The sequence below is a fragment of the Impatiens glandulifera genome, chromosome 9 (assembly GCF_907164915.1).
Source record: "Impatiens glandulifera chromosome 9, dImpGla2.1, whole genome shotgun sequence".
In the NCBI taxonomy this organism is placed as follows: domain Eukaryota; kingdom Viridiplantae; phylum Streptophyta; class Magnoliopsida; order Ericales; family Balsaminaceae; genus Impatiens; species Impatiens glandulifera.
Window position 1 is genome coordinate 1614860 of NC_061870.1, and position 72089 is coordinate 1686948.

Genomic DNA, 72089 nt, shown 5'->3' on the forward strand with positions numbered 1-72089 from the left:
AAAAAACGATAAGCACTAATGTTATGTGCATATCCAATAAATATACAATCAACAATTTTTTGTCTAACTTTTACCTTTTTAGGTAATGGTACGGCTACCTTAACTAGACACCCCCACATTCGTAAGTATTCATATGATTTTTTTTCTTTCATGTCATAACGTATATGGACTCTTATCTAGTTTCTTTTGTGGAACCTTATTTAAAAGTTAATTAATCGTCAAAATAACTTCTCCCCACATGTTCTGCGGTAAAACAAAACTTAATTGAAGTATATTCATCATTTCTTTTAATGTTCTATTTTTCTTCTCAACCGTACCATTTTCTTGAGGAGAATAAGGTGTTGTCGTCTCATGGATTATACTATGTTGAGCACATAGCTCGGAAAAAGGTGATTCATATTCACCTCCTCTATCACTTCTTAACACCTTGATCTTTTTACCAAGTTAATTTTCAACCTCATTTTTTTTATAAAGATTGACTTTCTCTATGACTTTATCTTTACTTTTAAGTATATACACATAACAATATTTTGTGTTATCATCAATATAAGTAATGAAGTATCTATCTCCACCACGTGTTGGTATACTTTTTAAATCACACACCTTTGTATGAATTAAATCAAGTGGTTTATTATTTCTTTCAATGTTTCAAAAGGATGGTCTCGTTGATAGGATCGGTGTAATCAATAGAGACGAGGGTCTAACTAATGATAACTATTTCGGATAAACTGATTGATAGAAATTCTGTTAGGGATTAATATCTCTTTCTATTCTTCGCAAACCTTCACAAACTCTTTAAAACGATTCAAGTACGGAACTGTTTATCTGGGTTTGAAGATTTGAACCAAGAAGATTGTAAGGACTGAAATTAAAGAACACAACAAGTTGTTTATGGATGTTCGGAACTAACTCTCTTACGTCACCCCTTCTTCCAACAACCAAAAGAATTTCACTAAACTTCTTTATATAAAATACAACTCACTGAATAGTTAACACTCTGTTGAACAGATTATACTCTGTTCAACTTACAATATGATTAATAATATCTCTCAGCTAAACAATGTTTTATTCTCTCTCTTGAACTTGAAAATGATGTACAATTAGTAAGTGCAAGAGCAGATGAGTAAGATTGTAGAAAATGAGCAGAGTAACTGGTGATTCGGCCATTGTCCTTGAGCATCTATTTGTAGTATAAGGACACCAACGGTCGAATATACTTCCTGGACACGTGGCACGCGCCCATAGGATGGTCGCCTAAAGGACAAAGTACAACAGACTCTGTGCTTCTGGAATGTGGCTGTACTGAACGGTAGTTCGCGGAATATCCTTCTGCAACTGTTTTATACTGAACAAGTAGTGGGAGGAATCTTTGCGTACGTGGCGTTCATTCATTGGATGTAAATAGCAGGCGTACTGGTCTACAAGAGAAAGTGGAGTAGGAGTAGCGTACATCTAGTTGATCGTGGATAAACGTATGCTACCTTTAAACGGCTGTTGAAGCGAGGCATTAGACGTGCTCCATTAGACTTCCAAGTCTAAAGGAGTTAGACGCCAATGTCTAACAACAGATTCCATTAGACTACCACGTTTAATGGAGTTAGACTGCCACGTCTAACTTCGCATCCCATTAGACTACCACGTCTAATGGAGTTAGACAGCAACGTCTAACCTCATATCAATTCAGAATAATCTGAAGGAGTTAGATGCCCATGTCTATCTACGTGTCTATTAGACTGACACGTCTAACTACATGTCTATTAGACTGGCACGTCTAACTACGTATTTGTTAGACTAGCACGTCTAACTACGTATCTGTTAGACTAGCATGTCTAACTACTACTAACACGTCTAATTACATTTTTGTTCGACTAGCACATCTAACTGTGTACTTGTTAGACTAACACGTCTAACTACGTATCTATTAGACTAGAACGTATAACTACGTATCTGTTAGACTAGCACGTCTAACTACATATCTGTTAGACTAGCACGTATAACTACGTATGTGTTAGACTAGCACGTCTAACTACGTGGGCGTCTAACTCCTTTAGATTAGTCTGAAGGGAACCGTAATTAGACATGTAGTCTAATCCTATTAGACCAGGTGGTCTAATGGATCCTACTATTAGACGGGGGCGTCTAACTTCATTAGACTTGTCAGTCTAAGTGGAAAACGTCTAATGTCATGCTTAAGCAGTTGCTTGAAGCTAGCTGTAACACCGTTTATCCCTCTGGTCTGTGTCCTGTTCCATAGCCTATCACTTGCTTGTGAGGCACGTGGCAATATGGAAGGACTACCGCGAGGCAGCTCGAGGTTCAATGATTTCAACCTTGGTTTGCGTGATATGCATATTTTAAAATGAAACATTTAATTTTTAAAAGATTTTGAAAATACCTAGAGCGGTAAGAAATTAATTATGAAAAATAATTAATCTTTTGTTCAAACATTAATAATCTAGGAGGCTAAATAACAATTTAACCTGACCCGATTTAAATCAATTAAGCATAATTAATTTAAAGATTATTCATTTGAAAATCGGAGTCGCCATGAGATTTTATGAAAATCAATAAAATGATACGTGTACAAACGTATTTATACTAGAGTTTCTGAAAAAAGTGGTTCGTTGTCTGTTTACGCTCGGGAAAAAGCTTTCGCGCTATGTCCTTTATGCCCGCCTAAGGACGGTTTTCAAAATCCTTTTAAAATAGACAAAGTCCAGCTTCTATAAATCTAATTATAACATTCCTTATCTTTAATTAGTAGTCCAGGGGTCCTAAATGAGGATAGACTTTAAATAATTGTACAAAATCATTTAAAGGAGGTGTGTACCTGTTGCGTTAGGGTTCAGATTTAACAAAACCTGAAAATATCAGAAAAAGATGTTAGAGAGTATAACCAAACAAGACCTGGCAAAAGAAAATTACTTTGGGAAACATATCAGAGAATCTTGAGAGTTACTTTATGACCTTGAGAATACCATTTTTTAGAAAATGGGGGTTTGGTTCTAGAATAGTTTTGGATTTTTGAAAATTGGAACCAAATGGGCCTAAGGATTAAACCCTTGGTTCAAGTCCGATCTTGTCAATTTGGGCTTAGTAAGGTTGAAGAGGTTCAATTTTTAGTGAGGGTTCGGACTTAGGCCTGGGGCTATAATGGTCTTAGGCTAAATGGGGGTTTGATCCTAGGCTAGGGCTAGGGTTTGGCCTAGGCTAAGATGAGGCTAGGCTTAATTGTTGGTCCTAGGTTAGGTGTCAAGGTCAATCCTAGGTCAAGTGGCAAGGTTTGTCCTATGTTAATTTGGTCTATGATAGTTTTGTCGGCCCTAAGACAACTCTCTCAGTCGAGTGGCAAGGTCCTGGGCGGTTTCCTCGGTCGGGCGGCTCGTTCCTGGCTTGTTTTTCTTGATCCTAAGGCAAAATTCCAGGACCGGGTGCTCTTGTTTTGGTCCAAAACTTCAGAAGGCCATAACTTTTAATTGGGATGTCCAAATCACAATCCGTAAGTTGCAGTAGGTTCATATGACCATGAATAACAAAATCCCTAACATAAATCACGATTTTGAAAATCATAAGAGGATCAATTTTAAAACACCATTTCTAGGCCAAATTTGAAATATTTTAAATTAGGCCATTTCAAAGCCTAATTTTTGTTCCATTAGCTTTGAAATGATGAATACAGTTAATCCTTACCAAAACAAGAATATCATTACATCATTAAAATGGTTTTTGAAGATTGAATCAAAATCTAATTTTTTTTTCAAAAACCAAATTTGATCAAAATGATCAAAAGGTTGAAACAGTTACTTCGAATTCATCCCTACATGTTAAGAATCATGTATAGCTATTAACCGAATCAACAAATCCAACTTAGAAGCAATAACATGAAATTTCAAAAATCTAGATTTTTAACCTTTTTTTCCAAAATTTCAATTTGATCAAACATGATCAAAACGTGATTAAAGTTACTTAGAAATCATCCAACCATGTATACAAACATGTAATACAACTAATTGAACCAACAAAATAAGATTAAAAGCAAGAACACAATGTTTTAAAATTCAATTTTTCAAGCTTTTTTCTCAAATTTCAATTTTAATCAAACATGATCAAAACTTGATTACAGTTGTATTGAAATGATTCAAACATGTTTATAAACATATATAACAACAATCTGGATCAACAAATCTAGATTTAAACTAAGAACACAACATTTTAAAAAAAATCCAATTTTCAAACTAATTTTTACAAAATTATGTTCTAGGTTGATTTGATCGGTTTTTTCTTTCAACAAAAAGCTTACACATGATATATATAATGATTCTTTACAAAGAAATCACACAATCAAGCATAAGAACACGACCAAAGTGATCAAACAAGAAAATTTTAAGAAATACAAAATTTTGAATTACATATCGAAAATCAAGGATTTCGGAATCATACCAACAGCTGGAAAACATTCCTGGGCAGTATTGTAAGTGATCTATAAGCCTGGATCGAAGCTTGGCTCACCGGAGAAGGTTTTGCAGAAAACTATTCTTGGCCGGAAATTACAGGTCTTCGATTGAGGCGATTTGATGTGTAATTTGCAGTTATTGTTTGATGGATTGGTATTAGGATGGTAGGGGAGTATTTATAGGGTGGATAGGTCGGCTATAGAAGGCCAATTCGACTTGATTTTGATCGTCGGCGTTCTTATCCCTAAAATCTTATCCAGAAGCTGGCAACCTTATCCCGGGGAAGATAAGGCTTCTAGATAAGGGGGAAACGTAGGCGCTGACGAGGGATCAAGTGGGCGAAAAAATCAACGGATTTGATCTCATGTAGCCGAAGTTAGAGCTTCTGGAAGGTTGGACGTCGACGATGATCGCGAATCCGGCGACCCCTGTATCCCAGCGAAGAAGATGAATAAAACGGCATCGTTTTGAGTAACGGAACGCCGAGTTCCATCTGGTTCCGTTAGAGTCAGCCTGGTTGACTAACGGGGTCAGTTTGTCCGGTTAGTTGATCCGGTGCGGGCGCGCATGCGTGGTTCCCCTATAGCTGGATTTCTGGCGCGCTCTGGGCTGTCGGATGTGATATGGGCGCTCATCTGATGGTCCAGGATCCTGCTGCAAAGTTTAAACATAAAATCAGCCACACAGGATTATGCAATTTTAAATTTTATTTAAAAGGTTATTAAAAATCGAATTTAATTCCTTTTAAAGCCATTTTTTCACTAAAAATTTCACAAAAATAATTTTATATTCATAATAACAATTATGATAATGTTTTATTATTTTGGGAATTTTTGGGAATTTTGGGGTATTTTATTTAATTGGTTTAAGTCATGAATTAAACATAAATATTGAATCAATCCTAATTAAATATTTTTAACCCCTTCCTTGGTCTAATTTGAGTAAAATATATACAAATATTTTATCCTCAAATTATTTTTGGAATTTTGGAAAGTTTGCTTAATTAAGGTTTAACTATCACAATAATTAATCCTTAATTAGGTTTTAATTCCTTCTTTCAAGTTATTTTGAATATAAAAATTCAAAATATTATTTTAATATTATGAAACATAATAATATTATTTTGAAAATAGGGTAAGTCAAATTTTCATGCTTACAAAATGCCCCTCTCGAACCGAGTTTTTATAAAACAGTTTTAGTTTTTGGAAAACGTGGGTTCGAGGTTTGATCATAAATATTTGCACCCTAACCTACAGTGAGGTAGAAAGATAAAATATGGATAGCAACAGCTGCTGGTGGGGAGTCAACACAATAACTCGTGGTTGGGGAGATTACGTGATCTTCCTTTGCCTATTGTCTTTTGTTGGGGATAGACTATCACAATAGTCTTATCAAGCACCAGGAAGCTAACAGGGTGTTGTTGGGGGTGAGTCATGACAATGGCTCATTCTCTTCTTTGTTGAATTTTGCATAGGATAGACTATGACAATAGTCTTATCTTGTTGGGGGAGTAAGCGGGACTCCAACTAGGGATTGATTACTACAATAATCATGTCATAACAATGACGGATGGTGCCTATCAACAAATAGGACTCATTTGGGGGATTAAAAAGAACTCTTTATGGGGAGGAGTCTCCTGCCAGTAAGACTACTTATCAGGAGGTAAGACTCTCTTGAGGAATGCTCTCTTAGGAATTCAATCCCATAGGGATAGAGGTACAACTCTCGGGGATAATGATAACAATCATACAGCCTCCATCAACAAATGGAATCCACTATTAGAGAGTAGTCATTACAATGACTCTCGAGGATGCCTATAATACGATAGGACTTACTGTAGGAGATAATATCCACAATTATGACTTTTATGGGGAATGAAAAGAATTCTCCGTTGAGGATGAAGGGAGACCTTCTAGGTGACGTGACAATAATCACGTTGGGTGGTGATAACAATCACGTTGTTGTGGGGGCTGTAACAACCATCGCTCTATGGGGATGATTACAATCGTGCCAAGAATATGGGTTATAACAATAACCTATAGATAAGCTGAGTGACTAGAATCACTCTGGTAGGGAGTGGTCATGGCGATGACCAATACAGACACCTATAAAGAGATAGGGCTTACTCTTTTCGGGGATATGTGAAAACATTCGCTCCGAGGGGAATGGGTTATAACAATTACCCTAATGTGCATGCCAATCTATTGGGGATGGGTTATAACAATAACTCATGTGTGGACGCCAATCTGTTGGGTTATAACAATAACTCATGTGTGGACGCCAATAACCTATATAGATGCCTATTGGAATAGGGCTTTAAGAATCATAACAATGATCTTCTGTGCCTATTAGCTAGGGCTTTAGATATGTTTTGTACGAAGTGACCTTCACATATGATTGAACCTCTTGATTCCGTTGGGGATTGTTTACAAGAGGAGTTGTCCTGATTGACAACTTATCTTTCTTGGGGCTGACAAAGTGTCATTCTCAACTAGATTAAAACCGTTGACTCCGTGGGGATTTAACACTCAGGGAGCTTCCCATAGAGTTTTTTCCTTTGGCCTTGCGAAGGGTCCTTCACATCTAGGTGAAACTGTCGACCCTTTGGGGAGTTAAGGGAATAGTTTAACATAAACTTTTTCCCTTTGGATTTACAAAGTGTTCTTCATAACCTGGTTGACACATTAACCAGTTGTTTTATCACTCTGTAAGGTGGAGAGATTTAATAAAAGTTGCTCGGGGAACAAACTATTCTTAATCCTGTCTAAGACAAGGTTTGAAAGCTGAAGAAACCATGGTCTTTACTTATGTAATAGGGTGACTTGGATTTGAAACATGTTCGAGGCTAAGACATGAGCATTCCTATGTTGAAAGGGATTGTCTCGTTTCTGAAAGATCTCGAGCTCCTTATTCTCCTATGTTAAGATATGGATGATAAATTCGATCTCGTGTAGACGATTATCCAAGATATTAACTTGCGGGGAAGATGACCATGAGAATCAGGCTTAGTTATATTTTTGGTTGCTTTTATCGTGGGCCGCAATTCTTTGAAAGTTCGATTATTCCGGGTATCATCACAGAGAGAGTTTCAACGGAATTAGATTTGTGATGTTCGATCTTGAATTCTTTGAGAAGGGATAAAACCTTTCCTTGGAAGTGTCTGCCATTATCCAAGATAATAGCATGAGGTACTCCGTGCCTAGCTATGATGTTAACACGGATGAATTTTGCTACTTGAGTAGACTTGAGGATCTTATAAGACAATGCCTCGACCCATTTAGAGAAATAGTCGATGGCTACGAGTATGAACTCATGTCCATTGGAAGCATGGAGATAGATTTTCCCAATGACATCAATGCCCCATGTCGAAAAGAGCCATGGTGATGTCATGCAGTATAGTATAGATGCTGAAGTATGCTTTATATTAGCATAGATTTGGCATTGGTGACAACTTTTCACATAGCTGAAACATTCTTGCTCGAAGTTTTGTCAATAGTATCCGAGGCAGAGTATTTTCTAGGCAAGGGTGAGTCCATTCATGTATGGACCACACACACCTGCGTGTACTTCTTCTATGATTCGTTGTGCCTCGGGACCATCGACGCAAAGCATGTTTTGACCATCAAAAGACCGTCTGCATATCTTGCTAGCTATCCAAGTATGGTTGGTGGAATACTGGTGCAGGGCTCTTCGTTCCTTTGGGAACATATTCTGTTCGCAGTCATATATGTATATGCACCAATCTTGTAGATGAATCTTGCACAAGACCCAGTGCTTCTACTTCAGGTTCAAAGGTACATATATCATATCAACAATATTCCAAGGATTAATTCCTTCACCAACTACGTATTCCATGAAATCTTCGAATTGGTAGCCTGCAGGATTCGGGGTAAGCATATCATAGCGATTCATCATCTTCTGAGAGAATTTAGAGTCAGCAATTGAGAAATTTCTTGGATATGTCTTAGGGAACTCCGCAACCCTTCGTCTCATTAGATGACAGGTTGCATCTATCTCCTGCGAAAAAAATTATTGATTAAGAAAAATTATTGGGCGTGGGACTTGGGCGTGGGGCTTGAGTGTGGGGCGTGGGGAGTGGGCATGGGGCGTGGGGCGTGGGGCGTCGGGCTTGGGTGTGGGGCGTGGGGCATGGGGATTGGGCGTGGGGCTTGGGCGTGGGGCGTGGGGATTGGGCGTGGGGACACAATGAACAAAAATAATGAACAAAAATAAAGAACAAAAATACTTACCTTATTGTGTAACCAATCTTGAGGCTTGAGCAATCTGTTGAATAAAGAACGATCTCCATCGCAAACCGTCAAATCCTTGAAATCCTTTCCATCACTCTTTAACCATTTATTCAAAGTCTTCATCTTTTCCTTGTCAATTCGTAACAGCAGATTAACCTTAACCGAATCATTTAGTTTAAACCCTTTCCCACCAGGGTGGGTGTAGTCCCCCAATTGTTTCGACTTCATCTTCTTTCTCCGGAATTTTTTACCAACAAATTGTGATGGAGTCAATTCTTTCATATCATTCACCTTCTTCTCCTTATTCTTCTCCTTCTTCTTCTTCTCCTCCTCAGTCTCCACAATCACCTCCTTCTCCTTATTCTTCTCCTTCTTCTTCTTCTCCTCCTCAGTCTCCACAATCACCTCCTTCACAATCTCCTTATCCTCATCCTGCACAATCAAAAAATCAGATTAATATACATTGTGGAACGTGGGGCGTGGGACGTGGTGCAATACCTTGTCATTCTTAGTCTCCTCCTCCACCTCCTCTTTCTTCTCATTGTCATTCTTAGTCTCCTCCTCCTTCTCCTTATTCTTCTCAACTTCCATCTCAGCCTCTTTGTTCTCCTCCTCTAGTACCTCCTTCTCCTTATTCTTCTCATCTTCCACCTCCACCTCTTTGTTCTCCTCCTCCAGCACCTCTTTCTCCTTATTCTTCTCAGCTTCCACCTCAACCTCTTTGTTCTCCTCCTCCAACACATCCTTCTCCTTATTCTTCTCAGCTTCCACCTCAACCTCTTTGTTCTCCTCCTCCAGCACCTCCTTCTCCTTATTCTTATCCTCATCCACATCCTTCAATTTTGGAGAGGATTGGGGCGTAGGGAGCGAATCCTCGTCCTGCACATTATCATTCTTCTCCTCCATCTCTACCTCCTTCTCCTTATTCTTCTCCTCCTCCACATCTGGGCGATCCTTGTCATGCACATCATCATTCTTCTCCTCTGGATCCTTGTCATGCACATCATCATTCTTCTCCTCTAGGCGATTAAAACTCAATTTGCGAGAGACTTTTGGCGTGGGTCGCGAATCATCGTTCTGCACAATCAAAAAATCAGATTAATATACATTGTGGAACGTGGGGATTGGCACGTTCTATACCATACCTTGTCATTCTCCCCAGTCTCTTCCACCCCCTCCTCAGTCTCCTCGTCCTCCTTAGTCTCCTTGTCCTTCTCCAAAGTCTCCTCCTCCTCCCATCGTTCTGCACAATCAAAAATGAAATGAGATTGGGTTGAACGCGGGGGTTTGTGCGTTGGGCGTGGGGGTTGTGCGTTGGGCGTTGTGTGTGGGTCGTGGGGCTTGGGCATGGAGCGTGCGGCTTGGGCGTGGGGTTGAGCATGGGGCGTGGGGCGTGGGTCGTGGGGCTTGGGCGTGGAGCATGGGGCTTGGGCGTGGGCTAGGGCGTGGGGCTTGGGCGTGGGGTTGAGCGTGGGGCGTGAGGCTTGGGCGTGGGGTTGTGCGTGGGGTTGAGCATGGGGCGTGGGGTTTGATCGTGGATCGTGGAATGGGGCATGGATCGTGGGGTTGAGCGTGGGGTGGGCGTGGGGCTCAAGTGTGTGCAATTATACCTTCTCCTTCCTCTTCTTTGGCAACTTCCTCTTCTTGGCCAACTCATTCGCCTTCCTTTTAATGGCCAACTCATTCGCCTTCCTCTTCTCCTCATCTGCCTTCCTCTTCTTTGCCAAATTCGATACCCTCTCATTCATTTTTCTCTTAATCTCATCATTCTGCTTCCTCTTCCTCATCTCATCATTCTTTCTCTTCATCTCATCAACTTCATCCTGCTTCCTATTCTTCATCACCTCATCATTCTTTCTCTTCATCTTATCAACTTCATCCTGCTTCCTCTTATTCATCACCTCAAAATTCTTAATCTTGTTCATCACCTCATCATTATTCCTCTTCGTCCTCATCTCAGTATCAAGTTGCACATCATCATTCTTCCTCTTCGTCCTCATCTCAGTATCAGCCTCTTCTTTTTCTTCTCTGCCACCACTCTTTTGTTCCTTTATTTCTCCCAATAATGTGATTATAAGTTGTTGATTCTCCTTGATGAGATTGATATCAGTTTTAATCTTATTCACATTCTTTTTAATCTCATTCACATCCTTTGTCAGCTGATCAAGTTTGGCATCAGCATCAGTATGGGCTTGAGACACTAGATTGGGTGTAGAAGATGTAGAATTGTCTTCATAAGTTTGAGGAGTCGTCGTAGAAGGGATTTGATGAGAGTTGTCTTCACTAGTTTCATCGTTAACTTCAGGGAGCTTGGAAGCTGTCTTGGCTAGTTTCATCTTCTTGGTTGGCGGCGGTTTGGGAGTCCTTTCATGTTTTTCTTCTTCTATTCACAAACTTCAATCTTTCTCTTCCTCCCATCAAATTCAAAAAATTCATCATAAATGTTGGCTGTCATATCTTCAAAGTTGTCCCTAGAGTACATTCGCTTTTCCTCCGCAGACTCATGAATTTTTCTTCGAACATTTCACTTATGGATGGCTGTGGATACCTCAGATCCGGTATAACTCCTCAAAGATTTATAGAGCACTATCCTTGGGCTTGTAGGACCATCTTGATCATCTTCCAGTGTCCTTTCAGCAAATTTGGGGACGAATGTATCGATAAGCTCATAGGTCCACACTTGGAATGATAGTGCGAATCCATGTAAAGTATAAGCGACATCACATATGCCTTTATTTTCCCAGCTTTTCTTCTTAGCGAGATATAACCTACGGAGGTGTTTCATTTCTTTGTCAATACCCTACAGGGTTTCTCTGAAGAACACCTTTCCTCATGGAAATTGGAGGAACATCTCCATGTCTTCCACCATGTAAAAGATTCTCAAACTTATCTTCCTCCTATTATCAGATGCGAACAGATACTGGTAAATGAGAAATATGAGCCTCATCTTCCATGAATCCTCCTTATCAGAGCATTCGAAGAAAATGTCTTCGAGCTCTTTTAGTCTAACATCCTTTTTACCCTTAAAATATTTGAGGACAAAGGGTGGACATTCTTCAACCTCCTCCGCCAAAGGAAATCTGCCAAAGTTGAGGCCTGTCACCAATGCATAATCCTTCATGCCCCAGCAGACCTCCTTAACATTGACCAAGAACCTTATCTCCTTCGAATTTGAGCTGATTTTTCTGATAAGCATCTGATGGAGTATGGTTCCGGAAAAATATAATATCGGGGCTTTGCATATATACTGGAATTGGGTCTGCAAAGCCCTATCCAAAAGATCATGGTGAGTAAACATCTCCTTTATCTTTGCCAAGTTGGGGCCGGTGGATTTCCATTAAAACACAACCATTAAAATTATTAATAAGAGTTTCTTTTGGTGCCATCTGCAAAAACAGTCAGTAAAATCATATACACAATCATGTTTGGTGGATCAAAAATAGTAAAATCATATTAATAATTGAAGCCACGCACCACCCCAACGCTCCACGCACTACCCCACGCCCACGCCCACGCCCCACGCACTATCCCACGCCCAAGCCCATGTCCCACGCACTACCCCACGCCCAAGCCCACGCCCACGCCCCACACCCCAGCCCACGCCCAGACCACGCACTACCCCACGCCCCATGACCTAGTCCACGCCCAAGCCTACACCCCACGCACAACCTCCAAGCCCAACCCCACGCTCAACGCACAACCCCCACACCAACATTCTCAAACATTCTCATGATTTCAAATATTCACAAACCATTCAAACTATACCATTCTCATCATTTCAAACCATAAACTTAAACTAAAACCCTAAAACATTTCATACTCAACGTGCAAATATACCATTCTCAGCATTCAAAATAAGCAAAAACCATTCTCATCATTTCAAACCATAAACCTAAACCTAAACTAAAACCATTCTCATCAAACATTCACAAACCATACCATTCTCAGCATTTCAAACCATAAACCTAAACTAAAACCCTAAAAACCATAAACATTTCATACTTAACATGAAAGAGAGGGAGAAGTAGACAAACTAACCTAAGATATGTTGGGCGAACGTCGGGGAGTCGGCTAGAAGCGTCCGGGGCTTGGCGATCGTCGAAGAGGCTGGCTGGAAGCGTCTTGGTTATCGTCGGGGCTCGAGGGGTTGCGCGTCGTCCTATGGAGAACGTCGGGGAGGGGTTGCACGTCGTTCTTGGCTATCGTCGAGGCTGCTTCGGGCTTGGGGGGACCGGCTTGGGCGGGGAAGTGGGCGTCTGGAGGGAAGGGGAAGTGTAACTGTTATGTCCAAACTCATCTTTTTCTGTTAGGAAAGTCTAGTAGGGTCAAGGGTGCAATTCTGGAATAGTTCACCCTTATGTATTTATTTATGGGTCATTTTAGGAAGAGACTTGTATTATTATTACTAGGGACTGAAATATAAAAGGGTTGTGCTAATTATATTATGGGACAGTTTGTAGGAAGAACCATGATATAAGAGACTTACACTTAATATTAAGGAATAGATATGCTGCTGCTATTATGATTTGGGATATAATTGTTATGTGTTAACTTATAAATATAGCCAGAAGGTATAAGGGACAGGGTATACTAGAGACTTTTATTTATACTTAGCCAAATTTTAATAAAAACAGCAAGTGGCATGGACCCATGTGAAGGGACCCACTAGAATAATTAGGATAAGATTAATCCTAATTAATTCCCTCATTAGTCAATAATTAAACCAACTTGCCTATTAATTAATTTGGACACATGGCATCCTAAAAACACTCCACAATAACCATTTGCATGCTTTCCATTTAGCCTAGCTGCATGCTTTCCATTTAGCCTAGCTGCATGCTTTCCATTTAGCCTAGCTGCATGCTTTCCATTTAGCCTAGCTGCATGCTTTCCATTTAGCCTAGCTGCATGCAATCCACCTTGCATATCAGCCTTTAAATATAACCCTTAGCCATTTATTTTCTTCCTTAGCAAATTTCAATTTCTCTCTCTATAAGCCAAATTTAGGATCTTTGAAGAGAAGCAAGAGCAACCCTAACAAATCCTATCTTCTTATCCAATTCCGAAATTAAGGCAAGTTTTTCTCAAAACCACTCTTAAAACCCACACATAGCTATTTATATCAAGTACTTTCTGCCCAGATTTTATATATGTTTGAAATATATGTTTTTATGGCTTAACATGGGTTTTATGGACCAATCTGGTTTATAAACATGCTGTTTTATCAAGCATATCAATAGTCATCATCTTTTCAAGAAAATACTAGGGTTTCTTGATTTGTTAAGTATAAACTTTCATAAAACAGAAACCCTTAAGTTTTATGCATACATGGGCACATACTATGATGGATGAATGAGTATTGACGGATAAGGGAGGAGGCTGGCTGGCATGAGCTCTAGTCAGCCAATTCCATATGTACTGGCTGAATTATTATGGGAACAGAATATTTAGCATGAGCTCTATTTATTGCTTCCCAACCCAAAGAAGGTCCAAACAGGTTTAGGGCTTTTAGGGATGGACTCCTAATTGTGCCTTTTCCAAATACGGCTCAAACAGATTCCTAGCCTTCAGGATCAGCTCTGAATGGTGTAGGGTCAAATATGGCTCAAGATGTTACTGTACAGGCCCATTAACTCATATTTTATAAACATGCATATGGCTTTTTATGGACTGATCATCTCTTTGAAAGTATGAATCTTTTATGCATACAACTTTCCCATTTAAAAAGCAAAGTATTTAAGCAGGTTTTACATTAAATAATTACTTGCTGAGTCTTTAGACTCATTATGTTGTGTGTGGTGTAGGTACCCAGCCTTAGCTTTTGTACACTTGAAGGAATGAGGCTTGGAGAGGTGCAAGTTGTGGGAGGAAGTGTGGAAGGAGGGACCGAGGCTGTAGATTTACTTGTCTTTTGTATCAACACTTGGCTTTTATTTTTGGGTCCTTTCCTTGCTGTCTAATGTTGTATGTGTATAATACTTGTACAGAAACATGTTTGCATGATGGGTTATAGGCCATCCTTTTGTAGTACTTGTAGCTGTTGATGCAGCATGTATATATAAAATATGTTTTTGAATAGAACAGGTGTATATGGCTTCATTTAGGGCTCTTAAAGTTAAATATAGATGCATGTTGAGTAGTAGTTATTAATATATTAGTAGGGACGTCTCAGTTGGTATCAGAGCAACGGTCCCGATCCTTAGCACTTCCACACTCCAGCTCCTACAGTTTCATCTCCAAGATCTCGCCTTCAAATGTTTGTAAGTTTTATGTGATTAAATATGATATTAGGATCGATGATAGAGAATAAGAATTCAGTGTATATGGTTTGAAAATATGCTAAGATTTTCTTAGGGTCTATATGTGATTTTAGATCTAAGATAATGGGGAAAGCTGCCAAGGCCCAGTCTTCATCATCTTCTGCAGCAACAGAGCAAGATCAGAATACACTCTTGACAGGATTAATTGAGACCTTGAAGGAGCAGAATCGTCTTCAAGCGGAGCAAATGAGGGCAATGTTTCAGAATAATAATCATAGTAGTACTCACAACAACCAGGAGGGAGGGCAAGCCCCTGCGTACAAGCAATTCATGACCTTTAAGCCAGCTGAGTTCAAGGGCAGTTCAGATCCTATTGTTGCTGAAGAGTGGGTACAGGCTATGGAAACTATCTTTGAGTTAATGCAGATTTCAGAGGAGGAAAGGGTCAGGTGTGCCACGTTTATGCTGAAGGATGACGCTAGAATTTGGTGGAAGGGTGCTAAGGCAGCGCTTGATCTTAACAATATCTCATGGGAGGAATTTAAAGAGGTTTTCTATGGCAAGTATTTTACTTTGAGCACAAGAAACAAGCTAGCGCAGGAATTTCTGGAAATTAAGCAAGGGGATTCTAGTATTGCAGATTATGTGAAGAGGTTTGAAAGAGGTAAATACTTTGCTCCAATGGTGACCTGCAACGCTTCTATGGAGCTTAATCGCTTTCTTGAGGGCCTTAATCCTACGATTCGTATGAATGTGAGGCTTAGTAATCCTTCCTCTATGCGAGAAACAATTGATCGAGCTCTAATGGTGGAAAAGGACAGACAAGATATCATTAAGGAGGGCCAGGCCAAGAGGGGCAGTTATCAAGGGAGGGAGTTTCATGGTCCAGCAACAAAGAGGCCTTTTAATCCGTCATTCAATCGAAATGCCTTGCCCCAGTCATCTTATAATCAGGCTGCTACTTCACAGCATTCTCAACAGCCAAGGAACTTCTACAACAACAACAATAACCAAAGATTTTCCCAAAGGCCCCAACAGTCACAACAGTCAAGGAGGGTTCAACCAACTGGATCAGTATCTTCAGCCAAATCCTCCAACACTCCAATTCCAGCATGTACCATCTGTGGGAGGACTCATATAGGGAGCTGTATGCAAGGGTCCAATGTTTGTTTTATATGTAAGCAGCGAGGGCACTTCCAAAGAGACTGTCCCAAGAAGAATGAGGTTGCACCAGGGAGAGTTTTCTCGATGACAAGGGAGGAGGCCGACCCGAAGACCACGATCATTACGGGTAATCTTCTAATAGCAAATATTTTAGCCAACACTTTGATAGACACTGGAGCAACACATTCTTTTATTACTACATGTTTTGTTCAAAAAGTTGGTTTAAAACCTGAGGAGTCTTTGATGGCATATAGCATATCATTTCCTTCAGGCTCTCACCTGAATTCTAATAAGATTATTAAGGCCTGCCCAGTTTATAATCAGAACCATAAGATGTTAGCAGATCTTGTTGTAGTAGATATGGTAGGATTTGATGTAATCCTAGGTATGGACTGGTTATTCCGACATGAGGCGCAGATTAATTGTAATAAGAAGACAGTGGTGTTAACAGATCAGTATGGGAAGACCTTTCTGTTTCGTACGAGTCCAGATTTTAAAAGGCAGCAACTGTTTGTGAAAAGAGCCACTAGGGTGATGTCTTATAATTGTGCTATGGTAGTTGGGCAGAAACTTAAGTTGGAAGATATTGAAGTAGTGAGAGATTTCCCTAGTGTATTTCCGGATGATATTTCAAGTTTGCCGCCAAAACGTGATGTGGAGTTCTCTATAACTTTGAAGCCAGGGACACTGCCAATTTCAAAGGCGCCTTATCGTTTAGCTCCTACAGAAATGAAAGAGCTGAAAGATCAATTGCAAGATTATTTGGACAAGGGTTTTATCCGCCCAAGTGTGTCTCCATGGGGTGCACCAGTCCTTCTTGTTAATAAGAAAGATGGGTCCAAAAGGTTGTGTATTGATTATAGAGAGTTGAACAAGGTGACAGTTCAGAACAAGTATCCCTTACCCAGAATTGATGACCTGTTTGATCAACTTCAAGGTGCTGTGGTGTTTTCCAAGATTGATATGCGTTCTGGGTATCATCAGTTGAGAATCAAGGAAGAAGATGTAAAGATAACCGCATTCCGAACCCGCTATGGGCATTATGAGTTCTTGGTTCTACCGTTTGGACTAACCAATGCACCAGTTGTGTTCATGGAGCTGATGCATAAGGTATTCCATTCGTATTTGGATCAGTTCGTGGTGGTTTTCTTAGATGATATATTAATCTATTCGCGTTCGGAGGAAGAGCATAGGCAACACTTGGCTATAGTTTTGCAAGTCTTAAAAGAAAATCAGCTGTTTGCTAAGTTAAGTAAGTGTGATTTCTGGCTCAAACAGATTGCTTTCTTGGGGCATATTATTTCAGCAAAGGGGTTGGAAGTTGACCCATCAAAGGTGGAAACAGTCAAGGAGTGGGCGACGCCAAAGAATATGACTGAGGTGAAGAGCTTTCTTGGATTAGCAGGCTATTATAGGAGGTTCATCAAGGGCTTTTCCAAGATAGCACTACCTCTTACAACTCTAACGCGCAAGAATGTGAAATTTGTGTGGTCTGATGAATGTGAGACAAGTTTTAATAAGTTAAAGCGGTGCCTGATTTCTGCCCCAGTGCTTACCATTCCAGAAGGAGTAGGCAACTTTGTGGTTTGCACAGATGCATCAAAGTGTGGTCTAGGAGCTGTTCTTATGCAAAACGGGAATGTAGTGGCTTATGCTTCAAGGCAACTAAAGATTCATGAAAGGAATTATCCAACCCATGACTTGGAATTAGCTGCTGTAGTCTTTGCTCTTAAAATCTGGAGGCATTATCTTTATGGTGAGAAGTCTCAAATATTCACGGACCATCAAAGTTTGAAATATTTATTTACTCAAAAGGAGCTGAATATGAGGCAGCGGCGTTGGCTGGAGCTGGTTAAAGATTATGATTGTGAAATCGTTTATCAACCGGGGAGGGTCAATGTTGTAGCTGATGCCTTAAGCCGTAAGTCTGGTTCGCTTAATCAAATTACTGCCCAGTCTGACCTGATTCAGGAGTTTGAAAGATTAGAGCTGACTGTGATTGAGCCAAGGCAGGAGTGCATTCTTGCAACTCTAGCCATTGTTCCTGATCTTGTGGAAAGAATTAGGTTGGGACAAGCTGATGACCCACAACTCACATTATGGAAGCAAAGAGATGAGAAGCGAGAGACACCTTTGTATAGCACGAGGAATAATCTGGTGTATCACAGGAATCGATTATGGGTACCTTCAGTAGGTCCTTTAAGGCAAGAATTATTGGTTGAAGCACACACTACTCCATATTCTATTCATCCAGGGAGCACCAAAATGTTCAAAGATCTACAGATATTGTATTGGTGGCCGGGTATGAAGAGGGATATCATCAAGTACGTTAGTGAATGCTTAACATGCCAGCAAGTTAAGGTGGAGCGTCAAAGGCCTTCTGGACTTCTTTGCCCACTGCCCATACCTGTTTCGAAATGGGATGATATTGCTATGGATTTTGTGGTTGGGTTACCTTTGACCTTGAGGAAAATGAATGCGATTTGGGTAATAGTTGATCGTCTTACTAAGTCAGCACAATTTCTTCCGGTAAAGACAACTTTTTCAATGAATCAATACGCAGAGCTGTACTTACAAGAGATCGTTAGACTCCACGGCATTCCGACCAGAATCGTGTCCGACCGAGACCCTCGTTTTACCTCTCACTTCTGGGAAAGCTTGCACAAAGGTTTGGGGACAAAGCTAGCATTCAGTACTGCCTTTCACCCCCAAACAGATGGCCAATCTGAAAGAGTAATTCAAATCCTAGAAGATCTGCTAAGGGCATGTCTTATTGATTTTGGTGGTGATTGGGAATCCAGGGTGCCATTGGTAGAGTTTGCCTACAACAACAGTTATCAATCTTCTATTGGCATGGCACCATTTGAAGCTCTTTATGGTAAGAAGTGTAGAACTCCCCTGCATTGGGATGAAGTTGGGGAAAGGATGTTAATAGGGCCTGAGATCGTTTCCAACACAGTTTCCTTAGTCAGCAAGATCAGGGAAAGATTGTTAACCGCTCAAAGCCGGCAGAAGAGTTATGCAGATAAGAAGCGCCGGGACATTATCTTCAACAAAGGCGACCGTGTGTTTCTTAAGGTATCTCCTTGCAAGGGTATCATTCGGTTTGGAAAGAAGGGAAAATTGAATCCAAGATATATAGGGCCTTTTGAGATTCTTGAGGCAGTTGGTGAAGTTGCATATAGATTAGCATTGCCTCCGAGCCTTGCTGCTATTCACAATGTCTTTCATGTGTCCAACTTGAGGAAGTACATTCCTAATGCCAACCATGTGATTCAGTATGAAAAAGTTCAGTTAGCAAAAGATCTATCTTATGAGGAGAGACCAACCCAGATCCTGGCCAGGCAAACCAGGAAGTTAAGAAATAAAGAAGTAATTATGGTCAAGGTGCTTTGGCACAACAGTTCAGTAGAAGAGGCCACCTGGGAAGTAGAGCAGGATATGCAGCAGAATTATCCTGAACTGTTTCGTAAGTAAATTTCGGGGTCGAAATTTTTATAAGTAGGGTAGAATTGTTATGTCCAAACTCATCTTTTTCTGTTAGGAAAGTCTAGTAGGGTCAAGGGTGCAATTCTGGAATAGTTCACCCTTATGTATTTATTTATGGGTCATTTTAGGAAGAGACTTGTATTATTATTACTAGGGACTGAAATATAAAAGGGTTGTGCTAATTATATTATGGGACAGTTTGTAGGAAGAACCATGATATAAAAGACTTACACTTAATATTAAGGAATAGATATGCTGCTGCTATTATGATTTGGGATATAATTGTTATGTGTTAACTTATAAATATAGCCAGAAGGTATAAGGGACAGGGTATACTAGAGACTTTTATTTATACTTAGCCAAATTTTAATAAAAACAGCAAGTGGCATGGACCCATGTGAAGGGACCCACTAGAATAATTAGGATAAGATTAATCCTAATTAATTCCCTCATTAGTCAATAATTAAACCAACTTGCCTATTAATTAATTTGGACACATGGCATCCTAAAAACACTCCACAATAACCATTTGCATGCTTTCCATTTAGCCTAGCTGCATGCTTTCCATTTAGCCTAGCTGCATGCTTTCCATTTAGCCTAGCTGCATGCTTTCCATTTAGCCTAGCTGCATGCAATCCACCTTGCATATCAGCCTTTAAATATAACCCTTAGCCATTTATTTTCTTCCTTAGCAAATTTCAATTTCTCTCTCTATAAGCCAAATTTAGGATCTTTGAAGAGAAGCAAGAGCAACCCTAACAAATCCTATCTTCTTATCCAATTCCGAAATTAAGGCAAGTTTTTCTCAAAACCACTCTTAAAACCCACACATAGCTATTTATATCAAGTACTTTCTGCCCAGATTTTATATATGTTTGAAATATATGTTTTTATGGCTTAACATGGGTTTTATGGACCAATCTGGTTTATAAACATGCTGTTTTATCAAGCATATCAATAGTCATCATCTTTTCAAGAAAATACTAGGGTTTCTTGATTTGTTAAGTATAAACTTTCATAAAACAGAAACCCTTAAGTTTTATGCATACATGGGCACATACTATGATGGATGAATGAGTATTGACGGATAAGGGAGGAGGCTGGCTGGCATGAGCTCTAGTCAGCCAATTCCATATGTACTGGCTGAATTATTATGGGAACAGAATATTTAGCATGAGCTCTATTTATTGTTGCCCAACCCAAAGAAGGTCCAAACAGGTTTAGGGCTTTTAGGGATGGACTCCTAATTGTGCCTTTTCCAAATACGGCTCAAACAGATTCCTAGCCTTCAGGATCAGCTCTGAATGGTGTAGGGTCAAATATGGCTCAAGATGTTACTGTACAGGCCCATTAACTCATATTTTATAAACATGCATATGGCTTTTTATGGACTGATCATCTCTTTGAAAGTATGAATCTTTTATATATACAACTTTCCCTTTTAAAAAGCAAAGTATTTCAGCAGGTTTTACATTAAATAATTACTTGCTGAGTCTTTAGACTCATTATGTTGTGTGTGGTGTAGGTACCCAGCCTTAGCTTTTGTACACTTGAAGGAATGAGGCTTGGAGAGGTGCAAGTTGTGGGAGGAAGTGTGGAAGGAGGGACCGAGGCTGTAGATTTACTTGTCTTTTGTATCAACACTTGGCTTTTATTTTTGGGTCCTTTCCTTGCTGTCTAATGTTGTATGTGTATAATACTTGTACAGAAACATGTTTGCATGATGGGTTATAGGCCATCCTTTTGTAGTACTTGTAGCTGTTGATGCAGCATGTATATATAAAATATGTTTTTGAATAGAACAGGTGTATATGGCTTCATTTAGGGCTCTTAAAGTTAAATATAGATGCATGATGAGTAGTAGTTATTAATATATTAGCAGGGACGTCTCAGTTGGTATCAAAGCAACGGTCCCGATCCTTAGCACTTCCACACTCCAGCTCCTACAGTTTCATCTCCAAGATCTCGCCTTCAAATGTTTGTAAGTTTTATGTGATTAAATATGATATTAGGATCGATGATAGAGAATAAGAATTCAGTGTATATTTCTGCTGTTCACAATGTCTTTCATGTGTCCAACTTGAGGAAGTACATTCCTAATGCCAACCATGTGATTCAGTATGAAGAAGTTCAGTTAGCAAAAGATCTATCTTATGAGGAGAGACCAACCCAGATCCTGGCCAGGCAAACCAGGAAGTTAAGAAATAAAGAAGTAATTATGGTCAAGGTGCTTTGGCACAACAGTTCAGTAGAAGAGGCCACCTGGGAAGTAGAGCAGGATATGCAGCAGAATTATCCTGAACTGTTTCGTAAGTAAATTTCGGGGTCGAAATTTTTATAAGTAGGGTAGAATTGTTATGTCCAAACTCATCTTTTTCTGTTAGGAAAGTCTAGTAGGGTCAAGGGTGCAATTCTGGAATTGTTCACCCTTATGTATTTATTTATGGGTCACTTTAGGAAGAGACTTGTATTATTATTACTAGGGACTGAAATATAAAAGGGTTGTGCTAATTATATTATGGGACAGTTTGTAGGAAGAACCATGATATAAGAGACTTACACTTAATATTAAGGAATAGATATGCTGCTGCTATTATGATTTGGGATATAATTGTTATGTGTTAACTTATAAATATAGCCAGAAGGTATAAGGGACAGGGTATACTAGAGACTTTTATTTATACTTAGCCAAATTTTAATAAAAACAGCAAGTGGCATGGACCCATGTGAAGGGACCCACTAAAATAATTAGGATAAGTTTAATCCTAATTAATTCCCTCATTAGTCAATAATTAAACCAACTTGCCTATTAATTAATTTGGACACATGGCATCCTAAAAACACTCCACAATAACCATTTGCATGCTTTCCATTTAGCCTAGCTGCATGCTTTCCATTTAGCCTAGCTGCATGCTTTCCATTTAGCCTAGCTGCATGCTTTCCATTTAGCCTAGCTGCATGCAATCCACCTTGCATATCAGCCTTTAAATATAACCCTTAGCCATTTATTTTCTTCCTTAGCAAATTTCAATTTCTCTCTCTATAAGCCAAACATAGGAGCTTTGAAGAGAAGCAAGAGCAACCCTAACAAATCCTATCTTCTTATCCAATTCCGAAATTAAGGCAAGTTTTTCTCAAAATCACTCTTAAAACCCACACATAGCTATTTATATCAAGTACTTTCTGCCCAGATTTTATATATGTTTGAAATATATGTTTTTATGGCTTAACATGAGTTTTATGGACCAATCTGGTTTATAAACATACTGTTTTATCAAGCATATCAATAGTCATCATCTTTTCAAGAAAATACTAGGGTTTCTTGATTTGTTAAGTATAAACTTTCATAAAACAGAAACTCTTAAGTTTTATGCATACATGGGCACATACTATGATGGATGAATGAGTATTGACGGATAAGGGAGGAGGCTGGCTGGCATGAGCTCTAGTCAGCCAATTCCACATGTACTGGCTGAATTATTATGGGAACAGAATATTTAGCATGAGCTCTATTTATTGCTGCCCAACCCAAAGAAGGTCCAAACAGGTTTAGGGCTTTTAGGGATGGACTCCTAATTGTGCCTTTTCCAAATACGGCTCAAACAGATTCCTAACCTTCAGGATCAGCTCTGAATGGTGTAGGGTCAAACATGGCTCAAGATGTTACTGTACAGGCCCATTAAATCATATTTTATAAATATGCATATGGCTTTTTATGGACTGATCATCTCTTTGAAAGTATGAATCTTTTATGCATACAACTTTCTCTTTTAAAAGAAAAGCATTTCAGCAGGTTTTACATTAATTAATTACTTGCTGAGTCTTTAGACTCATTATGTTGTGTGTGGTGTAGGTACCCAGCCTTAGCTTTTGTACACTTGAAGGAATGAGGCTTGGAGAGGTGCAAGTTGTGGGAGGAAGTGTGGAAGGAGGGACCGAGGCTGTAGATTTACTTGTATTTTGTATCAACACTTGGCTTTTATTTTTGGGTCCTTTCCTTGCTGTCTAATGTTGTATGTGTATAATACTTGTACAGAAACATGTTTGCATGATGGGTTATAGGCCATCCTTTGGTAGTACTTGTGGCTGTTTGATGCAGCATGTATATATAATATATATTTTTGAACAGAACAGGTGTATATGGCTTCATCTAGGGCTCTTAAAGTTAAATATAGATGCATGTTGAGTAGTAGTTATTAATATATGAGCAGGGACGTCTCAGTAACGGTCGGGGATCGGGAGGGAGCGGGGGAAGAAAGAGGGAAATTATTTATTTTATTTTTTAAAAAAAGGAAAAAGGTTATTAAGGGTAAAATTGAATTTTTTTTAAAAAAGGTTAAAAATAAAAATGAAAATTTTTAAGATAAAAAAGGGAATGACCCTCTTTTGAGGGTCATTTGATCAAATTTCCCCGACCATCAGGTTAGGGAAATTTGATGAAATGTCCCTCATAAGAGGTCTAATTCCATAAAAAGCCCACGGTTGATACAGTTGGCAAAAAGGGCCTTTTTGCCTTGTGAAAAGTCTGTAATACCCCTCGCGCGCCTATTTTACCGCTCAATTACGAGAAATGTATTTCTCGCATTTGGTGCTCAATTACGAGAAATGTATTTCTCGCATTTGGTATTTCTCGTATTTGGTGCTCAATTACGAGAAATGTATTTCTCGTATTTGGTATTTCTTGTATTTGGTGCTCAATTACGAGAAATGTATTTCTCGCATTTGGTATTTCTCGTCTTTGGTATTTCTCGTCTTTGGTATTTCTCGCATTTGGTAATATTCTCCGGCCACGAACCCTAAATTTCGGGTTCTCATATAAATACTCTAAAACCCTAATTTCACATTGTTCTTGTATTCTGAAGTTGCCAAAATGTCGAAGCGAGGTTAGTGTTTTCATCTTCTATACAATTCTCTGTTAACTACATGTTTGATACTTGATAGTAATTCAATGTTGAAAAACAACGTGTTTCAGGTCGCGGAGGATCGGCGGGAAACAAGTTATGCATGTCACTGGGTCTTCCTGTGGCGACTACGGTCAACTGTGCCGACAATACCGACGCGAAGAATTTCTACATCATATTAGTGAAGGGGATCAATGGTCGTTTGAATCGATTGTCGTCTGCTTGTGTGGAAGATATGGTTACGGCGACGATGAAGAAAGGGAAACCTGATTTGAGAAAGAAGGTCATCCCTGTTGTCATTGTTAGACAACGCAAGCCCTAGCGCCAAAAGGATGGAGTGTTCATGTATTTTAATGGTGTATTTTGAAGGTGATTTAGTAGATTCTTATTTTGTTTTGTGTTATAACTTGTTACTTGTTTAACCAATTTTTTGTTATTCTTTACTAGAACAGTTAGACTGAAGAAACCACTCTTTTCACGATCTGATTGATACAATCCCTTATTTGATTACAACTAGGGCAAATCAAACAATTTGAAAAGCATGCCCATTTCTACAAATAAACAACTTAACCAAACAAAGTTCATCATAATCAGATATTTGTTTTGACAATCAAAGTGCCATTTAGTTAGTGTACAATTTGACTTTTTGATTGATTGTCATGTCTCACTTCATCATCACAATGCCTTTAACCCCCTTCTTCACTGCAATTCACTTTTGTATGACAAACTCTCAATGTTAAGGATTTAGAAATAGTTTTTCTTTAGTATTGGTTTTTAAGGGTATTGTATATATATCCACTAAGATATTAAAGAAAGAGTATTAGGGATAATGAACAGAGTTTATGGTATGATGAATGATGTATTTAGAAACACTATACTCACTTATTTGCGTTCAAAGTCTTACCTACTTCTTGGTCTTCTCCATTTTGAACAATCACAACACAATTTTTTTATATATGAAATTTGTTGATTGTAATATGTAAATATCTTGGTTGATAAATATGTTGTTACTATGCAGATAATGCTAGTGTGATAGTGAATCCTAAGGGAGAAATGAAAGGTAAAAAATGTCTCAAAATGTGTTAAATTACTATATCATCTTTAGGCCTCATTCATTCACTCACCATTATTTGTTTGATGGTAAAAAAACTAGGTTCTGCCATTACTAGTCCAATTGGGAAGGAATGTGCTGATTTATGGCCCATAATTACAAGTGCTGCCAATGCTATTGTCTGATAAAGTCGGGGGACTCTTTTGCTTTTAAAAAATTTCTCAATTTTGTTTTTTGATTCACAATTGAGATTAGAATCATATACCCTTTCAATTCTTGTGATACGCATAACATATTTATGAATGTTAATGTATGTGAGTGTTTTCAATTTTGGGTCATACCAAACATGCTATTCAAATATGTAAAACATCTAGTCAAGAAAATGGGGAATAAATAAAGTAGATGGTTAAAGGGTTTATATCTAATACCAACATATATAATGTCAACAATTCTTACAGGACAAAGCAAAAGCCGCAAGGAGTTTTTGTGTTCTTATCAAGGCCTATAGTTAGCCTCTTAATTTCTCCATAGTTAGCCTCTTATTGACATGATTCCATTAAGATTATAGTTGTTGAAGCATGAGTATGTCGGATTGACATGAAATAAAGAAAAATCTGTATCTTTTATAGAGGATATTTTAGCTATCACTTTAAGAGATTGTGCATGTTTTATGATGAAAAATGCTTATAAATTTGTACTCATAAAATCAAACCAGACAACGATTTGTCAATTATCATCTGATTTCGGTTTTCATATTCATAAAAGTATTTCAAAACAGATATTTTCAGCCTGCGGTCTTAATAACATAATGGGTTTAACAAAAAAATAATAAACATTTGGATAGAAACTGACTGTAAAAACTTCATAAATAAACTGTAATTGGCATAGTGTTTGCTTAAAGATGATGCAAAAGAGAGACATAAAGACAGTAATAGTTTACAAACTTAAACAGATTCTAGTTCAACCCAACAAACATATTTCACTGTTCTTCGTCACTATCAGTCTATCATTCCCGAAAACTGAAGCTATTGGAATCTTTGTCTTCTTCTTTGTCGAGCTACTATTTGAAATCTGACCAACATAAGAAACTGCCTAATTAGGAAACAACAATGACAAGAGTCCCAACAGAAGTAACAAGGAAAAACAATTGCCTCCCTTTTTGGCTTAGCTTGTTTTGCAGATTCTTGGACCTTGACAGTAGAAGCAAGCAACCAGGTAATAAAAACTGCACGAAATTCTCAAGACCTTCCAAACTTGATGATACCAATTCCCCTCAAAAGACACACATATAAAAGAAATATGTGCTGTCTTCTGCTAATAAATGTTGGTTTTGTAAAAAAAAAAGCAAACATCAAGCTCCAATTATCCGGGTATGCACACATAAAAACTACAAAAAGCATACATCTCGTTTCTTAGTAATCTCCTCTGTCTCCTCTAACTCCACGTCAAGTTTCTTCCTTGGATATTTTCTTCAGCAGTATAAAAATCATCCTCTTTCTGTTTTCCAACTCCCAATTTTGCATCCCGCATACCAGACCTTATTGGCTCAATTATTCCTTAATATAAACCGAAAAAATAATTTACTACCCAATTATTTGATAGAAAAAACATAACAGATGCACAAACAATGAAGTTCCTGAAGAAATGTTCAATTCTCGTGTCTATGTTGAGAGCTAGTTCACCCATAAAACCTTGATATAACATATTATAATCAATCTACTTCAATAGGAGAATTGATATTTATTTACCTTGTTTATCCTTCCCAAGACCTTTTCCTTTCCAACCCATCTTTTGGAGAAGCCTAAATCCAATATTAGAAGATGACAATTGTGTATTCAATGAAGTTTGTTCTACATTATCAAGATCAACATTTTTAGTAGGCCTGTGATTAATTGGCAGATAAAACACAAGAGTATGAATATCTGAAGTATATGTAAGACAATCAAATTTACTTTTGTAGAAATCCAACAACCATCAACCTAAAAAACATCTCGATACTTACATCCACCTTTTCCGGCAGTGTATCTCCTGGATTCGTTCCTTGTCTGCTGTTATAACATCTTTGGTGATTCATTTTATCCTGTATACATAAGACGAAAACCCTTATAACTAAAGAAGAAACGAAAAAAACCTAATTAATCATAGAGAAAAGATCCAACTTTAGGGATTCGAATTTATAATCTCATATAATACCAACCATTTCCTTCAAACCCAGTTGACCTATCTAGCCAAGTCTGCATATTTGATGAAAGACCCAATCTCAAAGATTTAATAATTTGAAAGAACAAGATCTAGCTAGAGAATACATACAAGGCTTTGGAAGTGTGGTGTCGAGGTCGGAGCGAACATTGCGTTCGACGGTGACGGGGGCAAGTGGAGCCTCCGATGATAAGGCGTTCTTGTCTTGAGTCGTCGTCATGTATGTGTGTTAATCTGATATCCAGAGATGAATGCATCGCGATCGCGTCTTCCATTGGAGATTGTTCTTTCGTAGTTTATTGTAGATCGATTCGAAACCCTAGCCGTTTTCATATATTTTACAAATGTCCGAATCTCAATATATAAACTCAGATATACCAAATGTGAGAAATACCAAATGCGAGAAATACATTCTCGTAACTGAGCACCAAATGCGAGAAATACATTTCTCGTAATTGAGCATCAAATGCGAGAAATACATTTCTCGTAATTAAGCGATAAAACAGACGCGCGAGGGGTATTATAGACTTTTCACAGGACAAAAAGGCCATTTTTGTCAATTTTATCAACCGTGTGCCTTTGATAGAATTAGACCTCTTATGAGGGTTATTCCATCCAATTTCGCTTAGGTTAAATAACCCAATCTTTGGGTCATTTCGTCCGTTTGAAAGATTTTACTTTTCCTCCCACAGAATACCGAGAGTTCAAAAACAAAGAGGAGAAATTTAACTCAACCTGATGTTCTAGAGGTCGCAATGGAGAAAACTTCGGCAACCATGGAGGATTTGCAGACGGCTCTGTCCACTCGAGGTTTGACAGTTTCATCTCACCCGGACAAAGGTCGCCGCCTTCTGTCCACCAGAGACTTCTCTCCAGGTTATTTATCTTTCTCATCGTATAATCTCTATTTTCTTCTATGTGGCTAGCATCCCCTACATACTGATAAAATATAGGGTTTACCGTTAAGGACTTTCAACTGTCTACACGATTAGGGCTTTGATACTCTAGCTGATAATACTTCCTAGCCCGATAAACAATATCAGTAGCTGATAGGGAAATAGCTTATTTCTTTCCACCTTAAGCAGGAGAATATTTGATGAGACTAAATTCAAGAAAAATAGAGTATCAAAATCATTGAAACTTATTTTAGTAAGGACCTTCGGGCAAATATGCTTTTGTAGCCAAAAGAGTACTAATGTGTGGCTTTTGTAACTAAGAAAACTGAAATTTGAGGTCACTGGATTTGGTCCTTGGTCTTGTGTTGCGAAGTCATGTTAAGTTACCAACTTGCATAAAAGCAAACTAAGATATGAGGCAGAGGACTCAACAATTGTACCAAGACCATATACTTAAGAGAATTGATGAATGACAAGGAAACTTCATTTAGATTCTTAATTGTAGCAAAGAATAGTGATTTTGTATGAGTGAAACAAGGAATATTAGCCCATCTGATAACAATTTTATAAGAAAATGTGGTGCAGTTGGATACACTGTGGGCTATGAGTGCTTTAATGTGAAATGGTTACTCCAGATTATGTTAACATTTTTAAGCTTTACTGTGAACTTTGAGAAATATAAACACCATTTGGTGTTTTCATGTTTCTTCCTTGCTTGATAGTTAGCAACATGAAATGGTTATAACATTTATTGTTTTGCCAATATGACATCTGTAACAGGAGAAGTAATTTTGAGTGAAGAACCTTATGTTTCTGTACCAAACAAAGAATCAAGTGCAAGATGCGAGTTGTGCTTCAAATCTACTAATGTAAAGAAATGTTCGGCTTGTCAGTTTGTCTTGTATTGTGGGAATGCTTGCCAGGTATATGATGATGCAACATCACACAATTATTAGTTTATTTATTTATTTTAAAATGTTAAACCTTGTATAAAGTAGTGTTGCTTAGGTTGTGATCTACAATAATTAAGCATCAAACCATAAAGCAAGGGGAGGAAAGAAGAGAAGAAAAAAAAAAGGCCACTCACTAGGACTAACATCTCCAAGGATGGAAGATTTCCTTGATAAATGACTATCAAACATATCAACTATCAAACATATCAACTAATATAGGAAGTGAAATCCATGAGAACCAATCACTTCAAATCCATCGCCCGTATCACATCACTGCACTATCCTCGTGTCTTTAACTGCATAACACAATACTAATGACATCCACGACTAATTGAACAACCAATCACATAATTAATAGTTTTAGGCTATAATTGGATTGATGTAACTGAATTTGAATTTCAATTCTCTGTAATTATCAGTCTTAGGCTATGTTTGAAAGATAATAGAGTTGTAATTCTTAAGATATGTTTTTAATTATATATACATTTAAATTTTATTAATGTTATTAAAAAATAATTTTAAAATTTATTAATGCAATTCCTTAATATATGCAAATAAAAAAAATAATAAACCAATTTAACGAATCATACCTACTTTGATAAAAAAAAATGTTGGCCCAACCCGTGATCCTGTGGGGCCGTTCTAACATTGAAAAAAAGGTTAGTCTGACATGTAGTTTGATGGAATGAGACCTTAACGAGGCATAAGGACATTGAAACTATTTGGGACCACTCATGACTGGGTAAACTATGCTAGGACAATAGTCTAACATGTTGACCATGTTACTAATGAATAAAATGATTAACTCTTATACAGAACATTAAATACAGTGTTTGAAGCTTGAATAAAAAAAATGTAACTATCTCTTAGAGTTTACAAAAATATTGAGATGAGAAATGAATGGCCTAAGCTCTTAGATGAGAAAACCATGCAGAACTTCCATAGCTAAGAAGAGTTTCATTTCCATTCATATATTCATTAATATTCCTATCCTCTTTCTAACCTCTATTTATAATCTACAGAGGTTGCTGCATAAAACCAACCTAACAACTTGTAGTTAGGCTAAAAGCAGATAGATAATAAACTTCAGGTTCTTATTTAGTACGTAGTCCTAACTCTTAACCACCTAACCTAATGTGTAACAAAAAACTCTAAAGGTTGGAATTTCATTTGAATCAATACTCATTTTTACTAGTGTTTACATGTGTAATTTTTGTGTCTGAATCAAACCAAATATTGTTTTATGTATGTATTGATATCAGACTATGCTCTCTTTAAGTTTATGGTTTATTTGGACCTCAAGTTAATGTTACTAGGCTCATTGTTCTTTTCCCCTAAAATGAATTAATTCTTGTGACCATTCTAAAGGCTCACACAAGCTAATTTATACATCTTTTACACACATTTAGTCTTATTTTAACTTTGGGTCAAAGATGTGGGGGCTTCTTTTTCTTTTATTTATCCCTTGTATCAATTAACAAGGAAATATTGTTGACAATATGTGTTCTCTACTCTCATAATTCAATTGTTATTATTTCAGAAGTTAGACTGGAAGTTGCATCGTCTTGAATGTGGAGCACTTTCAAATATTGAAAAAGATAGGCTAAAGTGTCTCACGCCTTCAATTCGTTTGATGGTGAAGCTCTACCTTAGGAGGAGATTGGAAAATGAAAAGGCAAATATTCTATCATCCTGATTGATTTTCCTCTTAGTTTGGCTAGAAAATATTTTCATGCGAGGCTGCTTTGCTAAGGAAAGAACAATTTTATAAAGACTTGAGGGTTATTCAAGTTGGTCATAGTAAATGAAATTTGTAATCCCAATACTTGCACACACTATATTCTATTTATTAGTAAAATCATCTATTTACTCTTTAAAATCTAACATTAAGAAAATAAAAGCATATAATTGGACAATCGAGTTTATGCTCCATTAAATGGTTCTCATACTATTAAAAGACCAGTCATGTACTTTTATTTCCTTTCCATGTTATGAAATGGAGGACGACAGTTAATAAAATAGGATAAAAACAACACGAGGATGATAATTTCAAAATCAATTTATAATCTTACTGATATAGGAGTAGTTATACTACAGTGTTTAATGTCTTGATCCTTGTTATCGCTGTTGTACCTTCTCATAACTGCTTTAAAGCTGTTCTGAGTAATCAATTCAGTAAACTCTATTTTTTACTGTTGTCAGCTACTGACTATTCTTTACTGATTGAGGAGTTCCTCAATCTACCAGATATTGATTTCTGAAATGGCTCTGAGTTGGTCTCCTGATGCTTCACTTTTTGAGTTTGAAATATAAGTTCTTGAGAAAGTTTGGAGTCTTATATCTACGGACCATTAAGATTTTTTTTTTATATTCTGTTTATTGTCCCAATACTCAAGTTGTAACTGCGAATGCGTAATTTTCTTAATCATTCCACCAGGTTATCCCTTCAACTCATACTGCCAACTATAGTTTGGTGGAGGCTATGGTTTCTCGTATCCACTTCTGTTTCTTGGTTTATCTGTTTATTGTTTCTTGATTCTGTCTGTAAGTAATTAAAACATATAGCTTCTTGAATTCTCCTGCGTTATATCTGTAGAAGTTTTCATTGCTTCTTAACTATCGTTACATGAAGATATTTCGGAGATCAGTGAAAACCAGTTGGTGCTATATGCCCAGATGGCTAATCTTGTCAACTTGATACTTCAGATGCCAGACATCAATATAAAAGGAATTGCGCAAAGTTTCTCCAAGGTATTTGATAACACTATCTTTTGTCTTGAAGTTGCACCCTAGACTTTTCTCGATATGCTTAGGAATGAACTCTGAAGCTTCCTTTTTCTTTTTCCGGAAGCGATTGTTTCTGTCTTAAGAGCAAGACACCAATCTCCTCTCAACAGGTTATTAGTGAATTGTACATTGGATATGGTTCCTTTACTTTAGAATTGCACATAGTTGGAGAATAATTAATAGGATAAGGAAAACACATCCCTCATAGCCTCCAAGGCATAGTTCATTGAGAAACCTGGTGGAGGCTCCAAGAGTTTGATGTAGTTATTTTTATTTTTTTAAATAATCAGATTGTTTAGAAAAAAAAAACATTGATGAAACATTTGATTATTTGGGATAAATGACTAAAATATACTTTGTATTTAATATTTGAAATGTTATAGAAATTATAAGATTATTTTTGTTGATGATTTGCTTGATGAAGTGGGATAAGAGGTTATTTAGATTAAATTAGAATAACCCCTCACCAAAAAGGCCAAGTCTTACAAATCAGATGCAAGCAATCCTTAACATTATTGTGTTCATATCATTGACAAATGACTTACATTTGTCTTTTATGGTGTTCGGTAGCTGCACATCTCAGCAAATCTGTAAGAACATCTTTTTGGTCTGACTGTCCCAGTGCAAGTCTCATTGTTTACAAAATGGTACAAAGGTCTTTACAGTTCCTAAAAAATTGTACACAGATGATAGTATAGGTAAAGAATGAAGAAAAGATTAAAATAAAACACATCTAACTTTCTTGTGACATTTTCTTGTTCACCTTCTTCAACATATCCATTAGATTTCACTAACACCTGTCATTCAAAAGAAGCTTCTCTTATGACATATTCTTCATCTAAAACATGTAGCTTGCATGCAATGCACATACCATTTCTGACTGGGAATTGAGACCCTTGGGGACAGGACTGTATACCATTGTTGCTATTATCAATCACAGGTACTGAAGTTTATTTGACATGGCTGTATCCTGAATATCTTTGAAAAAAAAGTCTGTATCCTGAATATCATTTTGACTAGCTACTAATGTTGCTATAGCTGCTTGCCCAATTCTGTCCTGGTATTTGAAGGAAGGTTGGCTGTCATTCGTGCTGTACAACATGTGCCGAAAGGAAGCGAGGTAATGTCTTTTGTTTGTCTCTACTTTTGAGTCTTTTGACCACTAGAGAAAGATCTAAAGATACATGATTTTCCGCTCAAAGAGACTTCGATGAACCACCATTAGAATCTGTTTTTATATTTATTTGAGTTTGTTCATCTTGAATTCCTTACTCCAGGTAGGTTAATATCATCCTTTTGAAGTTGATAACTTCCAACCTTTATCCCACAATATGGAATTTAGATTCCATCTAGTATATGCATTAGCATTTAATAAGTATGTGAAAGACAAAAATAATTTAATCCTCTTTTTTATCATGAAGATTACTGGATTGTTCCTTTGTTATTAAAATTCTTTAATCAAGCTAACCATATTATATTTTAATCCATCCAACCAAGACAACTCAAGTGTAAAGAGATTGGACTTGAGAAGTGTAGAATTTTAGCTTTTGAGAGTAAGAATGTGATAATATTATTCTAATGTGATCCGATAATATACAACTAAGATTGTGAGAAATATATAGTACACTGTGAGTATGGATGACAACGGGGCGATACCTGATGGGTACTTATCTACCCGTCCCAAACCTGATGGCCCATGGGAATATGTTAGCTCATCCCGTCCCTGAACTTGGGGGAATTCAAAACCCGACGGATACCCGGAACCTGATTTCAGCTAGTTAGGAATTTTAAACATCCACAAAAGATTTATATTAGAAACGATGTTTGATGTATCAGATAATGATTACTGAAGGAGATAAACAACAAAGAAGTGTGGTTGTTGTGAAAATCTGGATTTTACCAAGTTAGATTTGAGTTTTATTTTTTTTGAATTGAGAAGAGAGATAAAATTGAATGAGTTTGATGAGAGATAAATGTAAAGAAATTTTTTGAGAAAAATAAATGTTGGGTTTTGGATTTAGGGTTTTGATGGGAAATATGAATGTAGAAAGATATCTAAATTGTATAGTACAAGTGTATTATTAAGTGTAAATTACGCTCATCCAAATTATGGAGTACAATAATAGGATAATTATGCAATAGGTACCCGAAAATCCAAATGAGTAATGGTTGATAACTGTTCCTGAAATCTGTCCCTAAAAAATAAATAAATAAATAAATAATATATATATATATATATTTATTTTTCCTCACTCTTCCAATAATATTATTACTTCATAAAGTGTACTTCATAATGTAATGTATTATTGTACACTTGTACTATACAATTTGAAATTGTTCCTAATCAAACATTTATTTTTCTCAACTTTTTTTCTTCCCATCAAACTCAAATCTATCTAAGTAAAATCCAAATCTATTAGCGATCATTGTCTACTGCGCCATACATCATTTCTAGTATATAAATCTAAAATTGTTCTTTAGATGTTTAAAATTCCTAACTAGTTGCAATTTAGTTTCGGGTTCTCACGAGTTCGGGGTTGGGATGAACTAATATATCCCCATCGGATTCGGTGATGGGCTCGGGTAGTAATTTTTAAAATCGGGTCCAGGGACATATAGTTAAGTACCCATCGGATATCGTCCGTTGACATCTCTAAGTGAGGATATAATATATCTATATTATTTATTTATTTTACGGGGACGGGTTTCTTGTACGGTTATCAACCATTACCAAATCCGATGGGGATTTCAATTTCATTTCCCATTCCCAATTACAAATACCCAATCACGGTCGGGAAATACCCACGGGTATCGAATTTTCGGGTACCCATTGCCATCCCTAAATTGTGGGGATAAAAATAAGTAAATCCCAGTGGACATTAAAAGCAGGGCTACATAAGTGATAGTGCAATTCTTAGTTGTGGACATTAGTCGTTTGTATCCATCCACCTTTATCAATTGAAGTATTGTCTTTGTTGTTTCTAAGTTTGTGAATTGAGTCCATGGAGATTGTCCTTGCAAATTGAACATCGAGAAAACTTTTGATCATGTCAACTGTGACTTCGTTTTATCCTCGAAAAGATGGGCTTTGGGGGAGAAGTGGAGAAAGTAGATGAAGACATACATTTCGGAACCCAGGTTCTCTATTATTATTAACGGGGAAGTTTGCGGGTTTTTCAATGTCTCAAGGAGACTTAGACAGGGGATCTTCTATTGCCCCTTTTGATCACGATCGCTATGGAAGACTATCTAAGATTTTTAAGAACACATCCACCGCAAGGCTTTTTACGTGGATAAATTTGGGAACATCGAGACAGACTAACTTCATTATTCACCTCATTTATAGGTACTTATAAAGGCATCCTGCTCAGGGCTCAAGATTAACATAGATAAATTAGAGGGTTTTTTTTTATTGGCGGACATTTTTGCGTTCAAAATCAGAATCTTCCTTCTAAGTACCTAGGTTTCCCCTGGAGCCAAGACTAGTGGTAAGGACATCTAGAACCCTACCGTTGAGAAATGATGGCTATACTAGTTTTTTGAAAGAGCAACCTTCTCTCAAGGGCGACATACTAGTTCTCGTGAAGAGTTCTCTTGCCACAAGTTTTACTTTCACTATGTTCTTCGAATTCATCGTGAGTAACTTTCTCTGGGTAGGTTCAGCATGATAAGGATTACTCATCGGGTCAAGTGGGACATTAAGAAACTTAATATATCTGAAGGCGGTCTTGGAATCAAGGACATCTCTCTTTTCAACACTTCTCTCCCCTTTGCAAGTGGTGGTGGATGTTTAAAAATGAGAACGCATGTTTCAGGGAGATCCCACAAGGGCAGTAATCTCTAAGGGCACATTACCATTACATGGAAGACCCTTTACCCTCTCCTCGGTGGGTAACGTAAAGAAAATCGATTTTTGGAACCACACGTGGTACCCTAAGGGAAGTTGGTTGACTATTTTCAGGACCTATACGAGATCTCTAACACTTACTTCCGGCCTCTTTGAATGGAGAATCACATCACATCGTTGCCTTTTTGCTTGCTGAGGAGGACATATTGGTTAGCATAGTTGAGACCCTTACGCAAGTTACAATTCAACTGGAGTCTGACGATAACTTTATTTTGACTGTCTCTCCTGATCAGTGTCATCTACCATGCGACAATCCAGGGGAGCCAACTCAATTCCCTTGGAAGGAAGTATGGAAAGCTAAAATTCCATCTAGAATTTCTTTCTTTGCGTGGAAGCAATTCACTGGGGAATCTTGATTACAGTCAAACTTAAAAGGAATGGGCATGGGAGCAGTAGGTGTTGTCTTTGGAAGAATAATGATGAAAGATGTTTTTTCGCTGTTTGGACTCTGCTAGAGGGTCCATTTTCATGTACATGTGCTTTGATAAATAGTTTTCATAATTTGGATGGGATATGCAGAAACATTCTTCTCCATTACAATCTTAAACATGTGGGCCCTTCTGCAAAATCTTTTCAGATTTCATTTGGACGTGCAATTTACTGTTGCTGACTTATCTGAAAATAGATCAGGTGGGGAGCAAGTATAACATCGTTGATGACGGGAAGCCTATCCCCCTCTTGTAGAAAATTGAAAGAGGGATAATATTATTTAGATAATTAGATATTAAGTTAAGGTTTACATGAAAAATTCAGATATTTAAAGGACATTAAGTTTAATAAAAAGAAAGACTGACAACAAACAACATGTTGAGTGTAAACAAAATAACATTTTGAGTATAAACAAAATTGTACCACTTCTATGGAAGATGAAGAGATAAATCAAGACTTTTTACTAGATCTGGAATTATTTGAGAAGCTCAGTGACATCAGTAATGACTTTTTACTAGATCTGGAATACTTTAATCATATCTCATCTCAATTTGAACTATCTTCTCTCTGTTTTCTTGTCAACCATCTTAACGTGCTCCCCTTTAATCTTCTACTCCTAGCAAAAACATGTCTGTAGAAATAATTCATCATGTGCATCTTTTCGGTTTTGTTTTTGTTTTTTCTTGTTTTTCAACCACACCATCAATATATTGCTTGAAACACCAGTCTGACGTTTTCTGATGCCTGTTTTTATGCTTACCTGTGCAAAGATCCTGATAAGCTATATAGAGACAGCTGGAAGCACTATGACTCGGCAAATAGCTCTCAAAGAACAGTACTTTTTCCGCTGCTCATGTCCCTGCTGTGTAAAAATGGTACTACATTTATTCATGGAAGATCCAGTGTATGTTGAAAATTGTCACAAATTTGATTTTTCTGAACCTCTATTGTCACTAAATTTGCTACTTTCTCTTTTATGATGAAGGGACAACCTGATGACATACGTGAAAGTGCAATTCTTGAAGGTTACAGATGCAAGGACAGTAAATGTGATGGTTTCTTAATTCGGGATTCTGGTATATGCTTGATGTGCAATGATGTGCAATTCTTGAATGTTACAGATGAGGATGGCATTTTATTCTTCTCATTCTTAAATATGCAGATGATACAGGATTTACATGCCAGTTTTGCGGACTTATCTGGAACAAAGAAGATATAATGATAATTTCTAGTGAAATGAAGTCAATGTCAGAAAAAGCCTCCAAGTTGCTTTCTAATTCTCGTATCCTCTTTATTCTTCCTTAAAGGTTAATAAGATATTGGTGGTTCTTGAAATTCATGTCTTTTAGTTTTCTCAAACTGTTGTAATTTGTACAACTAGGTACGGAATTCCAGAAAATTAAAAGAAATTTGAGAATGAATTAGTGGGGGTGCAGTTACTTGATATTGATGTTGGAAGTTGGGGCTTAATAAGTTTTTTTTTTTGGGGTAATCTACTTTCAGAGGACATTGCATAAAGTCAGAGTAAAAGTAGGTTAGAGGTGATCGAAATGTCAATTTTTTTTCTGAAAGTTTAAAACCTTCCATAGTTAATTTATGATAGAAAAACGACTTGTTTTGATGAATATATGTGTTTATTTGATGGGAAAGACAATTAATATGTCACTTAAAGAACAATTGAATATGACATGTGTCTTACATGAATTGAGATAAAGTGATCTTTATAAGTTGCGTGTCAGTTTATTGTTCTGAGTCGTTTTTGTTTTGATGTTTGAGAATATTTGAATCTTTTCTTTTATTCTTCTACCATCGATTGTACTATTTCTTTAAGAAAGGCTAGGTAATGCAGAAGCCAGTGCTACATATAAGATGGTCGAGAATCTCCAAGTGAAACTTTACCATCGATTTTCCATTAAACTGATGCGAACTCGTGAAGATCTATTGAAGGTCATTCTATTTCTTTGACATCGCTTTATTTGTTTATTCCTTATCTTTGTAGTTGATAAATAGATATCTTATGCAATGTACTCCCTCCAATGGATTTTATTTGATCATTATCAGAAAAAGAATGTTCATTTTTTTTATCATCCGACTCATTTCAGCATGGTTTTATGCAATTTATGGATGTTATGATTAATTCATCACTTTTATAAGCCATTTCATTGCTTCCCTTAAACTCACCTAAAGTATTGTGGCTCTAATATCATTCTTTTTCCCAAAAAAAGTAAACTCACCTAAAGTATGCAAGATCTAATAAAATAGGATAGAAAATTTCTGTTTAGCTAGCTATATGAGCTTGATTTTGTGTTGATGCACAAGTTGGGGGCAAATAGCAGAGCCTAGAGATGCCTAGACAAAGATATCATGATTTATTAAGTTATGATGAATTTTATTAGGTAATGATGGAAATGAAAGACTGGAAACAAGCTCTGGCATACTGCAAATTAATCATTCCAGTAATTTTATTAGGTAATGATGGAAATGAAAGACTGGAAACAAGCTCTGGCATACTGCAAATTAACCATTCCAGTTTATGAGAGTATGTCTTCTGTACTCTTCATCTTTTTTGAATTGGTGCAATTTATTTGCACTCAACATGTTGTTTTGCTTATACTCTACACATTATTTGTTGTTAGTTCTTACTTTATTTACACTCAATGTTTTTTTTATGTATCACACATCTCTAATGTAAACCATAAATCATATGTGAATAATATTATCAGTCTTTACTCTCAATATTCACGCTCAAGAGCTCAATATTCTATATGGTATCAGAGTGTCTATTGACGGTTTCGTCAATTTAAAAAACTGTCACTTTATATCTCGGCCGAATCTGTCTGTAATCGTGTCTCGACAAATTTCTGTCAAAAAATTTTCACTTTTCACTTCTATCCAGCGACACTCCGGGGAAACTCTCTTAAAAATATTCCTTAATTCTAAAATCGCATCCAAACACACTCCCGCAAAGGTTTTTGGATTCTCCTCTTTTGTCCACACTCATAACCACAATCGGGACAAACTCGATTCTCGAGCCACAAAATGCATCTTTCTAGAGTACTCACCAAATTTGACATGATACAAATGCTACTGTCCTCACTCTAAACTCTAAAAAGACTTTCTACTCCATTAATGTCTCATTCTTTGTAGATCAACCCTTCTACCACCATGTTGAGGGGAGAACCTCAACAATCTTCAACATTCTCATTCTTTGTAGATCAACCCTTCTACCACCATGTTGAGGGGAGAACCTCAACAATCTTCAACATGATGGTCCTCCAAAAAACATAATTCCTCATACCTTCATAGATTTACCCGAATCTGTACCTGAAACCACAAATCATCTTCAATCAAAGTTACATCCGAACCTACAACAATTTCTAAACCAACCTCACATACCTTCATACATTTACCTGAATATGTACCTGAAACCATAACATCATCTCCAATCGAAGTTACATCTGAACTCACATCCACTTCTTCACCAATTTCATATCTAGAAAAAAAGCTAAAAGTCTACCTTCGATGAAGAGCACAACTTGCACCTGTCCATTAATCCTATGCGGGACTGAGTCCTACAAAAATTTCAGGTACGACAATTAATCATGATATTACTTCTATTGACTTACCCATTGCACAAATCAACCGATCTCGAAATTTGTTTCATACAAATGTCTATCGGAGTCATACCAGACATGCATTGTCGACTACGAGAACGTGAAAATACATGCATCCATTCATTAAGCCTTCGAACAACTGAAATGTGAACGTTCCGTTAATAAGGATACTAAGGCACGTATACATAGTCCTTTTGTGAGCTTCCAAAGGTAAAGAAACCCATTGGATGTAAATGGATCTTCAAGACAAAACATAACTCAGACTGATCGATTGAAAGGTACAATGCTCGTCTAGTCGCCAAAGGATTTTCCAAATCATATGAGATAGATTATTTAGAAATCTTTGCGCTTGTTGCCAAACTCAACACCATATGAATACTTCTATCTCTAGCCCAACTCGACGTAAAAGATGACTTTCTAAATGGAGACCTTGAAGAAGGAGTCTACATGAACGTGCCTCCTGGTTTATTAGTGCTTCACCTAACGAAGTTTGTTGACTCCATAAATCTCTCTGTGGTCTCAAACAATCACTAAATGCATGGTTCGAAAAATTCTCACGTCAGCAGTTCCTTAAAATGCATGGTCTCAAACAATCTCTCTGTTGTCTCAAACAATCACTAAATGCATGGTTCCTTAAAATAAGCTGACGGGTAGACGTAACCCATGTCAGCAGTTCTATTTTTAATTATACACAATAAATAATTATAAATAAGGCAGTTAGCCAAAATATGGAATACTTAATAAATAATTATTTATAAATAAATAATTATTAATAAGCTAGTAGCTAAAAATATGGAATTGGCGGGAAGTTAATTATGGCAGATGATGGGTATATAAAGAAGAGATCATAATCTGCAAGGGTACCAGACATTTTTACAAAAACCTTCTAAGGTCAACTTCTCTCTCCTATCATCTTCTTCTTCCTTAGTTAATTCTTACTCACTCACTCACCTAATATTCTCAATTGCAGATTGCAATTGTGAATCTCATTCTCACCCTCCATTCTATTCTACTCTCCACTTTAAATCACGGTATCTCTAACTTATAACTATGTTATCAGTTTAAATCTACTTTAAACTATATCAGAGTGTAGAATTATCTCTCCTTTTTTCTTGAATTGGTACAATTTATTTGCACTCAACATTTTGTTTTTTTCTTATACTTTACACATTACTTGTTATCAGTTATTGCTTTATTTACATTCAATGTCTTTACATATCATACATCTCTAATGTAAATCATAAGTCATATGTGAATAATATTATCACTCTTTACTCTCCATCTTCACTGTCAATCTTTACACTCCATCTTCACTGTCAGGAGTTCAATATTCTAAATCTTCTTTTAGCTGAGCTTCTGTTTTAAAGATTTATTTATCCCTTTATTTTGATTATTTAGAGTAACTATCCTCTATATTATCTATATTATGTGAATAGTGATTCTGCTTATTAATTCTTAGGATTATTATATATATGTCCAAGAAGCATTAACCTTCCAAGTGGTGATTACATGATTTGTTTATGTCAAGAATAAATTAAAATATGCTGAAGTATAATTTTGTTAGCAAATCCATCAATGTAAAGAACTCGTGAACTTCGATATAGAGATAGGTGTAGAATTATCTCTCTATCTTCTTTGGAAGGAAATATGGAAAGTTAAACGATTCCGAGAATTGAATGTTATCAGTAGCAAATTCATGGGACTAATTGATTGAAGATTTGTTCTTGGTTGTCAAATCAATTATAATTCATATGATTTTTTTGTTTAAATCATTTCCTTTCCTGCAAAGGTAAATTTTATTATTTAACACTAGACCTCTTATGTACTGAACACAAACAATACACAAGTAATACAATTCTCCAAATATTTTGTCTCTTAAAATTCTACAATAGGTTTATTATGTAAGAGATCACTAAGAGATCCCTAGATTTGAAGGATTATTTTCATTTTATCAGATCCTATAGTTCTAATTGACTCAATGATTTTCAGAACCTATTTTGTAGGGATATTTTTCACCTTATTAGATTCAATCCTTTATGGAGATGATAGATTTGACACATTCTTAGTTTTCAAAAGAAAGTTTATATTAAGTCATTGTTTATGGAGAGTATTTTTGTCCCCTGGATTTAGAGGGTGATCGTTGTTAGAGGTTATCGACTTTATTAATGAATAGTAGGGGGGAATCTCTAGTGGAGAAAATGTTAATTGCCAGGTTGGATGTTGGTTCTAGAAATCGGGATCATGTTTTAAAAGGAAATTAGGATAGCAGAAGTAATTTGTTTGGGTGGAGAAAATGAGGGAATGCCTTGGAGCTTGTTTGATGTATATTTTTTAAATAAACAATTTTTTGGAAAAATTCTTGCTTCATGAAAAATTGGAGTATTTAGGTTAAATGACTAAATATCTTTTATATTTAATAATTATTCTCATGAAGTTCATCATTACATTCAATTGGGTCGTTTAACCACAAAGGCAAAGTAAAATTAAAGCAAATAAAAAAGGACAAAACAAGGAGCATAAGCAAAAAGAAAGCACACAGTAGCTAAGCAAAAGAGGTGGGACGAGACATGTATGCCAAAATAGGATAACGCCCCCATAATGCACAGGTGGAAGGGTGGGATGAAGCGACTACCCTGTTTCAATTTAATATTTTATAAAAAAAAAAATTAAGTAAGAATAGTTTAGTATTTTAGTTGATGATTTGATTGATGAAGTGTTTGTTGATAGTATAAGGGGTTATTTGGAATAAATCCAGAATAACCCTTCATCAAACAAGGACTTGAACTTTGTAACCATGAAGAAAATGTTGAATTTTTGGGAATTTAATTAGACCGCTTGAATTTGTTTGGAAATCCAAATCTGCATAATATTTCCACCCTTATTCTTGTAGATCTAACTTCTGTTGCGTAAAGCAAATTTGGATGTTAAAAGTTGTTTGACGGTTATCAATTATGTGGGAATTCGCTTTATATGGGAATTCGCTTGAGCCTATTTTTGTGTGACGTGCATTTCTAAAGTTGTTCGACAATTATCAATTATGTGGATCTCTTAAATGGGTTTGTGGCGTTTCTTAAATGGGTTTGTGGCGTTTTATCTTCCTTTTTCGGATGATGGGCACATGGGATGTTGTTATTAAGTGGTTGCTTATGTTGCTCATGAATATTAAACGACTTGCAGATGGTTGGTCACAAGGAGACACCCATTAATTGAGGTGCAGTGTCCTGATTTCGCAAGGATTGTCTTGATTGTGGGATGTTTTTCACACAATTTGATGATTATTTCACACAATGGGATGTTTTCAAATCTTAATATTATTCAAGAAAATAGTAACTAAACAAGAATAAATAAAGGATGGGAGAAGAATGCTTATTCACAATAGACATGTAAGCAACTAAGGATGGAAACTTCAAATATCAAATAACAATAAAAAAGAGATGAAGATTCTTTTGGATTAGATCATGAACTCAAAAGAAAAAAAATTATTTCTTCACATTCCTTGATCACTTGTTGAACCATGAGAAGCAAAAGTTTGCTTCTCCTTTTCACAAATGAATAATCAAAAGTTCCACATAAGGATAAACAATTAAGTCTTTCCCCAAAACACCTTCCAAACTCATACTCATCAAATCACCCTGATTAATTATGAAGGTGAACGACATATTAAAAAGGAAGTTATTCTAACTAATCCTTGTTTGTTTGGATGCAGGAGTATATCCAGAGTTGCACCCATGCCTCGGTCTACAATATTATACATGCGGGAAACTTGAATGGTATGAATGTGCCTCTTTCCTCGCTCACTCTACCCTTCATCCAGATTTCCATGTTTTATGTTTTACAAGATTGTTTCTCTTTGAAACGAGAGAATTTGTTGTGGATGTGCATGTCTTTGCAAGAGAGGAGTAAATACCTTTATTGTAACTTCACTCATTTTCAACATATTCTGCTCGGTAGTTAAATAAATCTATGTTCTTTTTGACCTGTGTGATGTGAAAAATGGATATGTTTTTATTGGAACAAGAAAATGGACGTTTGGCTTGCAAATTTCACTTGAACTTGTGTCTCGTCGTAATCATGCACATGGATGTGACTTATGCCTTAGATTTATCCAGATCTGTTTGTGTTTCAAAATCAAAAATCTAGATGAGAAACAATCAATAAATTTCTGAATTTGTATTTGACTAAATTTAGTTTCCAAAAGTTTTTGAATCCATAAACAAAAAAACAAAAATGTTTTCAAATGAGGATCATTACAGTTTCTTTGCAACAATTTACCATACGAGAGCTCTGTTTGTTGGATGAGCATCTTTATATCCGTGTATATGATGAGGAAGGCTTTTGTAGTTGAGAATAGTTTACTTATAGTGGATGATGATAAAAGATCTAGGGCTGGTTTAATGTGGGGTTAATTCGAAATAATCTGTTATATATTTTTGAACTATCTTGTTTAGTTGTTATTTAGGTTAAATGATTATATATCATTTGTATTTAATAATTTTTTCTAAATAAAATTTCACACTACCACCACAGTTGACACAAAGGTTGCCTTTTCCATGAGGGAAACAAACCATTTATATGCAAGTCACATCATGAATTGCAAAGTATAGAATAAATCACTCAAAGCCCATCAAAAGGCACCGTAGTGATCAATATTTCGATAGGCTGATGATAGGACGATCAATCATTCCACTATGAATCCTTTGCATTTTTTTCTCAAGTTTTGATTTGACAATTTTCAATATTTTGTTGTCCTCTCTTTGGCCTTGCTCCCACTAATAGACATTTTAACCATTCAAACAGTCTCCTCATCATTGTTGGTATAGTATAAGCTTCCACTAAGCTTATCACCTGAATAAAAGTTCTTTCATTACTAGAATGCAAATTTAAATTTTTGTAAATATATATAAAAGGAAGAAGTAAAGATATTTTAGTTGAGGTGTTTAGAAGTATTTGTTGTTGAAACTTATATTTAAGTTGTTTTCTCTTTACTTGTATGATAAACTGATTATTTCTCTTATTATTATTCTCTTCTGGTATGTTGAATACAAGTAGAGGTCAAAACAGCATTAAATAACAAGTGTTTAATAGAAAAATATGTTTTTGGTTGGAATAGTCCTTCTTTACAACTTACTCCTCTCTATATCCAGTTTTTAAGATGGGGATTTTTAGCCAAAAGTATTGTTATTATGTTTTGTACAGGTTACTTGGGGAGACAGAAAATGCCATTAGGTCACTCACCAAGGCTGCAGATATACTGCGAATTACACATGGATCAAGTTCTGGTTTCGTGAAAGAACTGGCGATGAAGCTTGAGGAAGCACACGCAGAGGCTTCTTATAACTCATCTAAAGAATGACCACTTAACAAGTACGGAGATGGGGGAATTCAAATACAAACTAACAAGTCTTGCGATAAAACTGAAACTAGTGTTCTAGATCTGTTAGGAAAGTGAGTGAAATCGTTTAAAGTATTTCTTGACTCGATAAGATCTTTTAGTTGTCATCTTAGGTAATGGATGTAATTTTTTTTGGGATATAAATGGTTGTATGTTATTTAATATAGTGATGAAATTGAGAATAACATTGTGAAATTTCATTCAAGTAATAACTAATTTAAGTTTTTAATATACTTGTTTTTTTATTATAGAATTATCTCTCTATCTACCTTGGAAAGAAACAATTTCAAGAATAGAACGTTATCAGTAGTAAATCAGTTATTCTCATTGATTTGCTACTTGATTAAAGATGTGTTCTTGATTGTCGATTTGATTTTTATTTTATTCATTGTTCAAATCAATTAATATGTTTTAATTTTATTAATTGTTTAAATCATTTCTTTTCATACCAATTATTTTATTTCCTGTAAATGTAATTTTCGATATTTAAACATTAGACTCCTTATGTATTAAATATAAGCGATAAAAAATATTATTTTTCTTCTCTTAAAATTTTTACATGGTATCCAAGCATTATTGAGTTCTCAAAAGTTTTATTTTTTTCGATCGGTTATCTCCTATCATGACTGACCAAAATTATACCGCGCCATGCACCTATTGGCAAGAAATCGACGCTGTCGAATCACTTCCTTGGATGAACCCATCGACGCTGATATCTACCGCAAACACTCCGCTCAGAAGATGTGTTTTAAATTTATGTCCGACTTAAATAACAATCTTGATGATGTACAGTCACTTATTATTTCAATGAAGCCACTATCATCGATTAATGAAGCATTTACTGAGATTTATCACGAAGAAGAAAGACTTCATTTAATGATGTCGGGTGGTATACCAGATCACATGGTAGCTGTCGAATCTGAACTTGCAGCCCTTCTTACCAAAGCTCGTCATGATGGTAGATCATGGTGCGACCTTTGAAAAAAAAATTGGTCACACTAAAGACAAATGTTGGATAATCTTTGGAAAACCCGTCGATTGGATGTCATGACATAAACGTTCAGCAGCCACCACTCAATCGCAGCCGCTTTCCAGTGTTGCCTCCTCGACCGACGTCCAACTGTATGCTCTTCGTCGACTCCTCGTCGCTAATCCCGAGTTGCTACAACCTGCCTCTAAAAACAACGATAACAACTCTGTTGCTGCAAAAATGCCTTAAATAAAATCAACTCTGACTGTCCCAAAGCGCTTAACACCCACTTAGGATACGAAATCGGGGAAGACGATTGACAATTCTAAGTTAGTCTATCCACAAAAAAATCTAGCGAAACTCTGGCGTTTCAAGCCAACTTGCTGTCATCAAATTCTAGTGAAACTCCGGCGAATTAAAATCAACTCACTGTCATCCACCGAAACTCAGGCGTTTCAAGGCAACTCGCTGTCATCAAATTATAGTGAAACTCCGGCAATTCAAAGTCAACTCACTGTCATCCAGCGAAACTTCAGCGTTTCAAGTCAACTCGCTGTTATCAAATTCTAGTGAAACTCCAGCAATTCAAAGTTAACTCGTTGTCATCCACATTTCATCCCATCGGCAACATCCTCTTCAATTTCTGTCCAAGGCTCTATTACACTTATCTACGTCACATCCCGCAATCAGGTGACTGACATATTCACCAAACCGATTTGAGGAGTGTGTGGCAAGTTGAGTAGTCTCAACATCTACTACCCAACTTGAGGGAGTATAGAATTATCTCTTTATCTTCCTTGTAATGAAACAATTCCGAGAATGGAATGTTATCCGTAACAAATCAATGAGAATAATTGATTTGCTACTTGATTGAAGATTTGCTGGAGATTGTCAAATCAATTATAATTGATTTGATTTTTATTTTATTCATTATTCAAATCAATTGATATGTTTTTATTTTATTCATTGTTTAAATCATTTTCCTTTCCTGCAAATGTAATTTTCGCTATTTAAACACTAGACTCCTTATGTATTTAATACAAAGTTTCTTCTCTCAATAAAAATAATATTTTTCTTCTCTCAAAATTTCTACATTTATATAAAGTAGTGAAATTGTTTTGATTGTGTCAACAATTAGAATGGGGAGAATTTAATATTGAGAGTGATTACTTATAACTAGGAAGATCCTCGTGCGATGCACACAGATAAAAATATATTTTTACAACGTCTCGCGTTCATTAATTTGGTTTTGAATTTAAAATATAAAATGTTATTAACCTATTTGTTTAAAAAGTTGTACTTATTTGTTAGGTTGCGAGTTTGAAACATATTTATAGCATTTTTAATTTTATTTTTTACCGTTTTAAGTTTATGGGCGGGTCAACCCAGAATTCGACCAAAATATCTATTTACTCTTACATATATATCAAAATTAATCAAAACTCTCAACCCGACAATCTGGACACTTTCAAAATTAAGTATCATTATATATATATATATATATATATATATTAATTAGTTAAAAATATCCCGCGTTCATCAAATTTGGTATTGAATTAAAAATATAATGTGTTATTAGCCTAGTTGGTTAAAGAGTTATACTTATTTTGTTAAGTGGCGAGTTCAAAACATATCTATTGTATTTTTTATTTTATTTTTAACCGTTTTAAGTTTATGGGCGGGTCAACCCAGAATCCGATCCAAGTATCCATTTACTCTCACATATATATCCAAATTAACCACAGATCTCGACCCGACAATCCGACATTTTCAAAATTAAGCATCATTATATGTATAGATTATTACCATTTATTGGTAGAGCATATTATTTATATTTTATTGGTAGAGCATATTACTCTTTGTTTGCACAATCACTCGATATTTAACATATAATATAATGAATAGTCATGGTCCATATTCTGGGTTAGCGTGTCAATAAACTTTTTAAAATAAAATATTATTCAAAAATATTTTAAATTATCAATAATTAATTTGAATTCAAATTTAAATAATCCGGGAATTCGCAATAATTCTATTCTATATTTATCTTCCTTGACTAGGAAGAGAAAGAGAAAGAGAAGCAAACCCTGCGCTATTCTGATGGTAGTGAACAAGTGACGACATTACCTCCGTTGTTCATTACCTATGTTGTTTAAATTAATTTAAAATATTATTTATTTTAAATAGAGTCGCCAATTGATTTTTGAAAACGAATAAAAATGACATACGTGTATAAACATATTTTTAGCTAGAGTTTCTTTTACTTCGTAATTTGATGATATTCAGGAAAGAGCTTTCGTATTTTATCCTTCGTACCCGTTTTGAAAACGATCTCTAATTATAAATTTGAATTTTGAATATCGATTGTATAACGTTTTATTTTAACCGATTATTTTTCTGGTCCTATGCATTCGTAGGTTTTAGCGTCATTTAAAGAATTGTAACAACAATTATTTAAATGATGATACACGTTGATGATGATGACTAGAGATGAAAATACTTGAAGAATCATCAATTTAAAAGACATTAGGGTTTAAAAATAAATCATAAACAACACTTTGTCAAAATATTTTTTTGTGAAAATATCTCAAAAATATTTTGAAATCATTTTCTAATTTTTTGGGATTTTTAGAAAATGATTCGAGGTTCTAAAACTACAAAAATAGTTTTGGAGTTTGAAAATGGGAACCAAACAGTGTCGTTGTTCAATGTCGACGCATTAGGAGTGTCAAGCCAAGAATACCAATCCATGACAATGATTCCTTATGCGAACTCCTACCATGGTATGGCATTAAGAAGATGGTATATAATGGACGATCAACACATAATTATGCATATGGGTCTTGAGTGAGTCACTTTCTATTACACCAGCGAGCTTTTCAAACATTTTGAATGAGACTGCATGCCTCCCTGTTGGGATTGTGTGGTTGTCATAGACATGCCTATTGATCACAATGCTTACGCAAGCTATATAAAGTTGTGGAATGATGTAGTTAAAAAGGGTATCCCAAATGATAGAAAAGATTATCTAGATCAAATTATGGAAGAATACCGACTTCAACAAGAAGAAGAAAACAAAGGTTCTGTCACCTCTACCTGCTACAACAGGACTCGCTCTCCCTAAAAAATCTTAGCTTTACCACTGTTATATAACCAAAGGAGTTAGAAAGCAATAATTATAGTTTATGGACCTAACAAACCATGTAACACAGAACTTCGAAATTTTGAAATGTATGACATCGGAGTTCTATAAAGCAAAATATATAGAATACTTATTAGATGTTCATATTATAAGTCATATTATTTGCATATATTTACCTTTTGTTTTTACAATTGTAATACTTACCTCTTCTATAATCACGAACCATAATCGTAATACGACCCCACGAAGAAGAGATCAAAATACTGGACGTTTTATGCGTCAAGAAATGGTCGAAGGAACTCCAGAAGTTGATACGGTGTCTCTGACTGAGTTTGTTGAAATAAAGACTACTCTTCAATAAGTTATAGAACAGTTGGCGGTATTAACAAGTTTAATAACTTATGCTACTATTCATTTTCAGAATCAGCCATCCTTGTCTTGACAACCACCACAATTTGTCCCACCTATATTCACACCAACCAGGTTTAACCTTCCAACTCACCGTAACGTGGAAGAAGCCTCTCTTTATGATGAGTTTGAAGATGATGATAATAGATCGATTAGAACTCAACTAAGAGTTTTCGACGTTGACCCTAGTAACGCCCAAGAGGTCATATATCCTACGATTATTCCTCTACGGAATACGAGGTACAAATGGCTCAGTTGAATGTCAACCAAGCCAAGATTCAAGCTTGGTTCAATCAATTAACCAAAGGTAACATTGATGAACACCATGATTGGAAAAATTCTATGAAGACTGTTGAACGAGCAATCATCCCATTTGGTGTAAAGCTACCATCTTTATCAAAATACGTAGGCAATTCTTCTAGATATATACAACGGCTATGACCCCTTTACATTTGGGAGAACTGACGATCCTCCAACTATTTCCACAATACTTAGATGATGTAACCTTACGTCGATATCACCAAAAGAATGCAGTGTACCTTTAAACTATCGATGAACTCGCATCAACCTTTATAGAATGATTCAACATAGAACAACCTGAGAAGAAGCTCAAGAACGTGAAATAAGGTGAAAATAAGAATTGTTCGGTTTTCATCGAAAGATGGAAAACTATTACTAAAGAAATCGATTCTTTACCCAGCAAACAAAGACAAATTAATATGATTTTGGATAATGTTAATGGTCGATACTCAATTGTATTTTCCATTTAAAATTTCTAAAAATGAAGAAACTCCTCGAGACTGGTAATAACCCCGACGAATCCTTTGAAAAGGAAATGAAAGAGGGTAAAATCGTAAAGACATATGCTACCCCTGCGCGACCTCAGAGAAAGGACAAAACTGAAGTTCATTAGGTCACAGTTGTTTGGCAAGCTTTGACCTCTCCTAAGCCAAGTCTAAGCAAACCAATATTGGTTAAAACAAATTCCCCGACGGCATCTAAATCGTTAATATCAAAGGCCCCGAGATCTCAAACTTTTGATGATTTGGGTATAACCCTTAAATCAAACTTTTGCTCTCCTTCAACAAAGGAATCTAGTCAAGCCCTTAACTCTATGAGATGGTAAGGAGTTCCTCGGAAAATTTTAAAATACATGGTGTGCATACTATCAGATGAAAGGTCACTATACTGATAACTGTAATGCCCTTAAGCACCAATGCCAAGATCTAATTTATTAGAAGATCATCACGAAACCTGAGATCGCGAAGAATTTGTTTCTCGATCACCAGGTAAATGTGATCTATGTGGATGAACATATTGACAATCTTCAAGTTAACATGGTCAATCCATGGCCTAAAAAGGAGGATCGGACAATTCCACCTCCGCTGACGGTATCTCAAAATTGGTGGATCCCTGATAATCCCAACACGAATTCTGCAAGAAATGTACGACATGAAGTCTTAGCAACCCGAAGCAGATCTGACTTCCAACCCAATTTTATTAAAACAACCCATACCAATACGACTAATCTTTATAGACCATCTAATGGCTCATCTTTTGATAGCTAGACTTTTAAAAAATAAAAATAAAAATTTCAATGGGTGCGGAGGACATAGCTCGCAAGCCTTTCCCGAGCATAATAAATAACGAACCCCTTATGGAAACTCTAGTATAAGGTACGTTTGTACACGTACATTTTACTGATTTTTCTAAAATCAATTGGCTACTCTATTTTCAAAAAATAATTTTTTTCTTAAATTATTTATGTTTAATTAATTTAAACCGAATTTCAAATCAAATCGTCATTTGGTTACATCAAATCTCATATTATTAAAATCTGAATAAAATTAATTATTTTTACATAATTGATTTTCAAAACTTTCAGGTACTATCAAAATCTTTGAAAAACTAATGTTTTATTTTGAAAAGATGGTTGACACACAAATTAAGGTTGAAACCATCGAACCTCAAGCCACCCTGGGTCCCCCGTATTGCCACGTGTCTTCCAAGCACGTGCTAGGCTACGAAAGATATTTTCTATGATTACAAAATGCATTATTATTGGTTTAGTGCTTGGTTACATGTGAAAAAGGACTTCCGCGCTACATTTCACGTGTCTGTCACATTACTGTCTCTATTTTAAACTTTTGACTATTGAGAATAATATTATTCTACATCTTATTTATTTATTAAATCTTAGAACATGTATCTAAAGTTAATCCAAACCTAAAATGTGTCTAGTTTTGTATCATTTTGTTTCTAAAGCATGTGTCTATGTCATGGGTCTTAAATCTAAAAATAAAAATTGATAGTACCTATAGACGAGTGGCAAAGCTCGAGGAATGGTACCTAAAAAGAAGTTGTATTAAAAAGAAATGGAATCGGAACAAACCATAAATTCAAACTCATTACTTTATTTTGTTTTTATTAGAAATCATTTTATTTATATATTCATTTTAAAAGTTTTTCAAATACAAATAATAAAAATAAAGGGACAGAAATTAAAGTTTATTGGATAAAGCTCATTAACTGATAGAATTAGAAATACTCTAGTTAGAAAGCATGACTAATCCTACAAACACTAACCGGGATGCTTCCAACACTGATTTCGATAAATTCTAAGAAGAATTTGTGCATAGTGAACTCGTTCAAGCTGACCCATATGCATAGACGAGAAAGCACCACTTTGTGGACCATGTAATTTTCAAAACCTTTTAAAAAAAGAGTCATTCATCTTGATTTTTACTATTTAAAGTTTCACCAATGTGGTCTATGTTTGTTTATTGTCTTGATTAGAAAAATCCTAAATAAAAACCTTTGCTCATTCTTTTAGGAAAGATATGTTATCTCATATGATATGAGCTGTTAAATTCAACTCACCTTAATTTACACACAAAAAAAAAAAAAAAAAAAAAAAAAAAAAAAAAAAAAAAAATATTGTGGAAAATAATGTGAGTTGAATGAGATTACATCTAATGTCTCATATAGCATATCCGGACCCATCTTTTGGTCTTCGATTAGTCAACGAATACCTCCTCTTTCTCTCTCATCTTCTTCGCTGCAAGAACACTACTTTACAGCTAATATAAACAGAGAATATCTATAAAAATCTTTGTTTCTACATTTCCCCGTTCTGCTTCTTGAGCTAAACTTGGATGGATGGATGGATGTAAGTAGCAATGCATCGTCTACCTCGATTCGTCCTTTCTAGCGAGAAGCGTAAAGAGATCCAGTCGAGGAAGAAAGGCAGGAGACTCGAGCGCATGTATGCGAGGAAGAACATGGAGTACGATGCAACGAGTTCTCACTCCTTCTCGGACGGGTCACGGAGTCAGTTACTCGATTCGACGCCGAGTAGTTTCAGAATTGAAGGGAATGTAGGGGAACTCGAGGAAATTTACAGGAAATTAGGGTTTTCGGGGCCAGAAGATTTTGAGATACCAGAGGAGGCGTGGGAGGCTAGAAAAAATCGTTCTTCTGATTCTGTACAACCGGTTGATTCTTCTGATATTGTAATGGAAATTGAAAGCCTTAGATTAGATCAAACTGTTGCAATTGTTCGTACCACTGAATTAATTGGGAATCGATTAGTGCCCGCTTCTTCAATTTCTGGTCATGGTAGCTCAGAAGGAGGCACTAAGTGTGTTCGTCCACCTTTTCTCTCTCCTCCGCCGGCGATTTCACTGCCGGTGATGGATGATACGTGCTCAAACTGGGACTTAGTGAATTCTTTTGCGCCTTTTAATGCTTCTTATTCGGAGAGAGAGTTGAATTCGGACGGTGATGGAGGAGGCCTTGTGGATGTATCGAAGCGGAAAGAAGTGAATAGTTTGATGTTTGGGGAGACGTCTTTTCTATCTCGGTCATGTTCATTTACTACTACTTCAAATGAAGACGATTCTTCTAGTGCTACTACAGAGCGCACATTGAACATATCTCCCAATGGAAGATTCAGACCCACTATCACTTCTTGGCAGAAGGGTGACCTTCTTGGACGTGGGTCATTCGGCTCTGTTTATGAAGCCATTTCTGAGTTAGTGCTACACATTTTTTGTTTTCTTTTTGTACATGTGTCACATATCTTATTTTAGGTTTTGCATGTGTGCCAGTGCCCATACCCTCTCTTCTTTCATAGTTTTTTTTTTTTTTTTTTTTCCATTGGTGCCTTAGCCTTTAAATAGAGATCTAAAGTTTGAATAAAAATATCCACAAGATCTTTGAGTTAGTATGTTTGATTTGGATGTTTACAGCTGAGACATATATAGAAAACCACCAATATATCTTGAGGTAATGTAAGAAGCATAATTTGAGAAGAAATTGAAAGAAGTAGAATGTCTTTTGCTTAAAATAAACATTTCCATTAAGATGATGATTGAAAGACAAGATTTTTATTGAAAATCCAATTCTGTATGATAGGAGTATTACAAACATAGTCCTTCCTTTTGTAGTGGTATTAGAAATGTGACGAAAGGGTTGATAAAAAACTCAACGATAATATTTACTTTGTACTCAAACCACATACTTTTGTTGGATTGATTCAGATCTGTTTGTTAAAGTACACAGAAAGGGTGTTGAAAAGGCATTGTTGGACTTAACCTGGAAAAATTAGTTGAATAAAATGATGTATATTCAAACACATGCGTCCAGGAGAGAGCCACAGCTCAATTAGTTAGTGGCTATGTGGTCCATTTGGAATGCTAAAATTATGAAATTGAGAGCATGAAATTATCCTATATTCTCTAAAAGGAATCTAGAGTTTGTGGTAATCCCACCCTGTCCCCCTAGCAAAAAATATGGTTTATATTGTTTTGACATATTCTTTACCTTATGTGCTTCTATATTCTAGTTTAACTGAACTGTTTTTTAGTTCCTTTGAGTTCTATGTTTTGCTCACTTCTCTATACCAATGAGGAGATTGGTTTGTGTCAGAATTCGATTGGAATTTGAATTTGGGCATTGTTTATTTTAGAGTTGGGTAAAATTGGAATTCAAAACCTATACATTTTCTTCCATCTCAACACCATTCTTCATCAGAACTACACTTCTACTAGATTTTCAAAACATATGATTTGATGTCCAATTATAAAAAAAATTGGAATTGAATTTGGCATTTCAATTTCAATTCCAATTATGAGTAACACTTTAAAGAAGCTATATTTACTTCAGGTACTTCATATCTCACACTGCAAGAAAGCTGAAAAAATGCCTTCGCTTAAAGACATATTTGTCATGAGTTCAATACTTGTTGATTACACATCCTTTTGTTTGGGCTTACAAGCTGTACGAAATAAAATCCTTTTATTCTATTGTTTGTTCTGAACATTTGCACAAATAAGAATATATTTTCTTTTTCAAGAACCCTCTTTTGAGAAATATTGTCAGACTACTTACATTTAAATGCATTAAATTGTAGATGTGGCTATTGTAGATGACCTAGGCACACATGAGATTTTTATGTCAAATTGAATTAGATGCTTAGATGCTTAGATGCAAACACTGAACATGGATCATGTAAAAGGGCACTACACTGAAGCTGCTTTCATTTGACGTGATTCTGATTTGCTTGGTTGAATCATAATATGCTGACCCTTAGTACATCACAACAATAAGTTTGTTTCTTTCTTACAAAAAGAAAATTGCCCAGTTGTTGGAACGTTGATTTTCAAATGATTGTACTGGACTACTTGGTGCTCATTACTGATTCATTTATACTACATGTCCCCATATTGCACAAGTTTGTCAAAGTAATACATGATAAAAGGGACTACTGTTATCACTTCATTTATGTGCCATATCTGAAAAAATAATACCTTGTAAAACTGAAATAGAATATAAAATAAAATTGAAATTCCGAGTTACTGACATGTTAGTTCTCATAATTATGCTTGAACTTGCTTTATTGTGGACATGACAGAAGACTTTAAACTTGCTTCTCCAATTTCTTTCCTGCAGTGAGGGGTTCTTTTTTGCGGTAAAGGAAGTTTCCTTGCTGGATCAAGGTGAACTAGGAAGACAAAGTCTTTACCAACTTGAACAGGTTTACAACTCATTGCTCTGCATTTTTGGTCACACACTTTACTTGTTTCCTCTGTATGGTCCTTCAAACGGTTGATTTTCCTTTATTCTTTTTTTTTGCCTCTGCTCCAGGAAATTGCTCTTCTGAGCACACTTGAGCATGATAATATTGTACTATACTATGGAACCTATAAGGTACAACTTCCATTCTACTTGACATAGTTCTCCTTATCCATTCTTTATCTGGTTTGAAAATTGGGGCAGATGGATATCTCAGCTTCAAGGATTCTTTCAGTTACTCTGTCCTGTTAATCTATATTATTTTTAGAATGCCAACTCATTTTTTTTAGTCTGAAGTTTGAAATTTGTAGAACTAATTATCAAATTTGTGTGCTTCTCAAAAAGGTAAATTTTATCCAACTATTGATATCAAATGATTTGACACGTCAAATAATGATTAAATAGAATTCAGTATATATAATCATACAAATTCTTTTTTGCGAACACAATTTGTAATGTAGCTACCAAATAATAATTTCAAATTCAAGTTGAATATTGCTGCTCATATAAACAATCCGACTATGAACTCCATCAAATATGCTAAACGACAATCCACCATTTTCTGCCCATCGTTAGTTAACTCCTTTGTCAATCAATAATTTCCTTTGTGGGCCTCTCTAATCGCTTGTAAAATATGCACAATCACAAACTGATGATTTGTAACCTTAATGCAGCACACTTTATAACATGTTTAAGGTTTCAACTTTTGAAGTTTACAAAACTGAATACATCATGTATTTGTAGACGTCCATAGGCAGCTGCATGCCCCAGTGCAATGAAGATGATCATTCCTTCCCACACAATGTACAAATTTTCATCTTGCCTTCTGTGTTTATGAAAAATCAACTATTTTTGGTCTATAAGCTCAAATTATACTTGGACTATATTTTTACCTTTACCAGGATGAATTTTGTTCACTTACTAAGGGCATCTGATTGAAATAAAATTTTGATGGATTTCAAACTGTAACACAATTTAACTTTAAATAGAGATTTAACGGGTTTGTCACTTAAACAGAGATTTTCCAAAAAAAGATTAATCGTAGTTAAGACACAATGATGTTAACAAAATTATGGAGAGGGAGAGGGACATTGATTTTAACGGATGACTTATTTTGCACACCTTATTAAGGAAGCTCACTGGTAATTGTGCTTTATGTGTTCATGCATACATTGCCCATATTGAAATTAATTTTCCCACTAATTAAGTATTTAAGATTGTCTCTCCAGATTGAGTTGATCCTCAACAATTTCTCTATATCTCTCCTAGCTTCTTATTCTTTGAACATCATTTGTCTTCCAAGATCATATTTAAGTTGTTTATTTGTGTTGTCATGCAAATAAGTATGCAACATTATTTTTTCTATTCAATGGCCATTGCAGGATGAAATAAATCTATATATATTTCTTGAGCTTGTGAATAAAGGGTCCCTTTTAAGCCTCTATCAGAAATATGATCTCCGCGTCTCCCAGATCTGTGCATATACAAGGCAGATCCTGCATGGCTTGACTTATCTGCATGAACGAAATGTGGTCCACAGGTACAAACAAAACCTATCATGTGATATTGAGTATAGAATGTCATACTATACTAGATTCTAAACTTTTAGTTTTATTACGTCAAATATTTCTTCTAGTTGCAACCTATTCTATGTGCATGATTAATGATTCCTCTGTTCACCTTACATGATATCATAGGTTGCTAATAAACTGAGTGGCACACAAGTAGCTAGGAATTTGGTTTTATGAAGGCTTGTGATATTATGAGAACTATACGTATACAATATGTAATCTAGGGTTGACAATACCTTAGTAACTGCCAATAAGATGTGAGATTAGAGGAGTAGAGAATGAGAATAATTGCATCAATTGATAGGAAGAAGAGATTGAATTAGAAGAAGAGATTAGAAGAGATGCAGAATGAGAATAGGAAGAGTTAATCAGGATTACCTGAAGAGTCAATTCATCAGTAGTGATTTCTATTCCAGTTCAGCAAGTATTTAAGGCAGAATCATTCACCAATTTACAAGACTCTCTAACTGCCTTTGCCAGCTAGCAAGGCCAGCTGTTACTGTCCTTCTGTTATAACTAATGCAATTACTCAACTGCTACAAGACCTTTCATATGCTGTGTAACAGCTTATTCCAGACTAAAAAACCTGCTGTGTGAATACAGCTTATTAACAACGAAATTACCGAACCTGCCGACTTCGTTAATAATCCGTCGACTTATTAAGGGTTAGGAAACCTAACCCTAAAATCCTCTCGTAACAGCTTGTTCAAGCTAGTCTGGATCCCATCTTTAGGCATGGGATTTATATTGAGCTGAGATTGGGCCTAAGTTTGCGTGCTTAGTTAAGCTCTCAACCTTGTTAATGAAGCTCTGATACCAAAACAGAATACAAACTGGAGATAGATTAAAAACAGAGAGATAGAAGAAGACAGGGCATTAATCTGGCCTCTGTTCTTGGAGAGTTCTTTGGCTAATCTTGTCACGCGATTATTTTTTTTATTGTAATTAAATTGGATTATATATATATTTTTTGAAAAAATGTCAACTTTTATTGTAATCGAGAGTGGAACACAAGGAACGTTCGTAAACAGTTCACAGAAAAGAAAGAAAAAACCAAAAATACAAAAAATTTAGATTCCGATAAGCTCGAGGTAGTCCTATACGGTGCACATCTCCTTCTTCTTGATTGATGCGAAAGTATGAAGAAGAAAACCTTTAATCCTACCGGCCTCGAATTCTTTCCTTGATGATTTCTCCTATTTAGTTATTTCCATAATATCTACCACATACTAAGTGGGATGCACTTTCATTCATTGTTAATAACCCCTCTCGAGCATCTCGAGATCCATTTTCTCCCAAAGTCTCTAATGTTAATATTAGGATGCATGGGCCATGGATGATTGATAACATTCTGAAGAAGGGCCCAAATTGAAGAGGCCATGGGACAATGATGGAGACTATGATTTGTCGTTTCTTCGGCTTGAAGACAGAGACTGCATCTGTTAGCAAGGGAAAAACCTTTTCTTTTAAGTTTGTTGAGTCATAATATCTCCGTGTATAGTCTCCCATGCAAAACAAGAAATTTTGGTGGGAATCTTTGGCCTCCAAAGCTCCTTCCAAGGATAGTGCTCATCAACTCCCTTGGGAATAGAGGCGTTATAAATGTAACTTGACTGTGAATTAGGGATCCCTTCAAGGAGAAACTGTCCCACTCTGTAGAGATTGTGGTATCGATAACTTTGCAGCCTCAACAGTGGAGAGCATGTGGTTGAAAGTGGGTGACCAAACGATCGATGAACCGGTGAACCTCTGCAATTGTGGCCCCCTTTTTGTTAGAAACTTCATAGAGATCGGAAAAAACAACTGAAAGGGTTCTGCTAGGATGCCACGGGTCAGCCCAGAAGAGAATTTTTTGTCGTTCCATTAGAAAAGTGAAGGAGGGGATGGAGGGATCCCCATAGTTTTGCAATGTTACCCCAAATCCTACAACCACGGTTAACTCTGTTGGCTAAAGGGATCCATTCAAAGTCTAATATCGTATTTGGATGAAATCGCTTTAGCCCATAAACTGTTATCATCGTTATGGTATTTCCACCACCACTTACAAAGGAGTGAGTGGTAACTTATAGGATATAAGGTTCTTGATTCTGAGTCTGCCTTCATGCTTACACAACTTAGTATTGTTCCAATTAACCAAATGAGAGACGCGTGTAGAGCTAGAATTACTCCAAAGAAAGTTACTCATAATTGTCTCCATTCTTTTTGCCGTGGCCACCGGAATGTGGAGAATAAACATCACATAGGTTGGGATAGCTGATAGAGTACTCTTGATAGGGGCGAGCCTCCTGCATTTCGATAACCTTTGTTCAAACTTTTCAATAATAAGGTTCCAAGTATCCATACTTCTAATCTTTGCGCTAAGAGGAAGCTCGAGGTAATTAGATTGCAAGGATCCGATTTTAAAGCACAATATATCTTCCAACACTTGGGTGTTAAGAATGTTTCCGACAAAGAACATTTTAGATTTGTCTTTGTTGATACGGAGTCCCGAGCAAGCTTCAAAAAGAATGAGAATCATTTTGAGGCAAAACAGATTAACTTTTGTAGGGTTTGCTAAACAAAGTGTATCATCGAAGTGTTTCCATAAGTGTTTGCTTATTCATAACCTCATTTTCCGATAAATCTCGAAGTTAATCGGCCCTCTCAATATCGTCAATTTCCTTGGTAGTCGCTTCGATGTTCAATTTGAGAGAACTAAAATTAGTATGCCTCCATTCTTTTATAAATACTTTAAAGATCCTTTTGTTTGTGGGCCAAAATAATGAGGGTCTGCCCGAAACCAAATTATGTGTCGTCCACCCGTTGTTGACTGCTGAGGTGAAATTAGTATTATCTAGTAGAACGTTCTCGAATTAGAAAGAGGGGTTTGACTGATGAAAAAATCCGCAAGATAGCGTGATAGGTCTGTGATCTGAAAGACGCCTTGTCCTGGCTATTTGTGAGGAATAACCTTTCCCAGAGTTAAAAAGAAAAAGAAATCTGTTGTTTGGGAGGAATTACCTATCCCAGTCCGAGTTAAAAAGAAATCTGTATATTCTCGACATTTGGCCGCTGTTTCTGTTACTAAGGTGTAAAGGAATGTAATGTGGTAGTAGAGTTTGGGAAGAAAGATCAGGTTGGGGGTCAAAGATTTGGGGTTAGAGAAATGGGGTTTGATATATGGGTTTGTGGGATAAAGTGGGTTGGATAGTCTATTGTTAGGGAGAGTAATGAGTGGACTGGGTAATCTGATTTGGAAGGATGGGTTGAGAAAATTGATTTGGCTGGTGTGGGGGAGAGGGTTGGAAAAAAGGGGAGCTAGTATGGGATAGGAAGAAAGGGTTCAGATGATAATAGAAAGGTTGGTGAGATGTGTTTGAGTGTGTTAAGTGGTTAATTATTTTTAAGGATTAAAGGGGACGGGTGTTTTGTCTCCTTTTGTAATGGTACGGAACTGGGGGCTGGTGGGATAGGGGAACTGAAGAGCAGAAAAGTTTTGAGCTTCCACATCTCTGGGAAACGGGGATTTGTAGGGGTGTTACAGTCCCTAGGAAACGTGGATGGTGAGCTGGAGGTCCCCATAGAGGGCCCGGGATTTCGCAAAGACACCGCCGGACCAGCCTCCAACCATATCGGAATGTCAGATCAGACCTCTGTCCTCGATGGGAATCCTCACCGGAACAGTAGAACCTGAGCCGCAAATTCTGATTCTTTCCCATTGGAGGTTGGATTTTGCTTCAGTCTGTTTGTCGATTTCAATGAGACCGCCACAAACATTTCTGATCTTTGATAGTCTCTTGGTTTCAAAGATGAACAGGCAGACCCGCGATCCGGATCCAAACAAAGATGAACAGGTTTCCGATCACTTGAGTCTTTAAGCCCTCCGAACTATGTTAGAGAAGGAGCATTCACCGTCGAGTAGAATAATGAGCCTGAAAGAGAGGTCATTATCGTACTTCAGACCGCAAAAGGCTCCTCTACAATTGGTACCAGCCTACGCCGCAAGCTTAGAGTTATCTTTGAATTGACCCAGCTTGCAGTATCTAGTTCGCGGTTTTCTTGTCCAGGCAACCAGAAGTCGTGCGTCCACCTGGGTGAAGTGGAGGCTCCTGAGTTTTCTTCGGCCCTTCTCGGTGCAGGATTATTTTGACAGAAACATGGTTTATTTATATGCTTTCTAGGTAATCCTTATTGTTCGTATTTATATTTTATTTGAGGACTTGTGGTTGCTGCCTTGTGAGTTTGCTGATACATCCTTCTTTTCTTTAACGAATCATATTTTAATCAGATTAGAATAAATGGTTTTGTTGAAAGATATTATTTTAGCACACTTTAGGTCTCTCTTGATCGACTTGGCAGTAATTGATGATTTAGTTTATTGGGATCTACATTGCTTTTGTTATGATACTGAACTGGTAGAACATTCCTATGTTCTTAAATAGTTAGGAACAGTTATTTATCTCGACAAGTCCTCTTGGGCCTTCCCAGTCAACCACCTAAACAACTAAACATGTTAACATTGTGTAGTCCTCACAGGCAAAATAAGTTCTGAGATCTTGTTTCTCCTTTCCTCTCTTTTCAGGGACATCAAATGTGCGAATTTATTGGTTGACTCGTATGGTTCTGTTAAACTTGCAGATTTTGGTTTAGCAAAGGTTCTTATACTCTGTCCTGGCTAGAATATCCTACGTTTAATAATTGATCTTCTTCCATTTACTTGTCCTGAGCTTGTGGTGTTTATCCCCTTCATTGCAGGCTACGAAGTTGAATGATTTAAAATCCTGCCAAGGGACTGCATTTTGGATGGCCCCAGAGGTTAGCCTAGAAACTATCTTTGAATTTCCCCATTGACATTAATGACATCACTACACATGCACATATAACCATGAAATGATATTTTGATACTGATGTGAGATGTATATTAGCTTGTTTAGATTTTGTAGAATCTCTGTAAAAATTTGGAAAATTCTATTGATCAAGGTATCCTAGAAGAAAATAAAGGGATATTGGATTAGTATTTTATTTGATTCTATTAAATTTCTCCGATTCCATAAAATGTAGATTGAGATGTATATAAAAGAGCATACTAATGTACTTGGAAATAGGCTTCTCTCAATCGAGTTAGGGCTGTGTTGGATGAGAAGAGAATGTAACTAGAATTCTACCTGTATGAGAAGAGAAGACAAATCTTAGTTGACAAACTAAAAATTGAAGTGAAGAAGAATGAGATGAGGAGAGAAAAACAAATACTAATCATAACATAATCTGCTTCTAACATCCGGAAGCTTGTTTATAGTATGTTGTTAACTTAGTATGGAGCTGAATAGCCACCTTAGTAACCGTTTTAAAAATAACTATCGAAATTGGCATACTGACTTGGAAAAATCCTCCGTAGCCGACATGAGTTTTACACTCTTCATGTTCATTCATCATAATAATCTTGACCCTAATTTTACCCGTTACATACTACTCTTAGTGGGCCTAACTATTACATAAGCCATGCTTTATAGAATAATTACTCATGACACATACCATGGAGCTTGAAAATGGTTGCCGCTGAACATGGGTGTCTTATGCTCCTTAAATGTGCCATTTGGATAATCGATTGACTACCACAGACTTAGGAAGCACTTCAATGAAGTTCATGGAGATCACTCCATATTGTTTGAGGTATATCAAGTATTAGAATTGTTACGCCATACTTTCCTACTTTTATGCACCTAAATCAACGTGATTTCGAATATAAATGCGGAAACTCTAGGGTGCCTATTGGACACGATTATTGAAAATGTTGATATAAAAGTCGGTCTTACGGTCTCGGTCCCTCCTCCCACACACATCTCCGGCACCATGCTCCACTCCAAATCTTCCTTCACCTGATATGAAATCTGTGCGGCTGAGTTCTTACACCACACAAGCATAGTGAGTCTAGAGACCCAACAAACATTATATAAGAAGACATTTTAAGACATTGCATTCATGAGTGTTTTTAAGGGAATATCATCATGTACAATTATATCTGAGCCATATTCGGATCCTTAGCTTGGAGAGCTGATCCTCCAGGGAAGGCATCCATTCGTCAATTCCGACAGCAATATTTTGGAATCAGACTACCAGAGCTCATGCCGATAGCCATCCTCCTCTATATCCGTCAATTCCATTGAATCTATATCCCTTTATAAAATCATCATTTTTTAGAAATCATGGATATGCATTGAAAACATTCTTTAAAACCATATGCATCGTTTTATATAAAATACATGAATAAATAGCACTGTGTGGGTTTATAAATCGGTAGAAAAGAGTACTTGCCTGATAATTCCTTGTTTACGAAATCATCGGTCGGACCACTCGGTCCTAGGTGCCATCATCCACGGTCATAGATCTCTGTCAAGACCGCATATTCCTCGGTCTAGAAAAGTTGATTTTGGGATGTGACAAACTACCCCCTTATAAAGAATTTCGTCCCCGAAATTCGATCATAAGGGTAGTACTACTAGTGTTTATGAAAAAAATGGTTTCATGAAAAACATTAGTTCCAATCACTATAAAAACTATTTCATGTCATGCAAAACATCATTTTAAAACAATTTACAGACATGAAGGCCTTGGATGTGCATCTGCAGGAGCATATGTGTGAAAGTGCTAAGGTTCGGAACCGTTGCTCTGATACCAACTGAAACGTCCCTGCTCATATAATAATAACTACTGCTCAAACCTGTATATCTATTTATCATTAAGAACACTAGTTGAAGCCATATACAACTTGTCCTGTTCAAAAGATATACTTCATATATATAAATTTCATATATATAAATGCTTCTTCATAACAGCTACAAGAAGCTACAACAAAATAACCCACTAACATGATTATGTACAAGTCCTATATACATGCACCCTTAGGCAGTAAGAAATGATCCAAAATAAAAGTCAAGTGTTTATACAAAAAGACAAGTAAATCTAGCAGCATCGGTCCCTCCTCCCACACTCTCTCCAACAACTTGCTCCTCTCCAAGCCTCATTTCCTCAAGTGTACAAAAGTTAGGGCTGTGTACCTACACCATACATAACATAGTGTGGTTAATGACTTAACAAGCAATTAAGTATTTTAAAACCTGTTGAAATGCTTTGCTTTTAAAAAGAAAGATGTATGCATAAAATGTTCATACTTTAAAAGACATGATCAGTCCATAAAACCATTGACATGTTTAGAAAATATGAGTTCATGGGGCCTGTACAGTAACAACTTGAGCCATATTTGACCCTACACCATTCAGAGTTGATCTTGAAGGAAAGAAATTCGTTTGAGCCGTATTTGGAAAAGACACAATTAGGAGTCCATCTCTAAAAGCCTTTAACCTGTTTGGACAGTTTTTTGGTTGGGCAGCAGTAAATAAAGCTAATGCTAAATACTCTGGTCCCTTAAATAATCATCCAGTACATTTGGAATCAACTGACTAGAGCTCATGTCAGCCAGCCTCCTCTCGTTTCCGTCAATACACATTCATCAATAATATGCGTCAATGTATGCATAAAACTTAAGGGTTTTTGTTTTATTAAAGTGTACTTAACAAATCATGGAAATCCTATCATTTCTGGAAAATATGATGACCCTTGTCATGCTTGAGAAAACATGTTGTTTATAAACCAAGTTTGTCAATAAAACCATATTATGCCATAAAAACATGTATTTCAAACATATATGAAAATTATGCAGAAAATACTTAAAATACATAGCTATGTGTGGCTTTAAGAGTGAGTTTAAAAAAAGGTTTGCCTTAATTTCGAAACTGGAAAAAGAAGATGATCTTGGCTAGGGTTTGCTCTTGCTTTAAAGAAAAACTCCTAAGTCTTGCTTAAAGAGAGAGAGAAAACTGAATTTCTAAGTGAATCAAGGTAATGGAGGTAAGGTGAGCTAATGACTGTCATGCTATGTGTGAAGCATGCAACTGACTTGGTCAACATTCAAGTGGTTAGGGTGGAATGTTATTAAGCTGCCAAGTGTTCCAATTAAATGATAAGCAAGTGAGTTTAATTAGTGACTAAAGAGAAAATTAAATTAGGATTAAAACTTATCCTAATTTTTCAGGCGGGTCCCCTACATGGGTCCCTTCAACTTGCAACTTGCTGTTTTATGAAAAATTGCCTAAGTATAAATTGTGAGCCTCTTCTACATGGGTCCTTCTACCAAATGTCCTACAATATAATTAACACAGTAATTTTTATATCTCAGCTCCTAATAATAATAATAACAAGTCTATTCCTAACATGACTTATAAGTGAATATATAAGGGTGAACATTCCAGAATTGCACCATTGACCCTACTAGCCTTTCATACAGAAAAAGATGAGTTTGGGCATAACAATTCTACCCTACTTATAAAAATTTCGACCTCGAAATTACTTACAGAACAGTTCAGGATAATTCTGCTGCATATCTTGTTCTACTTCCCAGGTGGCTTCTTCTATAGAACTATTGTGGCAAATCACCTTGACCATACTCACCTCCTTATTCTTTAGCTTCCTGGTTTGTCTGGCCAGATCTGGGTTTGGTCTCTTTTCATATGATAGATCCTTTGCTAATTGTACTTCTTTATAATGAATTACATAATTGACTTTAGGAATGTACTTCCTCAAATTGAACACATGAAAAACATTAAGAACAACAACAAGACTAGGAGGTAATGTTAATCTATAAGCAACCTCACAGATTATGAAATATATGAAATAGATAAAAACAGATTAGTTAGGATTTTTTTCCCTAAGTTTATGTTATTTAGTTAAAACCCTGGATTATGTTTTATATATAGTGTAAACATCGCTGTTTCAAATTTTATTCTATAGAAATTTCGCATAAGAATATTGGAATTCTCGATTGGTACCAGACTTTTTTTTTTTATGAAATTATCGATTCAGTTGCTTCTCCCATTCTTTATTTCTTCCTGAATATCTTGTTTACACTCAGATTCTCAGAAATGAAGGTTATGGACTTGCAGCTGATATATGGAGCCTTGGCTGTACTGTATTAGAAATGCTAACCCGTCAGTTTCCATATGCTCCATTAGAACATGTAAGTGGCAATTCATCCCAATATCTATTAGATATTACTGTGTTTTAATTTGTATTATTAAGCTTTATTTGTTGGAGAAAATTCTAGATAATATTTCCAACTACCTCGACCAATAGATTAGCATGTATTTTCCTCCTTCAGGGAAAAAATCCCTAGTCTAAAAAATCATGTATTTGTGCTTATAATTTTGGTGACATATAACTGTTTTATTCTGTGCTGCAACAGATGCAAGCATTATTTAGGATATTTAAGGGCTTTCCACCATCAGTTCCCGAGTCTCTTTCTGAAGATGCACGAGACTTTATTTTAAAGTGTCTACAACTTAATCCAAATGCTCGTCCAACTGCCTCACAACTCTTGAATCATCCTTTTGTGAGGAGACCACTTAATACCTTCTAAGGCTTTGCAAGTTGAAATCAATTTTGGAGTCTTTTGAGCAACAATGTGCATAGTGACCATTCCATTTTAACCATCAAGAGCCAAAAATTACGGGGTGAATTTTAATAACTTGAGGTAAATCTTCATGTTCTTTCGTTAGATCATAGATGGATTTCCACTTGTATGGTTGATCCTTGGGTTTCTTTTCTAACCCTGAGATGGTGAATTGCTTATCTAACTAAAGGCAGTGTCTGATTGGGCTAGATGATGGCTAAAACAATCTTTGTTCTACAAACAACCTGCACAAACTTCATGATAATCTAACAATTGGATCATCGGCAAGAATCGTTTAAAGGTGGCATAATTCCCGGTTTATCTAGCAATCTACACCTTTCATACCAAATGCATATGGATTTGTATCAGAAAAATTGATCTGAACTTAGTTCAGCCTAGATCCATCCAGCTACTCCTATAATATAGGCGTCATTGATAGAATACGACTCTTCTGAATAGAGGCAGTGTCAAATTGGGTTCGATGATGGCTTAAAAAAACCGCGTTCTTCAAACAAACTACAAATTTCATGATAATCGAACAATTGGATCATTGGCGAGAGTGGTTTGAAGATGGCATAATTCCCTATTTATTCAGCTAGCAACACTTTTCATACCGAACATATGGATTTGTATTGAGAAGTTCATCTGAACTTAGTCCAACTTAAATCCAGATTCATATTTGTCTAAAATAGGTGTGGTGATAGAATGGCCCCTCGGACTAGAGGCAGAGTCCAATTACGCTTCATGATGGCCCCTCGGACTAGAGGCAGTGTCCAATTACGCTTCATGATGGCTAGTAAAAAAAAACGGTTCCTACAAATTATCCAAATCTCATCATAATCGGATTCGACCGTTGACGGGATTCGCTTGAAGGTGGCATGATTTTCGGGTTGTCCAGCTTTTCATGTATCAAAAAAATCATTTGCGGTGTAGGAGCGAGATCGTGTTTCCAAATTGGGGGTGTGGAAAATAAGTGGAGCGTTAAATGTTAGCTCTATGTGAAGGTGGGAACAATCTCAATTGTTTGAAGAACAAGCCAAACAAAGCAATTTCTCCAAGGGCAAAGCATATGGCTTTTTAATACGTCTATCTTGTCCACAATTTTTGTACTATGGAATGATGTAATGTATTTTATTTTTTATTTTGCATAGCCTTGTATTATAATGTGTTTTTTGAAACTATTCTATTGGGAATTATCTAGTGATTCAATCAATTTTACCTGGCTCCATGTATAAACACTTTCTATCTATGTTTTTTTCTTATATGAAATTAAATTTAATCAGAGATAAAATCATAATTTGTTTATTTAGTGGATTCTTCTTCCTCCTCTAAGTTTACTAACATAAAAAATATTTTAAATGGAAACATTGTTCCTTGAATAGTTTTTTTTAATATCTTTTTACTAGGGTTTAATCTCAATGGTGGTGGCTAGTAAGACCTGATCCCAATAGTCATTACCCCTTTTCTTAATAATAACTATAACTCAATTCAATACATTAATAATTGATTGAATAATCTGCTGGTGGAGGCCTTAGTGGGTACTTTCTTAAATTTTCATAACTTTTATTTTTGTTGTTGGTTACCTCAATCTCATTTTCCATTATATGTAGCTGAGACATTCATTAAATCCAGTAAGAGCTTTAGAAAATAAAAATTCCTGTTTGAAAAAAGTATGCTGATTGCTGACTCAACAAACTTAATTTATTAATATAAATTAATTCTAAAATTATTAGGATAAGGATTATCTACAAAGACTTAATCTTTTTTTCGGATTAGGACAAATTGTTAGAGAAAAGAATGTGTCACATAAGCAAGTGGATAGATAACTTAACAAACTTAATTTATTATATAAATTAATTCTAAAATTATTAGGATAATGATTATCTAATCTTTTCCAATTAGGACAAATTGTTAGACTATACAAGGCTTCACATAATCAACAATTATTACTGAAACTAGCATTTTTCCCGTGCATTTGCACGAGTATTAATATAAAAATCGTGAAAAAAATTACGGATAATATTTTTTATTTTATTTTTAACCGTTTTAAGTTTATGGGTGGGTCAACCCACAATCCGACCCAAGTATCCATTTACTCAACACCTATATAGATTAGTTAGTTAAAAAGTTGAACTTATATTAATATTAAAAGGTCCCGCGTTTATCAAATTTGGTGTTGAATTTAAAATATAAAGTCTTTGTAGCCTAGTTGGTTAAAGAATTGTACTTGTTTTGTTAGGTTGCAAGTTCGGAACATACCTCTAGCATTTTTAATTTTATTTTTAACCGTTTTAAATTTAAAAACGGGTCAACCCACAATCCGACCCAAGTATCCAAATTAACCACAGCTCTCGACCCGCCAATCCAGACACTTTAAAAATTAAGCATCATTATATATATATATAGATTAGTTAGTTAAAAAGTTGAACTTATATTAATATTAAAACGTCCCGCGTTTATCAAATTTGGTGTTGAATTTAAAATATAAAGTCTTTGTTAGGTTGCAAGTTCGGAACATACCTCTAGCATTTTTAATTTTATTTTTAACCGTTTTAAATTTAAAAACGGGTCAACCCACAATCCGACCCAAGTATCCAAATTAACCACAACTCTCGACCCGCCAATCCAGACACTTTAAAAATTAAGCATCATTATATATATATATATATATATATATAGATTAGTTAGTTAAAAAGTTGAACTTATATATTAATATTAAAACGTCCCGCGTTTATCAAATTTGGTGTTGAATTTAAAATATAAATTCTTTGTAGCCTAGTTGGTTAAAGAGTTGTACTTGTTTTGTTAGGTTGCAAGTTCGAAACATACCTCTAGCATTTTTTATTTTATTTTTAACCGTTTTAAATTTAAAAACGGGTCAACCCACAATCCGACCCAAGTATCCAAATTAACCACAGCTCTCGACCCGCCAATCCGGACACTTTAAAAATTAAGCATCATTATATATATATAAAACTCTAGCATTTTTAATTTTATTTTTAACCGTTTAAAATTTTAAAAACGGGTCAACCCACAATCCGACCCAAGTATCCAAATTAACCACAGCTCTCGACCCGCCAATCCAGACACTTTAAAAATTAAGCATCATTATATATATATAGATTAGTTAGTTAAAAAGTTGAACTTATATTAATATTAAAACGTCCTGCGTTTATCAAATTTGGTGTTGAATTTAAAATATAAAGTCTTTGTTAGGTTGCAAGTTCGGAACATACCTCTAGCATTTTTAATTTTATTTTTAACCGTTTTAAATTTAAAAACGGGTCAACCCACAATCCGACCCAAGTATCCAAATTAACCACAACTCTCGACCCGCCAATCCAGACACTTTAAAAATTAAGCATCATTATATATATATATAGATTAGTTAGTTAAAAAGTTGAACTTATATTAATATTAAAACGTCCCGCGTTTATCAAATTTGGTGTTGAATTTAAAATATAAAGTCTTTGTAGCCTAGTTGGTTAAAGAGTTATACTTGTTTTGTTAGGTTGCAAGTTCGAATCATACCTCTAGCATTTTTTATTTTATTTTTAACCGTTTTAAATTTAAAAACGGGTCAACCCACAATCCGACCCAAGTATCCAAATTAACCACAGCTCTCGACCCGCCAATCCGGACACTTTAAAAATTAAGCATCAATATATATATATATATAGATTAGTTAGTTAAAAAGTTGAACTTATATTAATATTAAAACGTCCCACGTTTATCAAATTTGGTGTTGAAATTAAAATATAAAGTCTTTCTAGCCTAGTTGGTTAAAAAGTTGTACTTGTTTTGTTAGGTTGCAAGTTCGAAACATACCTCTAGCATTTTTTATTTTATTTTTAACCGTTTTAAATTTAAAAACGGGTCAACCCACAATCCGACCCAAGTATCCAAATTAACCACAGCTCTCGACCCGCCAATCCGGACACTTTAAAAATTAAGCATCATTATATATATATAGATTAGTTAGTTAAAAAGTTGAACTTATATTAATATTAAAACGTCCCGCGTTTATCAAATTTGGTGTTGAATTTAAAATATAAAGTCTTTGTAGCCTAGTTGTACTTGTTTTGTTAGGTTGCAAGTTCGAAACATACCTCTAGCATTTTTAATTTTATTTTTAACCGTTTTAAATTCAAAAACGGGTCAACCCACAATCCGACCCGAGTATCCAAATTAACCACAGCTCTCGACCCGCCAATCCGGACACTTTAAAAATTAAGCATCATTATATATATATAGATTAGTTAGTTAAAAAGTTGAACTTATATTAATATTAAAACGTCCCGCGTTTATCAAATTTGGTGTTGAATTTAAAATATAAAGTCTTTGTAGCCTAGTTGGTTAAAGAGTTGTACTTGTTTTGTTAGGTTGCAAGTTCGAAACATACCTCTAGCATTTTTAATTTTATTTTTAACCGTTTTAAATTCAAAAACGGGTCAACCCACAATCCGACCCAAGTATCCAAATTAACCACAGCTCTCGACCCGCCAATCCAGACACTTTAAAAATTAAGCATCATTATATATATATAGATTAGTTAGTTAAAAAGTTGAACTTATATTAATATTAAAACGTCCCGCGTTTATCAAATTTGGTGTTGAATTTAAAATATAAAGTCTTTGTAGCCTAGTTGGTTAAAGAGTTGTACTTGTTTTGTTAGGTTCCAAGTTCGAAACATACT

General features: G+C 36.0%; 2 protein-coding genes across 5 annotated transcripts; both read left to right on the forward strand.

Annotated features, from left to right (window-relative positions):
- The first annotated feature begins 28445 nt into the window (after positions 1-28445).
- Positions 28446-45975, forward strand: LOC124915311 (histone-lysine N-methyltransferase ASHR1). The gene is made up of 14 exons (XM_047456005.1): positions 28446-28644; positions 29445-29587; positions 31158-31292; positions 32055-32109; positions 32250-32368; positions 33256-33344; positions 33443-33524; positions 37511-37615; positions 37726-37816; positions 37903-38022; positions 38581-38687; positions 39210-39279; positions 44061-44124; positions 45551-45975. Exons 1-14 carry the CDS (start codon positions 28524-28526, stop codon positions 45705-45707), a joined length of 1458 nt encoding a protein of 485 aa, XP_047311961.1. The 5' UTR covers positions 28446-28523; the 3' UTR covers positions 45708-45975.
- A 7352-nt stretch (positions 45976-53327) lies between these two features.
- LOC124914147 (mitogen-activated protein kinase kinase kinase 1-like) lies at positions 53328-68610 on the forward strand. Of its 4 annotated transcripts, none has more exons than XR_007096802.1 (9): positions 53328-54299; positions 56219-56303; positions 56414-56476; positions 57724-57881; positions 62474-62546; positions 62647-62706; positions 66857-66961; positions 67187-67474; positions 67584-68610. XR_007096802.1 is itself a non-coding variant. In XM_047454636.1 (8 exons), the coding sequence occupies exons 1-8, from the start codon at positions 53446-53448 to the stop codon at positions 67358-67360; spliced, it is 1572 nt and encodes a 523-aa protein (XP_047310592.1). In that variant the 5' UTR covers positions 53328-53445; the 3' UTR covers positions 67361-68610. The 4 variants fall into 4 exon arrangements, 1 of the variants encoding a protein (XP_047310592.1); XR_007096803.1 differs by having other exon boundaries at positions 67604-68610; XR_007096804.1 differs by having other exon boundaries at positions 68086-68610.
- The last annotated feature ends 3479 nt before the right edge of the window (positions 68611-72089 follow it).

What these genes read in the sequence shown, in the direction of transcription:
- LOC124915311 (XM_047456005.1), top strand. Translation starts at nt 28,524, where the DNA reads ATGGAGAAAACTTCGGCAACCATGGAGGATTTGCAGACGGCTCTGTCC. An exon ending in CAAGTTGCTTTCTAATTCTC is followed by an intron (nt 38,023 to 38,580) that starts GTATCCTCTTTA and finishes AAGAAAGGCTAG; the next exon opens with GTAATGCAGAAGCCAGTGCT. An exon ending in AACCATTCCAGTTTATGAGA is followed by an intron (nt 39,280 to 44,060) that starts GTATGTCTTCTG and finishes GTTTGGATGCAG; the next exon opens with GAGTATATCCAGAGTTGCAC.
- LOC124914147 (XM_047454636.1), top strand. Translation starts at nt 53,446, where the DNA reads ATGCATCGTCTACCTCGATTCGTCCTTTCTAGCGAGAAGCGTAAAGAG. An exon ending in GTTTATGAAGCCATTTCTGA is followed by an intron (nt 54,300 to 56,218) that starts GTTAGTGCTACA and finishes TCTTTCCTGCAG; the next exon opens with TGAGGGGTTCTTTTTTGCGG. An exon ending in CATTTTGGATGGCCCCAGAG is followed by an intron (nt 62,707 to 66,856) that starts GTTAGCCTAGAA and finishes GTTTACACTCAG; the next exon opens with ATTCTCAGAAATGAAGGTTA.